A 72,089-nucleotide genomic window follows, 5' to 3' on the forward strand; every position below is an offset into this window, starting at 1 on the left:
TATAAAAGCAAGAATTTTTCAAAGCAAATTTAAAAGAAATATCAACAGCATTTCAAAAGCAGCAAGTCTTCAGTGTGAAGCATTAAGGGTTCCCCAAGCAGTTAACCCTTCAGGTTTCCCAGCTAAGTTGGTTGATTCAGTACCCTGCAAAGGTGAGTTTGGTCCTCGACATAGTATTTTGATTCCCCAGTAGATTGCGTTGGTGTCTCCATCAGTCACCATCTGACTCGCTCCTAGTCAGAGTTTCCTCCTGGTTTTTGAGCAACTATCTTGTGTTTATCCTCTGTATGGTTGTCTCCCATTCAACATGGTGTTGACCTAAAATTCCCCGCAGACTCGATAATGTTTCCTTTCCTCGGCAGATCTCCTCCTTCCCCAGCTAGGGTTGAGCTTTTGGGATGTGGATCTCTCTGTTTTCTGGCAGTTATTTCCTTTATATGGATTGACCGAAGATTGTACCGATGATTCAAATTTTGCGACACCCTTGTATCCTTTGTGATCGTTTTGTCAGCATAATCATCATATATACATATACATATAAATTCATATAATTGCATATTCATATTTGTTGAATCATTGTTTGAGATTCTTATGCTCTGTTATGGTGGTACTTTATCCCCATACAAGTTAGGGGTCTGTCCTCTCTCAATTATAGAAGGTCGGCCCCTTAAGCAAAAATACTTTAACCTTTCTCCTTTCCCCACTGAGTTATTTCCTCGTGGATGATCATTGTTTCAACTTTTCCTCCCCAGTCGATTATCTGGATGGAACCACTCCCCTTGAGATATATCCTCATTGGGTTGAGTCTTGATTGACCGTTTCTTTCTAGCTATTACCTAGATAGATGCTTTGAGTCTCCAAAGAGTTTATTACCCCGTAACTGGTAATATTCTTCTTAGTTTGCGGTTTGTTACTTCTTGCCCAATACCCGGCGAAAATATCCCTGTTTTTCTCCTCAGTAGAGTCCCTAGTGGATTATTTTCCAAGAGTCTATCCTTGATATGTTCATCTTGACCGATGACGGGTATTCTCCTTGACATTCCCAGGCAAGTCTATCCTTGATATGTTCATCCTAATCGATGACGGATTTTCTTTCCTGTTGAGTTTATCCTTGATATGTTCATCCTAACCGATGATGGATACTCTCCTCTTTGGTTTTCTACCCAGTAACTGGTAGTTATAAATCCTACTTTCTACAGTTTTTCCCCAACAAGGCTATTCTTACCCAGTAACCGATAATGAATACTCCCTCTTGGTGGTTCCCAGTGAATCATCCTTGATATGTTCATCCTAACAGATGACAAATGTCTTCTCTGTCATATCTTTATTATCTCCTTACCCAGTAGCAGGTAGTAGATAATAGACTTCTGCTCCACCTGTGTTGAAGTTTATTTCTTCCCCAGTTGAGTTGAGTGGGTATTTCCTAGGTGAAATCGCTTCTCCTGCATGATTCGAGTACTTCAGTGTTATCCTGATCTACTCGCTTTCCCTGCAGATGTTTTGTTTCCCCGACTGAGCCTTTCCATTTTGTATGGAATTCCTCTAGTCCCCCAACAGTTTTAAGTCGTAGCCTGGCCTACGCATAACCTCATTTATTCCCCCAGAGTCTCTGTCTCCCCAGTGAGTTTTCTTCATGGAATGCATTATACTCCCGCGGACTTTCGGTTTCTCTGATTTCTTTTCCTCTATGGCAATATTTCCCCATAGAGCATTAACTTTTACATTCGTATCATATGCATGATGAGGTCTCTTAGGGACCAAAATTTGTTTCGATATGTTGTTATTTAAGCCCATTCTACTAAGTCAAGCTGAAGATTTTAACCTTCACCTCCTCAGTTAGAATGTCCTTAAATAGGAGCAGCTGTAAGACCCCAATTTTGACCCTAAGATCCCTCATGCAATTTCATCATAAGCACTAGCATTGGGATCATACCTTGGCATCCTCCTTACCCCTCTCTCATTGGGTTTGTTTTGGGAGATATCACCAAGCACCATGTGATTGTATCATACTTGTATACCAAAAATATGTCTTTGCATTTGCCTAACTCTTTTGTAGGTAGGGCATGAGCACATTGATTTATCAAGTTCATATCTAGGGTTTGAGGCCCTCATGACAAAGAGAATAACTATGATTTGATCCAAGAATGGTTATAAGCATCATATGTGAGTCCCAATGTTCTCTACATGTTATATTGATCAAGTATTCTTCAAGAGTTTGGAGGTGATTTGCCTTGGATACCCTAGTTTGACTGGGTATCTTGAGTAACTTCTCCAACAAGCCATCTCACCAATTGATCAATTTCCTCAAGGGAAACTTTAAAATTCATCATCTTATACTTATATGATCTACCATGAGCCAATAAAGTCAAGATAATTGAAGGTTAGCAAGTTGGTTGATGGTGGTTGGCCAGATGAATTCATCTGATCAAAACTGGGTCTCCCTAGGCCCTATCTCCTACAATTTTCACCATATGAAAATGATTCCAAGAGAAACGTTACTCTAAATTGTAAGACCCCAATTTTGGCCCTAAGATCCCTCATAGCATCATATCATATCATATCATGGCCTCAAGGATCTTTGTGCACCTTTGTTTCCCTCCTAGTGGGTGGTTATCTTGTGAGTGTGGTTCTTGATCACCAAGCATGTATTGCATTTGTATATCATTGCTTTTCATTTTTTTATCAACCAAAGGTACAAAAATATTGTCATCTAACCATGTTACTTGCAGATGAAGCCAATTAGGTCAAAATCAGTCAAAATCAGTCAAAGTCAGTCATTGAGATAGATGGTGGCCATTCTTGCAGAATTTGGGCACCATGATCAATCATCAAGAGTTCATATGAGTTGTGACATCATTTGGAATCAAGATCTCAAGTGATTAGGGTTTGGAATTCATCAGAACATGGTTCAGTCAACCAAACCCTAGAAAAGTCAACTGTTGGTCAACTGTGCATTTAATCAGTGATTTGATGGTGGGAATTGGTTTGAGAGGTCTCATTCATGTCCATATAAGCCTCATATATCATTTCAAATATCATCATGGAAGAATTTGAAGTCAAACAAGAAATTTCCCAAAATAGAAAGTTGACCTATAATTGGACTTTGCCAAAAATGGAAACTTCTTCTCCTCAACATTACATCATCATAAAAGCTTCAAATGAATTTTTGCCCAACATGAAAGTTGAAGATCTTGTTCTCCCATTTCCAAAAAGTCCAAGAACACTCAATTCCCATTTATGGTTGGCAAGTTATGATCAAATCATTCTCAAATTTTTTTGAACTTCAAAAGGCCATATCTTCCAAACCATTTGGCCAAATTGGGTGGGGTTTTTTGCTACAAGTCATATTTGATGCCCTCTTTCCAAATATGTCATCATAATTCACCAAAAGTTCACCAATCAAAATGGCATTTTTGAAGTGGTTTGAATTAATTAAGTGAGGTGAAAAAGTGACTTTGCAAAATAACCAATTCCAACACATTTTACCATTTGAGAATGATCAGAAATTGCATTTTGGATGTGTCTAAAGGCCCAATTCGCAGCTGTTAGCACATGGACATGTAACATGAGTTGAAATTTACAAATTAGCAAAAACATTCAATTAAGCAATTTCTGATTACATTTTCCATTAACCATGATTAACCAACCTTAAACAGAGTACATATATCACTTTTTCTGCTGAAAACCCTAGCCACTCTTTCACAAACAGAACAAAAAACTCTTTTGCTCTCAAAAAATTCATTTCCTTCACTTGAAATTTTTCTGAAAACCTTCAAAGAATACGTGATTCTGTGCTTTGTGCCATCATACTCCATCCTTTTGGAAGCTTTTGTGAGCATCAAACAACCACTGTAAGCAAGGAATCCGCAGCTGTTACTCCTAAGCATTTCCATGGCGGATCTCGATTTGAGCTAGAAACAAGGTTGTTGAGCTAAAACTCGTGCCCCATTCATCATCTGGAACTTGAAGCTTCACTTGTTTCAACCTTCCACAGCCAAACAACATCTATTTCATCATTGTGCTTCCAAGTTGGTAAGAATTCGATTCTCTTGTTTCTCAAAACCATGATATGCTTTGAATAGATCCTTTCATGCTGGTCATGTTGAACTTTAAATCGATTAAAATGGTTGGATATTAAGGAAGAAATGTTGATTTAAAGTCTGGCATTCAAATATGTTTGTGCATGGTTCTTCTTTATTAGCTCGAATTGATGTTAATGATTGCTGGTATGTTGATGTACACTGCAAGAGGAACACATTGATATGTTGATTTTCGATTTTGGTCGCAAAAAGTTCTTACTGCAAATTTGAAAAATGATGAACAAGATGATGATACACTGTAGCGGTGAAACCCTAGAAATTTCAAACCCAGAATCCGCTTGCCCGTGTTTGGTTGGCTGGAGATTCTATTTTGCATGCTTTCCACTGTTTGATTGCCATGAAGCCAATCGCTGGCTGCCACGCTGCTAAATGGAACGCAGCGTTCCACTAAATGAACACCATAATTACGAATATGCCATTCCGTGTCACATTTGTTTATTTAAATCATTTTATTTCACAATTTTTATTTCATTTTGATCACCATCTTACAAAAATCATAAATGTTTCAATTCTTATCCAAATTTCATGGGACTTTTTGCAAAATGCTCTGTATGATCTCTAGTTTTTTATCATGATTTTTCCAGATTTTTTTCATGAATAGATTTTTAATTGTGCTAGGGTTTGTCACATGTGCTCATTTTATGTATGTTTTGCCAAATCAATTGTGAAATGATGATACTTTATCCAATGCCTTTGAAATTGTTTGTGCTCAAACTAGACACATTCATGGTGATTTTGGTGTAGAGTTTGTGAATTTATCATTGCTGGTTTGTGAGTTATGATTTTTTGATTAGGGGTGTGACAATTTGTGTCACACCATTGATTTCCAACTTCATGATTTTAATTACCATGCTTCTTGAACTCAAATTGGTTTGAATTTTTGCATGAAGTCACTTGTGGATGTCTAGTTTACATGTGAAGTTTTCTGGAATTATTTATGGCATTTCCTATTTGATTTGGAATTTCTCCCTTGTTTGGTCATTTGTTGACTTTTTGTGACACATGTTCTCATATGATTTGTGAAATTCTCATGCTTAATTGGGTGGACATGAAATTTGACATGTGATTAGTAGACATCTTAAACTTTGCCATGGTTTTGATCCCATTCATTTCTCATATGTTGTCACTGATTTATGATTTATTGAAGTTGGTACATGTTTGGTTGACTTCTTTGAGCATGCTTAAACTTGTTTTGACTTTCTGATTTTCATTGACCAACTTCCCTTTGTCCAAATGAGCTGAAATTTGGTATGCATATCATGTTATGGTTGATGTTTGATCATGAATTATTTTATGATTTATTGAATTGTTTATGATTGGTTTTGAGTTGAGTCTTGCTGTTGACTTCTATGAGCTTCCATATGCTATGCTCTGACCTAATTTGTTCATGAAATGATGATGATGATTGATATGAACATGAAACCAATTGAGTTTGCTTCTTGATTGTTTGAACTTGATTTTGATTGAATTTCACTTGCTGTTTTGACTTTCTTATCTCTTTTTGACCCTAGGCTTGTCCTAGTGGTCATGTTGCTCATGTTTAAGTTTGTTGTTTCAGGTTAAGCAACAAATGCTCCAAAAAGATCATTACAAATTGATTGAGCTTGATTTGATTATCATGACTAACTTGTTTGTTTTGTAGGTTGCTTGGCTCACATGCTTTGAGCCTTGTGCATCGCACATTTAACTGATTGTGTTGACTGTTGATCTTTATCTCATTTTGATTTAAACTTTGAGTTGTGTACTGATTATGTTTGACTGGTTTCAGGTACCTTTAGTTGCTTAGTTCTTTAAGAACTTGCTTTGCTTTGCTTAATAGCAATTTGCATTGAGGTATAATCCCTTATCTTCATGTAGTCTGGAAGACCTGGCCTGTTACTTGGCCAGGCAACTGTCTGAAGTCCTCCTTAAGAGGCAATGCTTGTGTGTGTTTACATTTGTCCCAAGCAGGAAAAGTCCTTTGAATAAGGCAATTGGTAGAATCCAAGAGATATGCAACCTATCTCCTACTATTCTGTGAGTCACTCACATTGCTCACACTACTTGTGTTTGATGCATAGTGAGTAAAAACCCAAGATCTATCGAGTCAATAATCTGTGGAGAGAGTTCCTACTTTCTGAACTCCCACACCTTCTGATATTCAAATGCTCTCCCTGGCCAGGGATAAGAGCAATGAGGCACACCCCTCATATCCTTTCATCTGCTTCACCTTAGCCCCTCAATGGCAAGGTTAAGAGCACCATTAACCCTATTCCAGTTGGCTTCAATGCCTAACCCTTTGTGTGAGCCTGATTGTTTGGTTATAGTGTGTGCTGAATGACTTCATTGATTGATTGCTTATTTCATATGCACATGTTTGCTTGTATGATTTATGCATTTATCATCATTAATTGCTCATTAGTGCATGATCATTTCATTTGTCTTGATAACATATCTTTGTTGTTTGCCCATTGAGGACAATTGTAAGACCACTCATCGGCCATTGTTCCTATGATATGGAAGTGAGTATAAGACCATTTCATTGGCCACTCATCTTCTCTTTGCTTGATGCATTTGTTTGTTGTATGTGAGGATGCAATTGTAAGTCCCTGCAAGTTGGCATTTGTATTCCTAGGACCATACTGTGGAGGTTAGAGTAAGCCCAGATAAATTGGCATCTGACATCCAAATTTTGTCTTTGTTGTTGGAGATTGGTATAAGCCCAGATAGATTGGCATCCGGTATCCGCTTTCATTTCTTTGTTGAGGAGATTAGTATAAGTCCATAGAGTGGCCTCTGATATCCAGTTTTGTTTTAGGAGATTGGTATAAGTCCAGTGATTGGCATCCGGTATCCGCTTTTGTTGACTTTCTTATCATTTGTTTGCTTGTTTGTTATTACTCATTGCCCATTCCAAAGGACACACTTGAATCATCTTCTATATAATTTCAAGAGGTGAACCTTCTAGGAAGTTTTACACTCCATCCTCATCCATTCATCCCTCTTTGTCCTAAACCTTTTCACACATTACTTTCAAACTTGAGATAGATATTGTGCAAACATCTTCATGCTTTCAAATTAAAAACCTGGACCCCAAGTCCTTGACTTTTTTTTCAAACTCCATTTCATAATACTTCTTTGAATTAATCTTAACCCTACTTTGACTCTACTTTCATGGATACTCATAATCAATTAATTCCACCCATTCAATTGTTTTGTGGCTTTGTCCATTCTTGCTAAGTTTTCATACATGAGCTATAGGTTTGATTTATCCTAGTTGGTTGATGTCAATCTCACCTATTTGTCCTTAGTTGATTGAATTGTAAGTCTTCCTTGCTTATTATAGGGTTAACCCCTCACTAGCAAGTTGAAGTTGTTCTCACATGGTGGACTTGTTGTTTGTATAAGGTTGAGTTTTCTCCCGTGGATAACGTAAGACCTTAGGGCTTGTTTTTAAAATTGAACTCACAAACTTTTGGAAATCTTTTAGCCGAACTACGGCGTTTTGATCCTTACCTTTGATGGAAGGTACGTAGGCAACGGGTTCATCCGTTCGAACACAAAAATAATTAACTTGTACATTCTTTTCTCATCATCCCATTCATGTTTGCACAATACTTATGTCATAACAAATAACAATTTTATACAACAAGTGTGAAAAGGGCTCCCTAGGAGTACCTAGGACGTAGTGGGTGCCTAACACCTTCCCATTGCGTAATTTACCCCTTACCCAGACTCTCTGATCTTTTTATTAGTTTTCTACGCGTAAAACTTCTTAGGCTTTTGTTCGCTTTTTAGCCAATCCTTTGGATAAATAAAAGTGCGGTGGCGACTCGAATTCATTGTATGCTTTGCTTATGGTTTAATCAATAAATCATATAGCGACGAATACACCGCTACAGAAAAGTGGCGACTCTGCTGGGGATCATCCCTGGTTGTATTGCCTACTTTTCACCCTTGTTGTGTGCCATATTATTATTTGTTATATGACATATTTTTGTACCATTTGGGATGACTGTATTGATTGTAATGTATGAATTGCTTGATATACAATTGTTGTTTTCTTTGGTGATCTGTGAGATGAGTTCTATACCCGGACTCGAGTGCACTCTAGGATAGGAGAATGGCATAGTCTTGTTGACTGGTGTGGAGTATTCCTTAGCCAGTTGACTTGCGAGTCCATTCATTTGGTGGAGGTCATGTTGGATTAATAATGTCACACAAGTTATTTGTGGTTAGGCATTATTATTTCAATCATGTGCCGCAGAAGCCAAGGACCATAGTTTACCAAACCCATCTTGGCCTATTTTTAGGAACGTAGTGCGGAGGTCGTTCAGATGTAAGTTCTGATACGATTGTTACGCGATACTACACTCATAAGAGTTTCTCTTGAGAATATTCTTGGAATACGAGTATTCGTTCCTCCGATAATATTCGAAAGATGGAACGATGATTATGGGAACCTCTGGTAGAACATGTCTGGCAGGTTTAAACCCTAGTACACTCCCTTTGGGTGGTCCTTAACCGAGACTCCATGCTCGTGATTCTCAACAAACCCGTGATTCGTGGTTGAGTCGTTCAAACATCGTTAATATCAATGGAGCCTGGGCGTTGATCAGGTATAAAACCTAAATCCCCCAAAACGGATGGTTGATATTAAGGATGATAGAGCCGGTTCATGTACCGTTAATATCAATGGAACTTGGGTGTCGATAAGGTGAAAACCTAAATCCACCAAAATGGATGATTGATATTAGGGATACACTGAGTTTTCCCATGACCTTTGTTTGGTGTGACTTGTTTGATCCTTGAGTGTGATTGTTGCATTCATACATTCATGCATTCATCTGCACTTCATGTCATCAAAAAAAGAAAATTTTCAAAGAACTCAAAGGAGTTTATTTGCAAAAAATTTCAAACATGAAAAAACCGGGAAATTTTTTTCACCTGATATGTCTGATGAGATATTCTCATGTATGATCAAAATGCTTAAATATTTCAAAGTTTGCAAATAAAACCCTCGGGTTCCTTTGATATAAAAACAAAGCATATGCACAAACACTTCATGCATCATTTGCATAAGCGGGTGTTTTGTTCCGGTCTCCCGTCCTGTGGTCTGACCCTGCGATCTTCATTTATTTTGAAGACGCACTTCACCGGTACTATACCAAAGCCAACTCTGCCAGATTGATGGATTATGTTGAGCAAGAGAGTTGTGAACTCAGAGGAGGAATTTGCCAGACTTAGTACTGTTGATGGATTTATTCCTGGTTAACCAATCCCGGGCTGGCATTGGCTACTGTTCTGGGGCATGTAATGAGCAAGGTTTGTTCAAGTGGAGGTTTCATCCATGCCGATCAACCTGAAGAAGAAGCTGTTGCTATCTTAGAAGAGGATGCAGAGGACGTGAACAATTTCATCATTCCTGGTGGTGTCTGCCACAATTGGGTCGCTGTGGATGTTCCTACGGTCATTCATAAGTCAGCGTGATTTGTTCACTTTGTTCAAAACCCTTCTCCCATGCCAAAAGGAGAAGCGATGACATTGCTGGCAGCATTTTAATGCAATGATGTTTTCATTCAATTAATGCATTGTTAAACATTTGTTTTTCCATTTGTTTTCACTTTTTGCTTTTTGCATGAAATCAGTGATCACAAAAAACCCTGAAAAACAATAAAACAACATTTTTCATCTGCATAAATGATTTGCTTGTTTAAATATCAAAAGCTTTTCATTATCCAGAATCGTTATGCAGGGATTTCTAAACCCATTGAACATAATGATCCAACGCCATCTCCCAATCTTGAATTCTTTGTATTTGAGGCAGAGGAAGATGATGTTGAAGGGGATTCCTGACGAGATTTCCCCGAGCACTTGAGCAATGAAAAGCAGATCATTCAGCTGCGTCTCAAGAACCCAACAACAGTCAAACTGGGGCATTACAAATGTGATATAAAAAAAAATATATAACAAAAAAAAAAGAGAGGGTGAAAAAGAATAAAAAAATCAAAAATCAGGAAATTTTTTTCAAAATTTCTTCAAAAGAAAAAAGAAAAACTATACCCTCAAGTCCCAAGTTGACTGATGCTGAATGGATTCAGAGTCGTTATGACCAATTGAATATGATTGAAGAGAAGCGGTTAACTGCCATGTGTCATGGTCAGTTATATCAGCAGAGAATGAAGAAAGCATTCGACAAGAAGGTCAAACCTCGTGTGTTCCGAGAAGGTGACCTCGTGCTCAAGAAAGTTTTGTCTTTCGCGCCCGATTCCAGGGGCAAGTGGACTCCAAACTACGAGGGTCCATATGTTGTTAAGAGAGCCTTTTCAGGCGGAGCTTTGATGCTTACAACAATGGATGGGGAGGATTTCACTCGTCCCGTGAATTCAGATGCGGTCAAGAAATACTTTGCCTAGAAAAAAAAAGTATATGCAAATGAGAAAAACAGAATAGCTCGCTAAGTTGAAAACCCGAAAGGGCGGCTTAGGCAAAAATGAGCGTCTCGGTGGAGAACCCGCAAGGGTAATCTAGGCAAAAATCAGAGACTTGAAAAAAAAAAGAGAATATTTGCATCCCGCTAGATTGAGTACCTCACCCTGGGGCAATCTAGGCAAAAATTAGGGATTTGGCAAGTGACTGCATCCTGACAAGACTTTCTGTTCACCAGTCGTCATTTCGTCAGAAGATTCTCGATTCGTCGTCAACCGAAGCTTCGGATACATCGAGATTCAAATTGGTAGAGAAAGGATCATTATGTTCAATGTAGCCCTCTTCCAATATATATCACTGATTTCAAATTTGTACAGATCTATGGAGTCTTGCCATTTGCAGGCTACCATTCCATCAAATCAATTTGAGCTTTTATCCAAATTATTTGCACTCTTATTTGTTTCAATTCAACAAATGTTTTGCATGTTTTAAATTGATAAAATGTCATTGTTTTAAACAAATCAAATTTTTCAAAATTTGCTGTTTTAAACAAAGTGAATATTCACAAGGTTGAAAGGATACTCAAGAATATCTCAGTGCTCTCCCAAGGGTGGCATGATTTCCAACAGGTAAGACATTTGTTCATACTCCTGGTTTGGTTGTATCTTCTTTCTTCAGATCTTTGGTGGGGTTGTTCCTCAAACAGAGTTGTTGTTGGGGTTGTTCCCCAAGCAGAGTGTTGTTGAAGACTTCGTTTTCTCCAGCAGCAGTTTTCCCCAGCATGGGTGTTTCCTTGTGAGTTTCGGCGGTTGATTGGTTTGTCATCTTGGTGCCCCGTCACTTTCTCCAGTGGGTCGCCTGCCCCAGACTTTATTTGTCTCCTTAGCACAGTCACGAGTAGAGCTGTTATTGATATCCCCATCGGAGTCGCGAGCAGAGTTGTTGTCACTCTTCCCAGTGCAGTTGCCAGCGGAATTGTCTGTTTCCTCAGCACGATCACTTTCTTTTTGAAAGACCCGGTAAGTCAGCGGTTTGATACCCGGTACTTTACCTTTTCCCCGGCGAAGTCGTCTGCGGAATTGTTGCTATCTCTCCATCAGAGTTTTTCTCTTCAGCAGAGCAGGGTTTATTTTCCTATTCAGTGGTTGATTGGGTTGATATCCCAGTATTTCAACCATCTTTTCCTAAGCGTAGTCTGCAGAATGTTTGTTGTGGCAGCTTCGCCTGCTGAATGCTCCTTCGATCCCCAGTATGGTAGGATGATGGCTCTAGCATCCAGAGAATGGATTGATTTCCTGACTGTTTGTGATCCCCAGTAGAGTGGCTTATATTGCAGAATCTACTTGTTGTGATCAATTCGCTATGAGTATTCTCCCCAAGTAGAGTGGTTCGTTGCAGAATCTACTTGTGTGGTACATTCTCCCTCAGTGGGTTGTTCCCCAGCGGAGTTATGTGGAGTTTGCTTCTACAGCAGTTTGTGTTTGTACAACGCACTTTTTTGTTTCTCAGTTGACACTGGGATCCCCGGCAGATACTTTGGGACTTCTCTTGTTCCCCTACAGATTTGTCTTGGTGGCTGCTTTGCCCGTTGTGACTTTTTGTACCTGGATTGGGTTGTTTCCTGATATCTCTGATCCTCTGCTTCTCCAGCAGTACCCGCAGATCTTTGCTTGACAGCATATAGATCTCCGCAGATTGGCTCTCCAGCTGGTTTTTCCCCTGGAAGTATAATACCAGGCGTTTGATTCCTGGACCTGTTGTGTTAGAATTGTCTGTTTTGTCAGCATTCATCAAACATAAATCACGCATATTCATGCATATTCATAAAACATTCAGATATTCATGTTGCATTTCTTGCCATATATCCTTTGTTTGTTGTTTCCTGCAACGGGTGATACAGATCTTCTTTATAGATCTTCCCTTAGCAGATGTCGGGTGTTATAAATCTCTCCATATAGAGTCAGCCCCATAAGCAGAAAATGTCTGTTGTCTTTCCTTCTGCAGTTCCCCACCGAGATATATCCTCGTGGATGACGGTTTCTTCCGTTTCCTCCCAACACATATATTGGGATGGATTTTCCTATTTGAGTTACATCCTCATTAGGACATGTCTTGATTCAGTCCGTCTTTTCGGATTATTCCCGAATTGGATATTTGTCAAATGTCTTGTGCTTCCCAGTGGGTTGTTCCCCAGCGGAGTAGTTTTGGGCCTCTACCCTCATACCGGTAGTTATAAGTCCTATTTTTCCTGGCTCTCTTGGCAGAATTTGTGGTTATACACCTTTTATTCCCCAGCCAGAGTTGTTGGTTTTCTACCCCGTATTCGGTAGATGTAAACCCTAATTTTGTGGTTATCCCCACCAGAGTTTGGCCCTCTGCCTACAAACCAGCAGTCGTAAGTCCTATCTTTGCGGTTTTTCTACCTACGAACCGGTAGTCATAAACCCTGTTTTCTCCACTTGCAGAGTTAATTTTGTTGTTCATCCCAACCGATGACAATCCCCTCTTTGTGGTTATCTTCATTCAATACTTGATGTTGATCTTCCTTTCGCTTGGATAAGTTGCTCAGATAAGCACTTATATCCCTAGCAAGTCTTTTGTGGATAATTGCCGTATGCTAGCAATTTTATCCCTAGCGGGTCCTTTCACCTTTTGTCAGTGATTGTGTTCCCCGGATCATTGATTTTCATCAATGCATTCCCAGCGAGTCTTCTTTCATTTACCCTCTTGTTGGTAATGTCTGTTGCTCCCTTTGATTGGTCATCATTATATACTTAGTTTGGTATCCCGATGCCTTTCTTTTCAGATTTTATCCTATAAACAACCTACAACCCGGTTCAGGATAATCTTCCATGCGAGGTTATTATTCACGTTTTGACGGCTATGAATAATATATCTCATGTACTCTTCAGTCGAAGCCTTTCGTGTTTCCCTGGTCGAGTAAGATTCGCTTTTTCCCTTCGCGGAATCGAATATTTCTTTGTTGTCGGATAATTGCCGGATGCTTGCAATTTATCTTTTGAGTTGTCTTTCGATTACCCGTATGCTTGGTATTGATTGTCTCTCTTTTTGGTTAGTCACCTATTATATACTTCGGTATCTCTGGTGTCTCTTCCTTTTTCGAGTATATTATTCACGGTCTGCCGGTAATGAATAATATGTCTCATGCGCTCTTTGGTTGGAGTCCTTTGTTGATCTTCCCTAGTCGAGTAAGATTCGTATTCTTTGTAGAATCGAATGTCCATCCTTTAACCAGTTTGTGTTTTGGATGATGTGTGTTTTGGCATATATACCAACTCACGTTTTCGGTAGATCACCTATTATATACCTCGGTATCTCTGGTGTTTCTTACCATGCGAGTTTATTATCTACGTTCTGACGGTAATAGATAATAAATCTCATGCGAGTTTTCTTATCCACGGTCTGCCGGTAATGGATATTGTATCTCATGCACTCTTTGGGTTTGTGTCCCCAGTTGAGTAAGATTCGTTTTCCCGTTGTGGATTCGAATGTCCATCCTATAAGTCGATTTGCTTTTTCAAGCCCTCCTTTCGGATGATGAGTGTTTTGGCATATATACCAATTCACGCTTTGGTCGATCACCTATTATATACCTCGGTATCTCTGGTGTTCCTTCCTTTCTGCTCCCTATTATGACCTCGGTCCCCCTGTGGAGTCAGATTTTCCTGAGGTTATGTACCTTTTTCAGGTCTTTCTCAGATGTTTGGTTGATTGATATCTCTCACCCTTATACCGGTCTTAGATATTCATTCTTCCTGAGTTTGTTACCCTTATACCGGTAACACCTCATTGTTTGGTGCTTCCTCAATGAAGTTTTCCTGTTGCTTCTCTCCCAGGAGTCAGCTTGTGTCTCTCCAATGGATTTATTTTCCTTTGGAATTCTTTTCCCCAGTGTGAGTCCTTCACTCCCTAGTGAGGCCTCCAGTCTGATTTCTGTTCTTCTAATCAAAGTCGTGTCTTGTTCGCGCTGTGTCAGTTTTGTTTATTCCCAACAAGAATCTTGTTAGAGTCTCTCTTCCTGGTGAGTGTATCACTCCGATGGATCGTCTTTTCTTCTGTGTGAATCATATTCCCCACAGAGTTTGTGTCTTTTGCATGCATACATTTGCATCATGAGGTCTCTTAGGGACCAAAATTTGTCTCATTACTGTTATTTAAGCCCATTCTACCGCGTCGAGTTGAAGATTTCTAAACTTCACTTCTCCGGCTAGAATGACCTTAAATAGGGGCATCTGTAAGACCCCAATTTTGGCCCTAAGATCCCTCATAGCATCATATCATATCATATCATGGCCTCAAGGATCTTTGTGCACCTTTGTTTCCCTCCTAGTGGGTGGTTATCTTGTGAGTGTGGTTCTTGATCACCAAGCATGTATTGCATTTGTATATCATTGCTTTTCATTTGTTTATCAACCAAAGGTACAAAAATATTGTCATCTAACCATGTTACTTGCAGATGAAGCCAATTAGGTCAAAATCAGTCAAAATCAGTCAAAGTCAGTCATTGAGATAGATGGTGGCCATTCTTGCAGAATTTGGGCACCATGATCAATCATCAAGAGTTCATATGAGTTGTGACATCATTTGGAATCAAGATCTCAAGTGATTAGGGTTTGGAATTCATCAGAACATGGTTCAGTCAACCAAACCCTAGAAAAGTCAACTGTTGGTCAACTGTGCATTTAATCAGTGATTTGATGGTGGGAATTGGTTTGAGAGGTCTCATTCATGTCCATATAAGCCTCATATATCATGTCAAACATCATCATGGAAGAATTTGAAGTCAAACAAGAAATTTCCCAAAATAGAAAGTTGACCTATAATTGGACTTTGCCAAAAATGGAAACTTCTTCTCCTCAACATTACATCATCATAAAAGCTTCAAATGAATTTTTGCCCAACATGAAAGTTGAAGATCTTGTTCTCCCATTTCCAAAAAGTCCAAGAACACTCAATTCCCATTTATGGTTGGCAAGTTATGATCAAATCATTCTCAAAATTTTTTGAACTTCAAAAGGCCATATCTTCCAAACCATTTGGCCAAATTGGGTGGGGTATTTTGCTACAAGTCATATTTGATGCCCTCTTTCCAAATATGTCATCATAATTCACCAAAAGTTCACCAATCAAAATGGCATTTTTGAAGTGGTTTGAATTAATTAAGTGAGGTGAAAAAGTGACTTTGCAAAATAACCAATTCCAACACATTTTACCATTTGAGAATGATCAGAAATTGCATTTTGGATGTGTCTAAAGGCCCAATTCGCAGCTGTTAGCACATGGACATGTAACATGAGTTGAAATTTACAAATTAGCAAAAACATTCAATTAAGCAATTTCTGATTACATTTTCCATTAACCATGATTAACCAACCTTAAACAGAGTACATATATCACTTTTTCTGCTGAAAACCCTAGCCACTCTTTCACAAACAGAACAAAAAACTCTTTTGCTCTCAAAACATTCATTTCCTTCACTTGAAATTTTTCTGAAAACCTTCTAAGAATACGTGATTCTGTGCTTTGTGCCATCATACTCCATCCTTTTGGAAGCTTTTGTGAGCATCAAACAACCACTGTAAGCAAGGAATCCGCAGCTGTTACTCCTAAGCATTTCCATGGCAGATCTCGACTTGAGCTAGAAACAAGGTTGTTGAGCTAAAACTCGTGCCCCATTCATCATCTGGAACTTGAAGCTTCACCTGTTTCAACCTTCCACAGCCAAACAACATCTATTTCATCATTGTGCTTCCAAGTTGGTAAGAATTCGATTCTCTTGTTTCTCAAAACCATGATATGCTTTGAATAGATCCTTTCATGCTGGTCATGTTGAACTTTAAATCGATTAAAATGGTTGGATATTAAGGAAGAAATGTTGATTTAAAGTCTGGCATTCAAATATGTTTGTGCATGGTTCTTCTTTATTAGCTCGAATTGATGTTAATGATTGCTGGTATGTTGATGTACACTGCAAGAGGAACACATTGATATGTTGATTTTCGATTTTGGTCGCAAAAAGTTCTTACTGCAAATTTGAAAAATGATGAACAAGATGATGATACACTGTAGCGGTGAAACCCTAGAAATTTCAAACCCAGAATCCGCTTGCCCGTGTTTGGTTGGCTGGAGATTCTATTTTGCATGCTTTCCACTGTTTGATTGCCATGAAGCCAATCGCTGGCTGCCACGCTGCTAAATGGAACGCAGCGTTCCACTAAATGAACACCATAATTACGAATATGCCATTCCATGTCACATTTGTTTATTTAAATCATTTTATTTCACAATTTTTATTTCATTTTGATCACCATCTTACAAAAATCATAAATGTTTCAATTCTTATCCAAATTTCATGGGACTTTTTGCAAAATGCTCTGTATGATCTCTAGTTTTTTATCATGATTTTTCCAGATTTTTTGCATGAATAGATTTTTAATTGTGCTAGGGTTTGTCACATGTGCTCATTTTATGTATGTTTTGCCAAATCAATTGTGAAATGATGATACTTTATCCAATGCCTTTGAAATTTTTTGTGCTCAAACTAGACACATTCATTGTGATTTTGGTGTAGAGTTTGTGAATTTATCATTGCTGGTTTGTGAGTTATGATTTTTTGATTAGGGGTGTGACAATTTGTGTCACACCATTGATGTCCAACTTCATGATTTTAATTACCATGCTTCTTGAACTCAAATTGGTTTGAATTTTTGAATGAAGTCACTTGTGGATGTCTAGTTTACTTGTGAAGTTTTCTGGAATTATTGATGGCATTTCCTATTTGATTTGGAATTTCTCCCTTGTTTGGTCATTTGTTGACTTTTTGTGACACATGTTCTCATATGATTTGTGAAATTCTCATGCTTAATTGGGTGGACATGAAATTTGACATGTGATTAGTAGACATCTTAAACTTTGCCATGGTTTTGATCCCATTCATTTCTCATATGTTGTCACTGATTTATGATTTATTGAAGTTGGTACATGTTTGGTTGACTTCTTTGAGCATGCTTAAACTTGTTTTGACTTTCTGATTTTCATTGACCAACTTCCTATTGTCCAAATGAGCTGAAATTTGGTATGCATATCATGTTATGGTTGATGTTTGATCATGAATTATTTGATGATTTATTGAATTGTTTATGATTGGTTTTGAGTTGAGTCTTTCTGTTGACTTCTATGAGCTTCCATATGCTATGCTCTGACCTAATTTGTTCATGAAATGATGATGATGATTGATATGAACATGAAACCAATTGAGTTTGCTTCTTGATTGTTTGAACTTGATTTTGATTGAATTTAACTTGCTGTTTTGACTTTCTTATCTCTTTTTGACCCTAGGCTTGTCCTAGTGGTCATGTTGCTCATGTTTAAGTTTGTTGTTTCAGGTTAAGTAACAAATGCTCCAAAAAGATCATTACAAATTGATTGAGCTTGATTTGATTATCATGACTAACTTGTTTGTTTTGTAGGTTGCTTGGCTCACATGCTTTGAGCCTTGTGCATCGCACATTTAACTGATTGTGTTGACTGTTGATCTTTATCTCATTTTGATTTAAACTTTGAGTTGTGTACTGATTCTGTTTGACTGGTTTCAGGTACCTTTAGTTGCTTAGTTCTTTAAGAACTTGCTTTGCTTTGCTTAATAGCAATTTGCATTGAGGTATAATCCCTTTTCTTTATGTAGTCTGGAAGACCTGGCCTGTTACTTGGCCAGGCAACTGTCTGAAGTCCTCCTTAAGAGGCAATGCTTGTGTGTGTTTACATTTGTCCCAAGCAGGAAAAGTCCTTTGAATAAGGCAATTGGTAGAATCCAAGAGATATGCAACCTATCTCCTACTATTCTGTGAGTCACTCACATTGCTCACACTACTTGTGTTTGATGCATAGTGAGTAAAAACCCAAGATCTATCGAGTCAATAATCTGTGGAGAGAGTTCCTACTTTCTGAACTCCCACACCTTCTGATATTCAAATGCTCTCCCTGGCCAGGGATAAGAGCAATGAGGCACACCCCTCATATCCTTTCATCTGCTTCACCTTAGCCCCTCAATGGCAAGGTTAAGAGCACCATTAACCCTATTCCAGTTGGCTTCAATGCCTAACCCTTTGTGTGAGCCTGATTGTTTGGTTATAGTGTGTGCTGAATGACTTCATTGATTGATTGCTTATTTCATATGCACATGTTTGCTTGTATGATTTATGCATTTATCATCATTAATTGCTCATTAGTGCATGATCATTTCATTTGTCTTGATAACATATCTTTGTTGTTTGCCCATTGAGGACAATTGTAAGACCACTCATTGGCCATTGTTCCTATGATATGGAAGTGAGTATAAGACCATTTCATTGGCCACTCATCTTCTCTTTGCTTGATGCATTTGTTTGTTGTATGTGAGGATGCAATTGTAAGTCCCTGCAAGTTGGCATTTGTATTCCTAGGACCATACTGTGGAGGTTAGAGTAAGCCCAGATAAATTGGCATCTGACATCCAAATTTTGTCTTTGTTGTTGGAGATTGGTATAAGCCCAGATAGATTGGCATCCGGTATCCGCTTTCATTTCTTTGTTGAGGAGATTAGTATAAGTCCATAGAGTGGCCTCTGATATCCGGTTTTGTTTTAGGAGATTGGTATAAGTCCAGTGATTGGCATCCGATATCCGCTTTTGTTGACTTTCTTATCATTTGTTTGCTTGTTTGTTATTACTCATTGCCCATTCCAAAGGACACACTTGAATCATCTTCTATATAATTTCAAGAGGTGAACCTTCTAGGAAGTTTTACACTCCATCCTCATCCATTCATCCCTCTTTGTCCTAAACCTTTTCACACATTACTTTCAAACTTGAGATAGATATTGTGCAAACATCTTCATGCTTTCAAATTAAAAACCTGGACCCCAAGTCCTTGACTTTTTTTTCAAACTCCATTTCATAATACTTCTTTGAATTAATCTTAAACCTACTTTGACTCTACTTTCATGGATACTCATAATCAATTAATTCCACCCATTCAATTGTTTTGTGGCTTTGTCCATTCTTGCTAAGTTTTCATACATGAGCTATAGGTTTGATTTATCCTAGTTGGTTGATGTCAATCTCACCTATTTGTCCTTAGTTGATTGAATTATAAGTCTTCCTTGCTTATTATAGGGTTAACCCCTCACTAGCAAGTTGAAGCTGTTCTCACATGGTGGACTTGTTGTTTGTATAAGGTTGAGTTTTCTCCCGTGGATAACGTAAGACCTTAGGGCTTGTTTTTAAAATTGAACTCACAAACTTTTGGAAATCTTTTAGCCGAACTACGGCGTTTTGATCCTTACCTTTGATGGAAGGTATGTAGGCAACGGGTTCATCCGTTCGAACACAAAAATAATTAACTTGTACATTCTTTTCTCATCATCCCATTCATGTTTGCACAATACTTATGTCATAACAAATAACAATTTTATACAACAAGTGTGAAAAGGGCTCCCTAGGAGTACCTAGGACGTAGTGGGTGCCTAACACCTTCCCATTGCGTAATTTACCCCTTACCCAGACTCTCTGATCTTTTTATTAGTTTTCTACGCGTAAAACTTCTTAGGCTTTTGTTTGCTTTTTAGCCAATCCTTTGGATAAATAAAAGTGCGGTGGCGACTCGAATTCATTGTATGTTTTGCTTATGGTTTAATCAATAAATCATATAGCGACGAATACACCGCTACATAAATGACATTCCAAATAACTTTCATGTTGAGACCTAGAGCTATTATTTCTTGGAAAATCATTTTTCTATGTTGAAACATTATAGGTCATTTTATCTAAACCCTAATTTGAAAGTCAACTTCCCAAGGCCATAACTTTCTCAATTTTTATGAGATGAAAGATTTCCAAGTTGAACAATCAAATTCAAGATATCTACTTAAACTTTGATGTTTGGAGTGAGAGCTAAATCAACTTTTATGAGCATGTGATATGAGGATACATTATAGGTCATTTTTGACCTATACCATTGAACGAGTGATTTTTCCAAACTTCAGAAATGCATAAATATATCATTCTAAATCCAAATTACATGAAATTGATTACAATTTTCAAGGTCTTTGAAAGAGCTACAACTTTGATGAAGACACTTTTCTCATTTGAAGCTCACATAAAAAGTTAAGTACGATGGAATATTGAGATATATGGCTTGACACTTAGAAAATTTTTCAACATGTTGAAATTTCCAAACTTCCATCTTCAAATTCACCATGATACAAGCTCCAAATGAAAAAGTGTTCAACATTAAACTTGTTCCCCTTGATCCAAGCTTTCCAAAGAACCCAAGTTCATGCATTTTGGATGAAGTTTGCTAGGGCTGTGCATGGCTTTAACAGAGTTGCACCATTGGAGGAAATCAAATGTCCAAAACTCCATTTCACATTGCCTTGCCTATCAAGCATCATTTGAACTTAAGTACAGTTGCAATTGGATCAAAATGGATTACTTCATGGGCCTGTACACACCCATGCAAGCTTGTGCATCACATTGCCAAATTTAGCAAATTTTCAAGTGTGCAATTATCAATCCCAAATGCTATAAATACATGGCCTCTGAGCTCATTTGAAGCATACCTTGCGCGCCAGCTTTGCCCCCTATTGAAACCCTCTCATTCTAAAGGAAAACCTGATAATTTTCAATCTGAAAATTGAGTTTGAATCTCAACTGCTTGGAGATTCAAGAACTCCAGGATCCAAAGCCTTGCACCATTTCTAACCACTCCATGCAAGCTTTTCAAGTGTGATCAGATCATGTTTGAAGCAAACAACCTCAAGTTCTGCACATCATTGAAGATAATTTTCAGAAAACTTCATCTCTTAGATTCTCACTTAATTCTCATCAATTCTCTTGGATCTTTGGTTGTCTGAAGTCCTACCAATGTAGGCAAGAAGATTGAGTTGCTTAGAGGTCAAATCGAAGCAACTCAGTTGACACACCTCAAAATTCAACTCCTCATATCTTTCTATATATGTGGAGTTAGTTAAAATTGAGGTCAGATTCGTGCTCTACACCATTTTTTCTTTAATATCATGTCCTCTTTTTTTATTTTGGTGATGGTTGAGGGTGGACCAGTCCAGTGAGGTCCACCGGAGAAGAAGACCGGAGCTCTGTCTCCGGCGGTGCGTTGGCACGTCTCCCAGCCACAGGATCCTTTCAAAATGTTTTAATCCTGAGCACTCATTGTGATTACCCTTGGTACAGCACGCTGACTCGTGTGTTTGGTGAAACGTGCTTTTCAGACCACTTGATCTGCCACCTCAATTAATGAGGGAGATCAAGTGGTCCACGTTTTTCTGATTTTTTGATTTTAATTTTTATTCCTTTGATTTTCATTAATTCATATTAACTTTAATGTTGATCCAAAAAATATAAGAGTTTCACCAATAATTTTCAAATAATTTCGTCTTCCATATTTTGAATTAAAATTATTTTTTGGCTAATTATTAATATTTTTCATGATTTAATTGGTTTTGTTAATATTTTTAATTGTTTAAAAATACTTTTAAGTCTTTAAAAATTCTGAAAATTTTTCTCCAAGGTCCTTTGACCTTGTTTGACCTATGATAAATCTCATGGCCATTTATTTGGTGTTTTGATGAGGTTTTAGAAATTTGACAAATCATATTTAATTTAAATGTTTTATTTTAGTTTTTTTAATTTGAATAAATGCCAAATAATTGTGTTGACCTATTGTGATGATTTGTGTAAGTTTGACTCATGTTGTTGGGCCTTGGTCAAGGTTGATTTGACTTTGTTGAGTTAATATCATTGGATTTAGGGGATTGATGGAATGTACATTCCATCTCCCAAAATGAATGAATGATATTAATTTGGTAAAAGTCCCCCTTTGACCAATTTGAGTTTTGATCCATCCCCTTCCCTCTTCATCTCATTTCCCTTCTTTATGTATTCATCTCATTTGGCCTATGATATCTCTAAGTCCTAAGGGTAGTTGATTACAAAATCAACATAAGTATGGATGAGATTAGACCACCTCTTTTGCATATTCTTTTCATGTGTGGTATGTTTCATGAGCATAGTCCATTATACTGTGTCTCTAACATGCATTAACACCAAAATTCTATTGCCCGACCTCAAATAGTTGTGACTTCTACATAAGTCCAATTACGATTGCTTAACACAGTGCTAAATTTTTGACACAAAAGGCATATCATTCTAGTTAGTGAGATTGTAAGTCTCCCCTCTTTCATGGTATTGTGTGGAAACTTGGCCTTTTTTCCTTCCTTTGGAAGATGTCTTGGCTCAAGGATTCATGCTTGTGATAAGTGGGTTGAGTGTTCTCCAAAGAATGACTTAAAATGAAAAGCAAAAGCAAAACAATACTAACTTTTAACTCATTAACAACTAACATTTAGTTTCAAGTCCTTTATTTTAATGCACTTTAATTTTTAAGTTCTATTCATTTGCCATTATTCATACCATTCTAATTGTTTATGTTAATGCCATTTTCCCTTTGTCCATCTGGACCATATTATGTGATATATCTTGCTTGCGTATACTTTGTTTGTTTGTGTGGTCTTGGACCATTAATGTACATAATAAGAACAAAAACCCTAAAAACTTTTGTGTGGACTGTTGACTTGATCTTGGACAAATTGGACTTAGAATTTAGGCAACCTCCCTATGCTAAAGGACTTGGCCAATGCCAACTTTTGTGAAACCAAGTGATTGCAATTTGAAACTTCATCGGATACATCATTCAAGATCCCTTTGAGTTTATTTGCAACATGATCATTGTGAAGCTGTTATTTTGAACTTGTGACTTATGGAATTCATCTGTTACATGGGCTAATGTATGTTTTTTTTTATGATTACCATTTTCAAAATAAAGCAAGAAGTAAAAACAAACATCATAGATGTGGATGAATAGAATTAATTTTATTAATGATCAATTTGAAAATGCCCAAACAATGTTCGCTTTTCCCTTAGGCATAGGAGAAGGATTTTGAAAACATATAAAAGCAATTACTTAGATCGATGCAAAATAATAGGAACATCAACAGCAGTCCAATTGTTGCAAGCCTTTCCATGCGTCACAAAATTGGTGCAGTCTTCCTCTTCGTCATCTTCTAGCACAGCAGCTAAGTGTTGTTCATTGCTATGGATGAACCCCCCCGCTACGGAAGCTAAGTTGCATATCTTCAGACCTTGCAGTTGATGAACCTCGCTGAAAACCCAGACCAGTTCTGCCTTTGTTGTCGGAGACCTCTACCATACGCCCTCACTGGTCCACATTACCTTCTTCTACAATCTTCTTTGCATCCTTCAATGAGGACATAGGTGCGCCAACTCTCTTTTTAGCAGCAATAGATAAGGCTTGGAACAGAGTTCCAACCTCATCCTCAGCTTCAACATAAGAGAAAGATGGCAGGTGGCTAACCAACAACGCCTTATCCCCGCCAACGATTACAAGCTTTCCATTTTTCACAAATTTGAGTTTCTGATGCAATGTGGAGGTAATAACTCCCGCCTCATGGATCCATGGCCTTCCCAACAAGAAACTGTAGGTCGGGTGGATATACATTACTTGAAAAGTAATCTGGAAGTCACTCGGACCTATCTTAACTGGAAGGTCCACTTCACCTATCACTGTTTTGCGCGAACCATCAAAAGCTTTGACGATTACACCGTTATACCTCATAGGCACTCCTTGATATGATAACTTTGACAATGTTGACTTTGGTAGTACGTTCAACGAATACCCGGTGTCAACAAGCACATTCGACAAAGCATCATCTTTGCAGTTCATAGAGATATGCAAAGCTAAGTTATGATTTATGCCCTCCTCAGGGAGTTCTTCATCACAAAAACTGAGATTGTTGCAGGAAGTGATGTTAGCCACAATATGATCAAACTGATCCACTGTAACATCATGTTCCATAAAAGCTTGCTCTAGAACTTTCTGCAGTGCTTCTCTGTGCGCTTCTGAGTTCATGAGCAGAGACAACACTGAGATTTTTGAGGGGGTTTGGAGCAGCTGCTCCACCATATTAAACTCGCTCCTTTTGATCAATCGAAGTACCTCATCATCATCATTAGCCTTCAAATCGCTGGATTCACCAGACTTACCCTTTGAAGCACTAATCGGATCCTTAGCAGGCACTTCTACTTTCTTACTAACAGTTGATTCTTCTTTATTTTTTGGGAACACCGACCAAAACATACGACCACTTAGGGTCACCTTGGTAACATCAACAATGCTTACCACAAAACTGGTCGTCGGCAACGGGACCTCTTGACCATCCTTCATCATCGTAGCATTATACTGATATGGAACAGCTTTATCAGATGAATACGGGACTGAACCCTCTAACCGTATAACCAACGGCAATACTGATCTATTGCTGACATTGTTACTGTTGTTGCTATCGTATTGAATTACCAATCTCTCTGGCTGCTTGAAAATGGGCACTATGACATTTACATCATCATCTACATGACGAGATTGAACAATCTGAATCATGCCTTCATCCATCAGTCTTTGGATGTCCCTTTTCACAACTTCGTAACCCCTTGAACTAATACTGCAAATAGCACAACCATCATGGTCATGCTCACAATCACTCACCATACAAATGTCCTTATGCATCTGCACTAAGGACCTTAAGATAAAACGAATATCAAACACCTTAAACTCGCCAGGGCAACCCTCCACCATATTAACAGAAGAATTTTCATGAGCGGGCAATGGATTTTCTTTCACGTTCGGTGCACGCCTCAAAGGACACCATTCCACTCTTCCTCAACTTCTGAACCTCATACTTGAGTGGATAGCAATTTTCTATATCATGTCCGGGTGCCCCTTGATGAAAAGCACAATGGAGTCAGGTTTATACCACCACGGAAGTGGTTCTGGAATTTGCGGCGGATTTCTTGGTTGGATTAGGTTCTTGAGAACCAAAGATGGATATAGTTCTGCGTATGACATGGGAATTGGTTCAAAAGAGACCTTCTTCCTCTCGAAGTTTTGTTGATGATGACTGTTGGTATTGTTGTTGTTGTATGTGTTTTCTCGTTGTTGCGGTTGTTGTGGTTGAAGTTGTTGTTGTTGAATTGGTACTAATTGATTATTGGAAAATACTGGAATTACTGAAGATACTTGATGATGGTGTTGACGGGGTGGTTGACTCTTCCTGATCTGAGGCCTTTTCTGCCTCCCACTGATTACTGCATTATCATCGTTGTCTTTCTTCTTCCCAAAGCTACTGCCGTACCTCTTACTTGACGATGCTTCATCTTTGGACAAACGTCCTTCTCGGACACCTTCCTCAAGCCTCATCCCCATGTTTACCATTTCGGTAAAGTCACTGGGGGCACTAACAACCATACATTGATGATAAAATGAACTCAGGGTTTTCAGTAAGATCTTTGTCATCTCTTTATCCTCTAAGGGAGGAGTGATCTGAGCAGCCAATTCCCTCCATCTTTGCGCGTACTCTTTGAATGTCTCTTTATCCCTCTGAGACATAGACCTCAGTTGGTCTCTATCAGGTGCCATATCCACATTGTACTTATATTGCTTTACAAAAGCCTCCCTCAAGTCGTTGAAAATGCAAATGCTTGCACTGTCCAACCCCATATACCAACGGAGCACAGCACCGGTCAAATTGTCTTAGAAGTAGTGAATTAACAGTTGATCGTTGTCAGTTTGGGTAGACATCTTGCGGGAATACATCACTAAATGGCTGAGTGGACATGTGTTCCCTATATACTTTTCAAAGTAAGGCACTTTGAACTTCACCGGGATCTTCACATTTGGCACTAAACATAACTCAGCAACACTTTTCCCAAACAAATCTTTACCCCTTAGTGTCTTCAATTCCTTGCACAACTCAAGAAATTGATCCTTCATTTCGTCCATTTTCTCGTAAACATCCGGACCCTCAGACGGCTCGGAGTGATAAATTGTATCCTCTACACGAGGTAAGGTGTGCACAACGGGAGGTGGCACAGACATGATCGGGCTAGATGTCGGCATGGAAACAAAGGTAGGCGAGAAGTCTTTAGGCATAAAGTTGGACGACATTCCCCACGGGAATCCGGCGGGCATGGTAGGCGCAGAATGAGCGGTAGCAGCAGGCATGGTAGAGGTAGCCACCTCGGAAATAACAATCCTCGGAGGAGGAGTTGCGAGCGTTAGAGAAGATTGACTCTGGGCATCTAGCACTGACTCCATCATGGCAGTCAGTCGGGCAATCTCGTCCTTCAGTTCTCTGTTCTCTTGCTCCAAATGTTCCATGATTCTCAGATGATTGGCGCGAGTGTTGTACCGATGAGTCAGCTTGGCTGAAGCACAGAAGAAACACCAATGAGACATCTGGCGAACGAGAAACCTGCTTATGCAAATGATGCATGAAATGCAATGCTTGTTTGTTTATTTCTATTTTCAAGGAACTTAATATATCATTCGCAAATATATATATATGATTGCAACAATTTTATATGACCAAAAATATCTTTTTATTTATATAGATTGGAAGGATTAAACTGAGTACAATTTCAGAAACCAAATAAAAATACAAGAGAAAAGGAGACTAGTCATCCTAAGGATCCCTAACAACCATGTAAGAAGATCTGGCCGAAGACGCGTACTTCCTTTGAATGCGTCGAATCTCAGTCTCAAAAGAAGCCTTCATCTGAGTCTTCTCGAGGACAAGCTGATCAACAATCTTCTTCCAAGCAACGGAAGGTTGAGGCATACTAGAAGATGAAACCTATGGCTCTCTTTGTCTCTTTGTCACTCGGTCTTCAAGTAACTCAATAAGTGCATCTTTGTCCTTAGACTCCAACTGCAACTCTTCATGCTTTTTGCTCAAAGCATGGAAACGCTCTTCCCACATATCCTTCTCTTGCTTCATCTTGGCGAGTGTGTCTTCCAACTCCTCTACATCTTGGTTAGGGAGAGTTAATGGCTCACCCACAACCATAGACACAAGTATTTCACAAGGATAAGGCATCTTCAACTCCAAAGCTCTCTTCTTCACCCAAAGAGTATAAGCTTCCAAAGCTACACAATTGCGCGGACCAAGCTCAGATCTTCGCTTCCTATGCACATTATGCCAATCATGCATAATCTTCTGCTTCAAATGTTGGGGATCTTTACCCTCTTGATAGAAAAGACCTTCTAACAAAGTGTTATTAGGTTTGTCTCTCAAGGGGAACCCAAGTTGACGACGAGCCAAAGCAGGGTTGTAGTTAATTCCTCCTTTTGTACCAATGAGAGGTACATTAGAGAATTCACCACAACTATCAATAATCTCCAAACTGCTCAAAGAAGGGTCATACCAAACTATATCACCATTAGTGAGAGACGTAAGTCTCTGAGACCATCGTAGACATTGTTTGTTCTCCACAAAAGCAGGCATCTGAGGCAAGTCATGGAAAACAAGTTCTTCCATATAATGAGCAACATGGACCATGGGAGTGGTACAGACATAACTGGTTGAGCCATGGGAACTTCAACAACGGGTTGATACCTTCAGGCACAAAGTGAGGAGACATTCCCCAAGGGAAACCAGGAGGCATATGGTGTTGTGGAGCACTGACTGGAGCCACAAAATGGGTGTGGAGACAATTTCAGAAATCATAGTTCTCTGAAGCGGAGTCTAAGGAGGAGGAGGAGGCCGATTCTGAGCATCCACCAAAGTTTCCATCATAGCAGTGAGCCTTTCAAAACTGTCCCTTAGAGTAGTCACTTATTCGTGAGTTCAAGATTCTTTTGCTCTAGACGATCCATCTTTTTTTGTTGATTAGCATGGGTGTTGTACTGGTGAAACAACTTGTTAGAACAAAGACCAAGAAAAGGAAGAAATAAGACCCCTGACAAACTTACTCAAAGCAAGACCAAGATGCGACATGATGCATGATATGCAAATGCAAATGCAAAATTTTCAAGGAACTTCAAGACATAAAACAAATTGCAAACATCATAAAGGAAATAACACATTTTAAAATACTGAAAATCTCATTTCATTAATAATTTGAAGGATTACAATCTGAAATACAATTTCAATAATCCTAAAACATAAGCAGAGAGAAACTAGATCTATGGAATCATATCCAATGATGACCTAACTCCAAGTTGATACTTATTTCGAAGTCTTTTGATCTCTCTTTCATAGTTGCTCCTCATGGCATCCTTCTCCATCACGAGCTGACCTACAATTCTTTTCCAAACACCGGAAGTAAGGTTGGAACATGATTCCCATCCAAAAATATCCTAATAACATTAACATCAACAAAATTGTCAATGTTGGGAAACAAGACCAAACCATATATGATCAAGGCAAGAATAGTTTAAAAGGCCACCATACTACCAACATTAACAAAAGAAAAAGCTTTCTCAATCAGAAACTTTGAAGTCAACCCTCAGATACCTCCTTTGACAGTGAGATTAACATCTACGTCATATTTCTTCAGGTGAATAGCCTCTGCAATAACTTGAGACTCGATAATCCCCTCCAAACCACTAAAATAAACTCTATCAGAAATTGACATACCCAAAATATAAGCATACTCCTCCATGGTAGGAAACAACTGATAATCAGGGAAAGTGAAGCACCGGTAGACGGGATCGTAGAATTGGACCAAAGTACAAAGAATACCATCTTCAACACCAGTAGATAAAACAAACAAAAGTCTTCCAAAACAGTCTCTGAAATCCTTAGGATCATCCACAAAAGATGCTAGCTTCTTCAATTCCTTAAGATTAGGACATCTGAAATTGTATTTCTGAGTATTCCTTCTTCCGATATCCATGATCAAAATATATGCTTCTGTTTGCAAAGAGAATCTCTAAGTTCCTTGAAAACTGATAAAAATGCTCATGAATGCAATGAGTGTATGATACAACAACCACAAACAAGATCACACAAGGCACCCAAGCAAGGTCCAAAGGTTCGGAGTCACGAGCATGGAGCCAAGGGTAAAAACCAACCCACATGGTATGTACTAATGGTATAATAACCTATAGAACAAGGTTCTAAAAAGTTCCCAAAGTCATAGTTCCATATTTTGGATATTACCGACTTAAACGACTACTTGTCAACTAATAATATTCTCAAGAGAAAATCGTTCGAGTGTAGTATCGTGTAACAACTAATTCAAGTTTACACCAGAATAGCCACCACAATATGCCCTAAAAGGCCAAGATGGGTTAAGGGTTCTAAGGTCCTCTTCTTCTCGGGCTCCCAGGTCAGAAAAAGTAATGCCAATCACGACTACTCTTCATACATCAATAATCCCAAAGAGGCCTCCACTGAGCGGGGGATCTCAAGTCAGCTCATTGAGGATTAACTCCACGTAAGCCAAACAAGACTATACCACCCTCATGTCATAAGAGAACTCAAGTTTGGGTATAAGACTTATCTCACCACTCAGAGATCACCAAACACAAGACAGAATAAACAATAACAAACAACATCAAACATAATATATACATATAAACAGAGATAAGCTAAACTCATTAAGGACTACTCCCCAGCAGAGTCGCCATTTTTCTGTAGCGGTAAATTTTTTGAGATTAAGCTATGGACTAACTTAACTCGTAAAAGCAAGAGTCGCCACCGTGCTTTTATTATTTCCAAAGGAAAAAGGAAAAAGTACGAACAGAATCCAAAGAAGTTTTTAAAACAAAACAAATAAAAAGAGATAAGGGTCCGAGGGTTGGTTATGCAAATGGAAGGTATTAACACCCTAAACATCTATTTTACTCTATAGGAACCTCTTTGAAAATCAGTACATGTTTTCTTAAAAAATGGTATTGTTTGCAAAAGATTGGAGAGATGAGAAAAGAAATGGTTTCTTACAATTTTTTATGTTTGCCAAGACTTTTAGAGTCTCATGCCTACGTAACAACAGAGTGAAATGGAGGATTAAAATCTCTTAGTTCATGGTAAAAATAATAAAAGATGTTTCTTTTTTGTTCCTTTTTTTTATGAAAATACATTTTTTCATTTTAAGGAGAATACTCAACTAGTCACCCACAAGTATGAGAACTTTGCATCACCATGAGAAGGACTCCAACTTGGATAAAGATCAACAAGTATGCCACTAGCTCTCTTAGATGGAAAATATTTATCATCAATTCTATGAGGATAGGATAATTATATCTCAACTATGGAAATGACTCATGTCTAAACTTTGAGAAAAAATTTAAAAGAAAAAATGCACACATGGCATAAAATCATTTGAATGAGTTTGTGCATTTTTTAAAGTCTTTTTGAAATTGGTCTGAATATGCTTAAGATGGATTAACATTTTATTAAGAAATGATTTTTGAAAATCACCTGACAAAAGTCAAGGTTTATTGAAAAAATGGTTCAAGTTTGAAAACAAGAAAGTTTTTATAAAGAGAGAGGAGATTTTGAAAATTAAAAAAGGAGAGGAGAAGAAGAGACTATCCTAGAACATAAAGTAAAAGCTAGGGAAGCAAGATCTAACCAAGAGATAGCAAGCTTTATGACATAAGTCAAGCAAGAATTCCCTCCTCTGGATTAAGCCCCAAGTAAGCCAAATGAGCAAAGAATAGTCATGTAGCAGATGGAATCAAAGTAATCAAACTAAGTCTTTACAAAGAGGTCTAAAGTCAAAGGTATCAGATGGATCCCAAGGTCTCAAACCATAAACTCCCAAAGAAAGGGTTAAGATCTTAGTCCTAAGTCCATAAATCCACAACAATGCTAAGGATAGTAACCATCAATCCATAAATCAAGAGGATGGATTCCTTTTTTAGGTCTATCCTTTATTAATGTTTTTTTACATGCAAATGAAAGTCCAAATGGATAAATAACAAATAACACAAGTACAAATAGTATGATGTGAGCTGTTAAAAATAAAGCATAAAGTAAATGACAAAAGAGTAAAGAGCATAAGGTAAATGAAATTAAAGTAAGGTCAATGCAAATTATGTTAGTAAATGTTAGTGATTAAAATGAAAGATGGTTTTGTCATCTTTTGGAGAACACTCAACTATTCACCCACAAGTATGAAAATGAACTTTTACATCACTTATGAGAAGGACTCCAACTTAGATAAAAATCAACAAATATGCCACTAGCTCTCATAAATGAAAAGAAGGTAATATTTTCACACAATACCATGAGGAGTAGGAGACTTACAATCTCACTTATAAAAATGACGTACTTTCGGGCCAAATTTAGCGCTATGTTAAGCAATCGTAATTGGACTAATGTAGAAGTCACAACCATCTGAGGTCGGTCAATAATAATGTTTGTGTCAATACATGCTAGAGACATGATATGTAAATCACTCTCCTAAAGCCATGCCACATAAAAAGAAAAGAGGATGGATCAAACACAAAGGCTGTGAGAATGGTTCATAACTTCAATCCATACTTCATAGCACTTACGACCAGCTTATGCATTAATCCAAAGTACCCCAAATAATCCATGATTAGTTAGGAGGTAGATTTGAAATGATGAAAGTTCATCAAGTACCAATCCATACATCACGAACAAGATGGACATAAGTCATCCAATTGATCAAGAAGAAATAAAGAGATGAAGAAGAAGAGGACAAGAGAGATCACACCCAAATTGGATCAAAGGTTTGATCAAGTCATCATCAAAATCAATCATCTATTTTGGTGGATTAGGGTTTTCACCCCATCAACACCCAAGATCCATTGAGTTTGATGAGACCTATGATCAAAACAACCATGATCCAAGGTCAACGGAAGTTAACAAAGGTCAAATAAATATAAAATGCAATAAGAGGAAATAAAATGCACCAATTTTTTTTTAAAATGAATTTTAAAATGGAAATAAAAGGGAAAATCCATAAAGTCCTTCAAAACACTAAATAAGTGGCCAAGAAAATTATGGAATATTGGAAATAAAATAAGAAGCATATAATAAATTTTTCAGAATTTAAAAATGCAGAAAAGCATTTTTAAATCAACTAAAACAAAGAAGCAAAAAGAAATTCCATGAAAAATAGAAAATCAATAAAATAAAATATGGAAAAATAAAAGAGAATTTTAGAAATTATTTTGCGATTTTTTGGATGTAAAATGAATCTTCTATGAATTTTAATAGAAAATGCAATTAAAAATAAAAATAGAAAAAGAAATAAAATCAGAAAAAACACGGAGCGTTGGATCTGGAATCATTAATTGACGTGTCATATCCAACAATCACAAGGCTGAGATGCACGGTGGAAATTAGCCAGAATAAAACACGAGATCTAATTCAAATTAGACCAATCAAACATTTCTGAAATTCTAGTAACAGACTATCGATGTCACACTAGATGTTATGACATCCAATTCTGCGCAGACAGGTAATGTATGCAGAAAGTAAATGTAAAAAGCAGTAAATGACACAGAGAATTGTTTACCCAATTCGGTGACAAACACACCTACTCTGGGGGCTACCAAGCCAGGGAGGAAATCCACTATAAGAGGTATTAATTCAGGACTTAAACCACCAGTTTAATCCTATTACTTAAGACCTACCCAATGCAATTTCAATCTAAACTAAGACCTGAGTACCTACTCACTCCCCCTCAATCACAGCAGTGATTACAACCATTAAGAATTTTAAAGTCAGTGGTGAAGATATACTTCAAACAACTCTTGATTGTGCTTAAAAGCTTTAATCAAGAAACACAACACTCACGCTTAAAAGCTTAGAGTGACACAACAATTACAACTCAATAAACACCCTAGTCCAATGCAATCATCTAGGTGATAATTGCTTGGCTCACAAGTAAAACCTAATTCAAGACACAATGAAAGTACAACAATGATATATAATGATATATTGAATTCTTCACACTTCAAATCACTAAATTGCTTAAAGTAGGATTGCCATCCTTTTATAATGCAGTACTTGGGCCTTGAACTTGAATTTCATAAAATTAGGGTTAAGGAAGTTAACCTAATTTCCACACATTAGGGTGCTAACAAATAGGCTATATGCTAGGTCTCTTAATTTTAGCACAGTTGTTAGTTTCCTGAAAATCAGCCTGAGATAAATACTTAAACATAACAGAAAAATTAGCCTATACTTTAGCATCTGTTGTCAGGGATGAATGTCATAACATTCAGTTTGACATCCAGAAAATGCTGTCATGAATGAATGTCATAACATTCAGTTTGACATCCAGTAAATCCTGTATTAGCTAATCCTGTAGCATACTACTTAAGCATGTCATGACATCAGTCAAGACATCTAAGTACAGTAAGTGTTTTAACATAAAATGCAGCCAATCAAAAACATCTACAAACTCCCCCTTTGGCAAATTTTTGGCTAAAACAACTTGGCATCACAATAGAGTTCATAGCAGCAGAAAGCACACATCCAAGCAGAGAATCAAATTAGCTAATACACTTAGCAAACATAGAAGTTAAACTTCAAACAGCAGCAACACAAGAGAAGATTAAGCAGAGAGCAAACAACAACATAACCTCTTGTTTAAAGGACCTTCAACTTCAAAGAAATCTGTTGTCCTGGGGTACAAGTGTTACTCCCCCTTTTTGTCAAAAATGTTGCCAAAGCAACACTTAATATTACAGACCAAAAAAATAAAAATACAAGCAATTATCAGACACACAAGAAATGTTCTAGTCATCTGACTCAGAGTCAGCATCATCATCTGTGCCATCATCAGGACTGACATCTGCTTCTCCCTCTTCACCTTGTCTTTCAGCTTCTTCTGCAACAGCAACAGCTTCACCAAATTCTCCACCATCAGCTAGCACATCACCTTCAGTCATCTCCAAAGAGCTAATCAATTTTTCCAAGTTCAGCTTCCTTGCCTCTAATTCCCTCCAGGTTTCTTTGAGCATTGCAATGACAACAGCTTTACCTGGCTGATTGCTTACACCTGATGTCATGACAATGTCAGGGACATGGGTACCTAGGAGCAACTTATGATTGAAAGACATAGGACTGTCTTTTTTCTTCACAAAATCATTCTCAGTTAAGATGTTTGGAAACTGATTCAAAACAATACCACAGATGAGAGAAGGAAAGGCTATAGGACCCTTCACACTGAAGCTTCCTGCATCCTTCAAAGTTTGATCAAAAATATAGGAGCCATAGTCAAATTTGGCTTTGGTTCCAACAGCATATATAAACTTTCCAAGCATTACAACAACTGTAGATTTATGATTGGTGGGCACCCAGTTAGCAGCTCCAATCTTGTGCAGCATTGCATACTTGACACTCAGTTTACTTGCCACCAATTTTCCTTTGAGAGGCCACTTCCTTACCTGATTAGCAGTGATGACTTAACAGATTTTGTTGTCAGTCACCTCAAGCTCAGGTTGAGCTTCATCAGGCCTTCCCAAATACTTGTTGATCACTGAAGGAGAGAAATTTACACACTTGCCTCTCACATACACTTTCCTGAATTCCTTAGACTTGCCATCAGCATATTCTTCAGACAAATTAACAATAAATTCCTTTACCAACATCTCATAGCACTTTGAAAACTGAGTCACAATCTTCATTAAACCAACCTCTTGAATAAGATCCATAATATCCTTACAGTCTAGGACATTCTGAGCTAATTCCCATTTCAAAGCCAGCCTCTTCTGATAAACATATTTCCACCTGTTTACACTTGAAGCAAAATGAAAAGATATGTTGTCAATTGGTACCTCAGGGACACTAGCTGCAAGCTTGCTAGTGGTTGGCTTCTTCTTTGACAGAATGTCAGAGACATTACAAGGAACATTTGAGTCAGACTCAACAACAACAAACTTGGTCTTCTTTTTCTTGGGCACCACTTTGCTCCAAGATTTGGTTGGACCATGAACTTTCCTCTTGAGGGAACTCTTGACTGCCACCGTTGTCTTTGAAGAGTTTGGAACATCAATCTTCTTTCTGGGGGACCTTTGAGCCACAATTTTCTTTTCTCTCCTAGTCCTAACCCTTTTGGCTATGCTAGGGAGGACAGAGGACAACAACTCATTATCAGAAAATTCCTCCAGGTCTACTGTTTCAGCCTCTCAGTTAGGGTTGTCACTGACATCATGAGTGACATGAACTTCCTCACCAGCCACATTATCTAAGGGTTTGTCAACATTTGACTCCTTATGAGCATCAATTTGCTCAACATCATCAGAGATATTCTTTCCTAAAGACTCAGTATTTTCTTGATCAGCAACACTATCAGGTTCAATAGTGTTTAAGAGAATGGAAACCCCAAGGACCTCATGATTTCCAGACAGTATTCCAGTCACTATAGTGGCAATGGCATTATGAACATACCTGGAACCTTCTTTGGTTCGTTCCTCAAGAACGATGGATGAGGAGAAGCCTGATACAATTTCTTTAGGTCTTCTTGCATGTGGGGTATTCACAGAGTCAACAACAGGATCTTCTCTGTTAGGGTTGCTTGGTTCAGCGCTACGAGAACAAGGCATGTTCTTGGAAGGAGAAGAGTTGGATGGTTGAGACATGATGAGTATCTTAGAGATGAAATGAAAAATTTCTCTGAGAGGATGCTTGCGTGAATGGAAGTTGAAAGAGTGGAAGAAGTAACGCTTGTTGCAAGTGAAATAATTATTATCTGTTGACCAATCAGAGCACACTTTCAATTGTTTAATAATTTGAAATATTAAACAGTAAATTCCTAACATCCTTAGTTGCTATGATTCCTCAGAAAGACATATTCCCAACTTGCCCCTTAAATTTTCAAACTGAGTAGCATCCAAAGCCTTTGTAAATATGTCAGCAAGTTGTAGTTCAGTTGCCACATGTTCCAAGGTAATCACTTTGTCTTCTACCAGATCTCTTATGAAGTGATGTCTAATGTCAATATGTTTGGTCCTGCTGTGTTGGATAGGATTCTTTGAAATGTTGATGGCACTGAGATTGTCACAGAACAATGTCATGACATTCTGAGTGACATTGTACTCAGTCAACATCTGTTTCATCCATACCAGTTAGGAACAACTGCTTCCAGCTGCTATGTACTCAGCTTCTGCAGTGGATAATGATACACAGTTCTGTTTCTTGCTGAACCAAGATATGAGATTGTTTCCCAAGAAGAAATATCCTCCTGATGTGCTTTTTCTGTCATCAGCACTCCCAGCCCAATCAGCATCACAATACCCAGATAAGATAGGCTCAGAGCCATGAGAGTAGAGTATACCATAATCACAAGTCCCATTAATATACTTGAGAATCCTCTTGACTTGATTTAAGTGACTCACTTTGGGTTCTGCTTGGTATCTAGCACACACACCAACTGCATAGGCAATATCAGGTCTACTAGCAGTTAGATATAGTAGGCTACCTATCATGCTTCTATACAAGCATTGATCAATACTAGAACCTCCTTTATCTTTAGTTAACTTTAAATGAGTAGGTGCAGGAGTTCTTTTGTGACTAGCATTATCCATACCAAACTTCTTAACTATGTTCTTGGCATATTTGCTTTGGGAGAGAAACATAGAATCTTCCATCTGTTTAACTTGCAGTCCAAGAAAATAAGTCAATTCCCCAACCAAACTCATTTCAAATTCAGATTGCATCTGGTTAACAAAATGTTTCACCATTCTATCTGACATTCCACCAAAGACAATATCATCCACATATATTTGGGCAATCATGATTTTTCCATCTTCATCCTTCACAAATAAAGTATTATCTATCCCTCCTTTTCTGTAACCATTAGTAGTCAGAAATTCAGTCAGCCTCTCATACCAACCTCTAGGAGCTTGCTTCAATCCATACAGAGCTTTCCTCAACTTGTACACATGTTTTGGTAGATTAGGATCACTGAACCCTTTAGGTTGTTCCACATAGACTTCTTCATTCAAGTAGCCATTTAAAAAGGCACTCTTCACATCCATTTGGAACAATTTGAACTTCAGAATGCAGGCAACACCTAACAACAACCTTATTGACTCAAGTCTTGCAACAGGTTCAAAAGTCTCATCAAAATCAACCCTTTCAACTTGAGTATACCCTTGTGCCACTAGTCTTGCTTTATTCCTAGTGATTACTCCTTTCTCATCAGACTTGTTCTTGTAAATCCACTTGGTACCAATGATGTTAGTCCCTTCAGGTCTTGGAAATAACTTCCATACTTCATTCCTTTTAAACTGCTCCAGTTCATCTTGCATAGCATTGATCCAATATTCATCAGTCAGAGCTTCTTTCACATTTTTAGGTTCAACCTTGGATACAAAGCAGGAATTTGAGCTGTTCTCCCTTGATCTGGTAATCACACCACTATTGGGATCTCCTATGATAAGATCCTTAGGGTGGTCTTTCTGAATCCTGATAGAAGGCACCTTGTTGGATGCTTCTAACTCAAGTCCAGGAGGAGTATCCTGTACATTTTCTGTTGAAGTCTCAAGGAATATTCCAACATCCTCTATGACATTCGATTCTTCATCTTTATCATCAACAATAACATTTATGGATTCCATCAGGACATTAGTTATGGAGTTGAAAACACTGTATGCTCTACTATTAGTAGAGTATCCCAGGAATATACCCTCATCACTTTTGGGGTCCATTTTTCTTCTCTGCTCACGATCTGTAAGAATGTAACATTTGCTTCCAAAGATATGAAAGTACTTCATAGTAGGTTTTCTGCCTTTCCATATTTCATATAGAGTGGAAGAGGTTCCCTTTCTCAAGGTAACTCTGTTGTGAACATAACAAGCTGTATTCATAGCTTCAGCCCAAAAGTGCATAGGAAGCTTCTTTGCATGAATCATAGCTCTAGCAGATTCTTGAATAGTTTTGTTCTTCCTTTCAACTACTCCATTTTGCTGAGGAGTAATAGGTGAGGAAAACTTATGACTTATTCATTCAGATGAGCAGAAATCATCAAACTTGGAATTTTTAAACTCCTTTCCATGGTCACTTCTTATTCTGATAACACTACTATCCTTTTCTCCTTGGAGTCTTATGCGTAGATCTTTGAAGACATCAAATGCATCTGATTTTTCTCAGATGAAGCTTATCCATGTGTATCTGGAATGGTCATCAACAACCACATAAGCATATATCTTCCCACCAAGACTTTCAACCTGCATAGGTCCCATTAAGTCCATGTGCAAAAGTTCCAGAGTTTTGGATGTTGTAGGATGTCCAAGCTTAGGATGTGAATCTTGGTTTGCTTGCCAACTTGACATTCTCCACAGACTTTTCTTTCATCAATAAGAAGCTTTTGTATTCCTCTAACTGCTTCCTTGGATATGATCTTCTTCATTCCTCTTAAATGAAGATGTCCAAGTCTTCTATGCCACAACTTCACTTCCTTTTCTTCCTTGGCTAAGAAGCACATTGAGAAGTAGTTTGAGACTTTAGGTTCCCATTAATAGCAGTTATCTTTGGATCTTGATCCTCTCATAACTTCCTTATTTTCTCCATTTGTCACAACACATTCTTCCTTAGTGAACTGTACATTGAAGCCTTGATCACATAGCTAGCTTATGCTGATGAGCTTAGCAGTTAGTCCTTTTACTAAAAACACATTATTCAGTTCTGGAACTCCAGGACTGTCCAGCTTACCAACACCTTTGATTTTTCCTTTAGCTCCATCACCAAAGGTCACATAACTGGTAGTATGAGGTTGTATATCTACCAATAAGTTATTCATCCCAGTCATATGTCTTGAGCAACCACTATCAAAATACTAGTCTTCTTTGGTAGATGCCCTTAGAGATGTGTGAGCTATTCTAGCAACCCATTGTTGTTTCTTGATAGGGGCATTATGCTTAGGTGCCTTCTGCTTAGGTCTGACTTGAGGGGTCTGGTTAGGATAACCATGCAACCCGTAACAAAAGGGTTTTATGTGACCAAATCTTCCACAGTAGTGGCATCTCCATCTTTGAAATTTCTTCTTTTTATGGTTAATCCTCCTGTTTCCATGATGTTGTGACCAAATCTTCAGCCTTTGACCTTTTGAATTCAGATGAGGATTCCTTAACAAAGCCTAAACCAGACATGGTTCCTGATTTCTGTCCCACCTTTAGAATTTCTTCCAAAGTGTCAGTTCCTTTATTCAACATTCTGATGGATTTTGTCATTTGATCTAGCTTAGAGGTCAGCAAGGTTATCTCACCATTTAGATCATCTATGACTGTCAGGTGCTTCTTCTTCTCAACTTCCAGCTCCTTGATAAGTTTCTTCTTCTTTTCTCCTTGTAGACACACTTCTGCACTTTTGATACATAACTCTTTATATGAAGCAGCAAGTTCATCAAATGTAAGTTCATCTCCACTTGAGTCATCATCAGAGGCACAGACATTAGTTAGTGCAGTGACATGTTTTGCAGATTCTCCTTCTGATTCACTCTCAGAGTCTCCATCAGACCAGGTGACAGATAGTCCCTTCTTTTTCTTCTTGAGGAAGGTAGGACATTCAACCCTAATGTGTCCAAAACCTTCACATCCATGACACTGGATTCCCTTGCCTTGGTTGGAATTTTCTTCAGATTTTGATCTTCTACTAATGTCAGATGAAGTGTTCTTGACATTTGGTCTACCTTTTTGATCAATCTTCTTTATGAACTTGTTGAACTGTCTTCCAAGCATGGCTATAGCTTCTGATATACTTTCATCACCTCCAATATTTCCTTCTTCTGGATCCTCTTCAGTATTTGATACAAAAGCTATGCTTTTGTTTTTCTTTTCAACATTCTCACACAAGTCCATTTCAAAAGTTTGGAGATAACCAATAAGCTCATCAACCTTCATATTGCAGATATCTTGAGCCTCTTCTATAGCAGTAACCTTCATGGCAAATCTCTTGGGCAATGATATGAGAATCTTTCTTACAAGTTTTTCTTCAGGCATTTTCTCTCCTAAGCCTCCAGAAGTGTTGGCAATTTCAAGAATATTCATGTGGAAGTCATGAATAGTCTCATCCTCTTTCATCCTCAGATTTTCAAACTTAGTAGTCAGCATTTGGAGTTTAGACATCCTTACCTTGGAGGTACCTTCATGAGTTGTTTTGAGAGTATCCCAAACTTCTATAGCCAGTTCACAGTGATGCACCAGTCTGAAAATGTTCTTATTTATCCCATTGAACAGTGCATTCAAAGCCTTAGAGTTTCCAAGGGCTAATGCCTCTTGCTCTTTGTCCCACTCTTCTTCAGGAATTTGCATAATGATTCCATCTTTACCTGTCTTCGTTGGATGTTCCCATCCTTTGTTGACAGCTCTCCAGACCTTGCTATCCAGAGACCTCAAGAAGGCTATCGTACGAGGTTTCCAGTCATCGTAGTTAGAACCATCCAGCATGGGTGGTCTATTTGAGAATCCTACATCCTTGTCCATGGTACTAGAAAGTAACGTCCCTAAATCTCACCCAGAAACTAACAGGCAGGGTGCCTGCTCTGATACCAATTGAAATTCTAGTAACAGACTATCGATGTCACACTAGATGTTATGACATCCAATTCTGCGCAGACAGGTAATGTATGCAGAAAGTAAATGTAAAAAGCAGTAAATGACACAGAGAATTGTTTACCCAGTTCGGTGACAAACACACCTACTCTGGGGGCTACCAAGCCAGGGAGAAAATCCACTATAAGAGGTATTAATTCAGGACTTAAACCACCAGTTTAATCCTATCACTTAAGACCTACCCAATGCAATTTAAATCTAAACTAAGACCTGAGTACCTACTCACTCCCCCTCAATCACAGCAGTGATTACAACCATTAAGAATTTTAAAGTCAGTGGTGAAGATATACTTCAAACAACTCTTGATTGTGCTTAAAAGCTTTAATCAAGAAACACAACACTCACGCTTAAAAGCTTAGAGTGACACAACAATTACAACTCAATAAACACCATAGTCCAATGCAATCATCTAGGTGATAATTGCTTGGCTCACAAGTAAAACCTAATTCAAGACACAATGAAAGTACAATAATGAGATATAATGATATAATGAATTCTTCACGCTTCAAATCACTAAATTGCTGAAAGTAGGATTGCCATCCTTTTATAATGCAGTACTTGGGCCTTGAACTTGAATTTCATAAAATTAGGGTTAAGCAAGTTAACCTAATTTCCACACATTAGGGTGCTAACAAATAGGCTATATGCTAGGTCTCTTAATTTTAACACAGTTGTTAGTTTCCTGAAAATCAGCCTGAGATAAATACTGAAACATAACAGAAAATTACCCTATACTTTAGCATCTTCTGTCAGGGATGAATGTCATAACATTCAGTTTGACATCCAGAAAATGCTGTCATGAATGAATGTCATAACATTCAGTTTGACATCCAGTAAATCCTGTATTAGCTAATCCTGCAGCATACTACTTAAGCATGTCATGACATCAGTCAAGACATCTAAGTACAGTAAGTGTTTTAACATAAAATGCATCCAATCAAAAACATCTACAATTTCAAATGTCCAACGTTTCTTCAAACTCATATTACATGAGATAAACTGTGGTTGTCTTCTCCGATGGTCCCTCACTGAAGTTTCATTGTTTGGTAAATTCAGAACACGAGACCATCACCAATGTGATCTAAACTGAGCACAGTGAATTTCAGAGAAGTTTCGTAAACAAGAAAGCCACGAAAAATTAAATTAAATGATGAACACGATCAATCAATACCAAATAAGTTAGGGAAAGCATCAGAGAGTGAAGGACTACATTGTGGTAACCTTGTCCAAATGGTGATTAGAAGTTGATGAAGCTTGATCTGGTTAGAGCACTTCAGGAGGTCTCAAAGCTTGGGAATTGTTGCAAAAGCTTCAGAGGAGGCCGAAGATACTAATAGAATCAAGAAATTGGATTGAAACAAGCTAAAATTCAAAACACAATAGTTGAATTTTTCTGGAAAATTTCAAATTAAAGCAGGGGTTTCTTGGCTCACAAAAACTTGCAAATGAATGCAGTAGCTTCCTCTATTTATAGGGAATATGTTTGGATCCAAATCATGTGGAATCCAGCTTAATTCGTGCAAAACGAATTTGATCATGAAGTGTGGAAAGTGTGACTTGCAATCCATCAAAACTCAGCCAAGTCATGTGTTTTAAGAGTCAATTAACTTCTAGAGACTTGGATAAACATGTTTAGGTCCAAAATGCATGATAATTTGACTTGTAATTAAGAATTAGTGAGGTTCAAATTCAAAACATGGTGATTTCTTCAGTTCCAAGTCACCATGTTCAACTTAATGGGGCATCCTACTCAGGAGGATTTTTGATCTCATTCTTCTTGCAATGTGTTGACATCATAACAAAGATTATAATGTTCCAATAAAGGTTGAATTTGGTTGCTTGAGCATAAATTTATGTCATGTTGAAGTTGACACGAAAAACTGGTCATGTAACTTAGAAAATTTTTAAGTCCCAAATTCCTGAAAATGACCTGTAATGTCTCAATGAATTCCATGGCCTTCCAAGCATAATTTGACTTTGATAGTTGAAGCAAACTTGTAGAGGGAATCATAAATGATATTATGCAAAAATAATCAGACTCAAATGTTGAATACTGAAGAAGTTATGAACCTTGAAAGTTGAGGAAAAGTCACTTGAAAATATGTCAACTTTCACTAAGTCCACAAATGACCTATATTGTCTTCAAAACTTTAATGATCATCCAAGTATAATTCGCTCTTGTCATGTAAAGAGAAGTTATATAGGATAATGTGAAGTGTCATATGCAAAAAGAATCATTAAAAATATTGAGAATTGAAGGAGTTGTGATCCTTGGAACTTTGACTTCAAATGTAGACTTTTTGGTCAAACCACTTGGAACAAGCTTGTGCACTTGGACTTTTATTGCATTTCAAGGTACATGGATGATCATATGAACTTAAAATAAGGTGTCTTTAAATGTCCCTTGATTAGATTGATCAAAGCTTGCGGTTATTTGTTGAAGAAGGCATAAATAAACACATGGACCTTTGACTTTGTTTGAGAAGTTAGCCACAAAACTTTGAGATATTCTTGACCAAAATGAGATTGAAAGAGGCTTGAGGACCCTGGAGATCACGCCTTGAAAGGTAGCTTCTTGAGAATCAATGGTTGAGCACATTTATCTAAGGAACCAAAACAAACCCTAGTTGAGAAAACACGCTATATGCTCTTGATGGGAAACCCTACCTTGCACAATAAACTTAAAAGAAACAAGACATATTTTTTATATTTTGATGAGTGGTTAGATGAGTAATGAACATATAAACACAAGAGTAAAACACCAACAAAGAAGTGCTTGATGATCCCTGCACAAGGAAAAACCAAAGATGAGAGGGAGAGGGACCAAGAGGTGATCTTGTGTGTATGCAAGGGTGCTGATGATATGTGGGAGCTTAGGGTTAAAAATTAGGGTCTGACAGGTGGAAAGGGTTTTAGCTGTGTCTCCCTCTCCCTCGTTTGTTATGAACAATGCTTTTCTAATGGGGGTTGTGGGAGGTTTTTTTAGATAAGATCAAGAGAGACTAGTAATGAGTGATGAGTTGTGTATTGATGGAATTGGGAATGAAGTAGAATTGGTAGTGGTATTGTGTTGTAAATTACAGAATTTGTCTGTACTATTCTATGTGTGCTTTTGCAGAAATTGTGTAAGCTTTGCTATTGTACTTTTTCTCTATTTTATCTCGTTGTCCTTTTTAAATTTTGAATGTGTGATTTACTGAAGTAACTAAACTTGCATCCCTCTTTTTTTTTTGAATTTTGGTCTTGACTTTGGTTGTGGCCTTTGATGGAAATTCTGAATTAGTGAAACAAAACATGTGGAACCTTGTAGTGTAAAATAAAGTGTGATGGATGTTGTTAGGTCTGATATGTAGTGATTGGCTGCATTTTGGAAAAACAAGTATTATTTTCAAATGTTGAACAAGATGTCCTGACATGTTGGTTCAACATTTGAGTGTGACCTATTTTAGTATCTTGTGAGATTTGTTTACTTTTATGGTTTATCAGAAGATACTCTGAAAATTTAGTTCACGAATATGCTATGAATCAAGCCTGAAGCCCATGCCTTTCAACTGCTATTTCTAGATCGTTTCTAAACCTAAGAAGGCATCAAAGCAACTTTGAATATTGTATGTGTTAGGGTTTAGTGTTTTTGTTATTTGTGAGCCACTCTTATATCTTTGCACTTTATATTTTTGCACTTTATAGCGCTCTTAGTTGTGTTTGGTTTGTAAACTCGCTTTTGACTGGTATGCTAACTCTGATGTTTGGTTATTCTTGTCAACTTTATGGCTAAAAAGGGGGAGTAAATAGTTGTGATTGATCATTCTGATTATTGATATGATTATTGCCCACTAAGGGGGAGCATGTATGGAGGGGGAGTAACTCTTGGGATAACTCTTTCCCCTGGATCTGCTACTCAGGGGGGCATGCTTTTTGCCTTTGCAAATGGGATGCCGATTTTAATAATGACAGGAACAATATCCTGACATCCTGACAAAAGATAATTTATTTTTCTCTTAGGCAGGCTCTTCATGTGAGAGTTTATCTCTCTAAGTATGAGGCATTTTTTTCCACTGCGTCTGCCTCTGGTGTTCTTAGGTAAACAAGAATTTTTGTTGTTTGCATGAGGGTTTGTTACTATGATTCTTACCCTCATTACCGTTGGTATATGCAAAGGTTGTTTTTGCCAAAATTTTCCAAAGGGGGAGATTGTTAGGTCTGATATGTAGATTCACTGCATTTTGGAAAAGCAAGTATTATTGTCAGATGTTGAACAAGATGTCCTGACATGTTGGTTCAACATTGGAGTGTGACCTATTTTAGTATCTTGTGAGATTTGTTTCCTTTTGTGGTTTATCTGAAGATACTCTGAAAATTTAGTTCATGGATTATGTAGAGCATTCTTTAAAAAGTAAAAGACTATTTTTCCTTGACTTCTTTACGAAGTAAAGATGTCAAAACATTTTAGGAAACATCTTATCTCATTAAAATCAAATATGCAGAAGATTGTGCAGAGTCCTTGGATATGCTATGAATCAAGCCTAAAGCCCATGCCTTTCAACTTCTATTTATAGATCGTTTCGAAATCTAAGAAGGCATCGAAGCAACTTTGAATATTGTATGTGTTAGGATTTAATGTTTTTGTTATTTGTGAGCCACTCTTATATCTCGTTGATATTAGAGTTGGATTGTGTCTTGAGTTGTAATTGTTAATCACTCATAAGCTTTTAAGCAAGAGTGTATCATATGTTTTGGAGGAGTGTCTTCTATTATTTTATTAAAGTCATTATCATTGTGTGTGAATGAAAGGAAGTAAGAGGGGTCTCATATCTAGGAGAGTTTTAGATAGAAACATCCACGGGTAGAGAATATGTGAGAAGTTTGGAAAACCTGAGGTTGTTTAGAACTTCAAACTAATTTTGTGATAGTGGATTTCGTTCCTGGCTTGGTAGCCCCAAGATGTAGGTGACGTCGCATCGATCTAGGTTAACAACTGCTTGTTTTATTTTCTTTCGTGCTTTTATTTAAATCCTAATATTGTTTGTAGTGTGGCAATGTGATGACCCTGGTGTCGTGACATTATATACGACATCCAGGATCTGCTTACCAAAATTTCAATTGGTATCAGAGCAGGCATCCTGCTCTGTTTCTGGGTGAGATTCGGGGAAGGTACTTTTTGGTACCATGGACAATGAAAGAGGATTTATTAAAAGACCCCCATCTTAGATGGATCCAACTATGACAATTGGAAGGCAAGGATGGTGGAATTCCTAAAATCCATGGATAACAAGACCTGGAAAGCTGTCATCAAGGGTTGGGAACATCCTATAGTGAATGAAAAAGATGGGAAGGCTATTGCTGATCTGAAGCCTGAAGAGGACTGGTCTAAGGAAGAAGATGAAATGGCTCTTGGAAACTCCAAGGCTTTGAATACTCTATTAAATGGTGTTGAAAAAAACATATCCAGGTTGATAAACACTTGTACTGTAGCTAAAGATGCATGTAAGATCCTCAGAACTACTCATGAAGGCATATCTAAAGTGAAGATGTCTAGACTTCAACTCCTCACTACCATATTTGAGAATCTAAAGATGAAAGATGAAAGATGATGAGAATATTCATGAGTTTCACATGAGTATTCTTGAAATAGCTAATTCATCTAGTGCCTTAGGAGAAAAGATGTCAGAAGAAAAACTGGTTAGAAAAATTCTCAGGTCCCTACCTAAGAAATTTGATATGAAGGTCACAACCATTGAAGAAGATCAAGACATCAACACCATGAGAGTAGATGAACTTATTTGGTCTCTCCAAACTTTTGAATTGGGTATCAGTGACAGATTTGAAAAGAAAAACAAGAGCATATCTTTTGTATCCAACATTGAAGATGAAGAAGACCAATGTTACTTGGATACAGATGAAGGAATGACTAATGCTATTATACTACTTGGAAGATGATTTAACAAGGTGCTAAACAAAATCGGCAAGAATTCGAGACCAAATGTCAAGAACATTCCATCTGACATCAGGAATAACAATGACATTCAGAAAAGAACAAGAACTGAAGAGATATTCAATCAAGTTAAAGGCATTCAGTGTCATGGGTGTGAAGGATTTGGACACATTAGAGCATAATGTCCTACATATCTCAAGAAACAAAAAGGGTTGTTTGTCTCTTGGTCTGATGATGATAACTCTGAAGGTGAACATGAGGATGAAGCTGCTAAACATGTAACTACTTTAACTAGAAGATATGAATCTGATGAAGGTTCATGTGATGAAGAAGTATCCTATGAGGAATTGGCTGCCTCCTACATAGAACTGTGCGTCAGAAGTGAAGAAGTGTGTCAGTTGGGAGAAAGACAGAAGAAAATTATATCTCAGTTGCAGGATGAAAAAGAAAGATATTAATCTACCATCTCTGATCTTCAAGATGAGGTGATACTGTTGACTTCCAAACTTGATAACATGACAAAGGCTATAAGAATGCTGAACAAGGTATCTAATGTGTTAGACGAAGTTTTGCAAGTTGGAAAAGTGGTTGGAGATCTGAGGGGGATTGACTTTAATTATCAATCTCTGGACAAACAAGGAGAAAGCTCTATGACCAACTTTGTTCTTCCTAAAAGGGAGCCTGAGCCTGTAATGTCTAAACATCTAACTCAACATCGTGACAGATGATCACACTGAATCACACAGTGTTTTTGACTCGGATTTCACATGTTTATTAGGTCTTTATTATCATTTTGCTTGTGTTATGCTCTCTTTTATGTTGTTTTCAGATATTTAGCTCTTTTGGGACCCTTTTAGAAGAAACGAAGCAAAAAGACCAAAAATTAGGGTTTTTCGGCAAATATTGTACACATGACGTTATGCATGGCGGCCGTTGTAGGAGAAGCCATGACTCATCAACCCTCAACCAGGAGGTAACCGCCATGATCCCATGAACTTACCCATTTCTAGACATGGCGGGCGCCATGAAGGGGTGGTGGGCGCCACCTTTGTATTCCATGTTCCCACTAAGGAGAAGTTGAAGGGCACCATGTTCTTTGCAAGTTGTCGAATTCCTTTATAAATAGGTCGTTCGAGTTCATTTCCAAATCATCCAACTTAGTTTACAACACTAAGACTATATTATCATCTATAAAAGCGGTAATCCATCACATCGAGGGGTTATTGCACCTTAGTGAGATTGAGTTGGAGCACTTCGATTTTGCTGTTGTCTTTATCTTCATAGTTGAAGGTTTATTTTCCTTGTAACAGATTTAAAGCCTCCGTTTGGAGCAGGTTCTTATTTAATCGCTTTTATTTATTTTACTTGTCATGCTTTATGAAATTCTAGTTAACAGACTTTCGATGTCACAAGGGATGTTATGACATCCAATTCTGCGCAGACAAGAATTATGCAGAACTTAAAAAATAAGTGCAGTAAATAACACGAGGAAGTGTTTACCCAGTTCAGTGTCACGCACACCTACGTCTGGGGGCTACCAAGCCAGGGAGGAAATCCACTATTAGTAGTATTAATTCAGACCTTAAACCAACTGTTTAATCCTATCACTTAATACCTACCCAATGCAATTTCAATCTTACACTAAGATCAGAGTTCCTACTCACTCCCCCTCAATCACCTCAGTGATTACAACCTTTAATTAAGATTAAAGATAATTGTGAAGTCACACTTCAAACAACTCTTGATTGTGCTTAACAGCTTTAATCAAGATACACAACACTCGCGCTTAAAAGCTTAGAGTGACACAACACTTACAACTCAATGAACACCCTAGTCCAATGCAATCATCTAGGTGATAATTGCTTGGCTCACAAGATACACCTAATACAAGACACACACAAAAATACAGCAGTGAAGTATATGAAACAATAAAATCTTCACGCCTAAAATCCACGAGTTCTGAATGAAGGATTGCCATCCTTTTATATTGCAGCACTTGGGCCTTGTACTTGTATTTCCTGAAATTAAGGTCAAGCAAGTTAACCTAATTTCCACATATTAGGGTACTAACAAATAGGCTATTTGTTAGGTTCATTAATTGTAGCTTAGTTGTTAGTTTCCTGGATTTTAGCTCAGTTGTTGGATTCCTGAAGAATAGCTTGAGAAAAATGCTGAAACAGAAAAACTAACCAACCTACATTTTAGTATATGCTGTCAGGAATGAATGTCACAACATTCAGTTTGACGTCCAAATCATAGACCATATGCTAAGTCTGTTATTTTCCTGAAAACAGACTGTACAAAATTGTTGTACTGCAGAAGATCAACCCGTTCATACTTCAGTATCAGCTTACATTCATAAATGTCAAAACATCCAATTTGACATTTGCACATAGAGCCTTATGCCATGGTCTGTTGTTCTCCTGAAGAACAGACTGAGATACATACTGAAATGTAGCAGAAAACCAACCTGCCTATTATTCAGTATATGCTATCAATGATGAATGTCATAACATCCAGTTTGACATTCAGACAGTAGGCCTTGTGCCAGGTCTGTTATTCCCTTGATAAACAGACTAAAAATAAATACTGAGTTATAAAAGAACACCAACTGTTCTATTCCTCAGTATCTGCTGACAGGGATGAATGTCATAACATCTAGTTTGACATTCAGTAGATCCTGTATTAGCTAAACCTGCAGCATACTACTCAAGTATGTCATGACATCAGTCAAGATATCAGAGTACAGTTAGATGATCTAACACAAAATGCAGCTAATCAATCATCTCCAAAGCAGGTCATGACATTAGTCAAGACATTAGAGTCCAATTAGTGTTTTAACATAAAATGCAGCCAATCAAACATCTACAAAAATTGAAATTCTAGTTAACAGACTTTCGATGTCACAAGGGATGTTATGACATCCAATTCTGCGCAGACAAGAATTATGCAAAACTTAAAAAATAAGTGCAGTAAATAACACGAGGAATTGTTTACCCAGTTCGGTGTCACACACACCTACGTCTGGGGGCTACCAAGCCAGGGAGGAAATCCACTATTAGTTGTATTAATACAGACCTTAAACCAACTGTTTAATCCTATCACTTAATACCTACCCAATGCAATTTCAATCTTACACTAAGATCAGAGTTCCTACTCACTCCCCCTCAATTACCTCAGTGATTACAACCTTTAATTAAGATTAAAGATAATTGTGAAGTCACACTTCAAACAACTCTTAATTGTGCTTAACAGCTTTAATCAAGATACACAGCACTCACGCTTAAAAGCTTAGAGTGACACAACACTTACAACTCAATGAACACCCTAGTCCAATGCAATCATCTAGGTGATAATTGCTTGGCTCACAAGATACACCTAATACAAGACACACACAAAAATACAGCAGTGAAGTATATGAAACAATAAAATCTTCACGCCTAAAATCCACGAGTTCTGAATGAAGGATTGCCATCCTTTTATATTGCAGCACTTGGGCCTTGTACTTGTATTTCCTGAAATTAAGGTCAAGCAAGTTAACCTAATTTCCACATATTAGGGTACTAACAAATAAGCTATTTGTTAGGTTCATTAATTGTAGCTTAGTTGTTAGTTTCCTGGATTTTAGCTCAGTTGTTGGATTCCTGAAGAATAGCCTGAGAAAAATGCTGAAACAGAAAAACTAACCAACCTACATTTTAGCATATGCTGTCAGGAATGAATGTCACAACATTCAGTTTGACGTCCAAATCATAGACCATATGCTAAGTCTGTTATTTTCCTGAAAACAGACTGTACAAAATTGTTGTACTGCAGAAGATCAACCCGTTCATACTTCAGTATCAGCTTACATTCATAAATGTCAAAACATCCAATTTGACATTTGCACATAGAGCCTTATGCCATGGTCTGTTGTTCTCCTGAAGAACAGACTGAGATACATACTGAAATGTAGCAGAAAACCAACCTGCCTATTATTCAGTTAATGCTGTCAATGATGAATGTCATAACATCCAGTTTGACATTCAGACAGTAGGCCTTGTGCCAGGTCTGTTATTCCCTTGATAAACAGACTGAAAATAAATACTGAGTTATAAAAGAACACCAATTGTTCTATTCCTCAGTATCTGCTGACAGGGATGAATGTCATAACATCTAGTTTGACATTCAGTAGATCCTGTATTAGCTAAAAATGCAGCATACTACTCAAGTATGTCATGACATCAGTCAAGACATCAGAGTACAGTTAGATGATCTAACACAAAATACAGCTAATCAATCATCTCCAAAGCAGGTCATGACATTAGTCAAGACATTAGAGTCCAGTTAGTGTTTTAACATAAAATGCAGCCAATCAAACATCTACAAAAATTGAAATTCTAGTTAACAGACTTTCGATGTCACAAGGGATGTTATGACATCCAATTCTGCGCAGACAAGAATTATGCAGAACTTAAAAAATAAGTGCAGTAAATAACACGAGGAATTGTTTACCCAGTTCGGTGTCACACACACCTACGTCTGGGGGCTACCAAGCCAGGGAGGAAATCCACTATTAGTTTTATTCATACAGACTTTAAACCAACTGCTTAATCCTATCACTTAATACCTACCCAATGCAATTTCAATCTTACACTAAGATCAGAGTTCCTACTCACTCCCCCTCAATCACCTCAGTGATTACAACCTTTAATTAAGATTAAAGATAATTTTGAAGTCACACTTCAAACAACTCTTAATTGTGCTTAACAGCTTTAATCAAGATACACGACACTCACGCTTAAAAGCTTAGAGTGACACAACACTTACAACTCAATGAACACCCTAGTCCAATGCAATCATCTAGATGATAATTGCTTGGCTCACAAGATACACCTAATACAAGACACACACAAAAATACAGCAGTGAAGTATATGAAACAATAAAATCTTCACGCCTAAAATCCCCGAGTTCTGAATGAAGGATTGCCATCCTTTTATATTGCAGCACTTGGGCCTTGTACTTGTATTTCCTGAAATTAAGGTCAAGCAAGTTAACCTAATTTCCACATATTAGGGTACTAACAAATAGGCTATTTGTTAGGTTCATTAATTGTAGCTTTGTTGTTAGTTTCCTGGATTTTAGCTCAGCTGTTGGATTCCTGAAGAATAGCCTGAGAAAAATGCTGAAACAGAAAAACTAACCGACCTACATTTTAGCATATGCTATCAGGAATGAATGTCACAACATTCAGTTTGACGTCCAAATCATAGACCATATGCTAAGTCTGTTATTTTCCTGAAAACAGACTGTACAAAATTGTTGTACTGCAGAAGACCAACCCGTTCATACTTCAGTATCAGCTTACATTCATAAATGTCAAAACATCCAATTTGACATTTGCACATAGAGCCTTATGCCATGGTCTGTTGTTCTCCTGAAGAACAGACTGAGATACATACTGAAATGTAGCAGAAAACCAACCTGCCTATTGTTCAGTATATGCTGTCAATGATGAATGTCATAATATCCAGTTTGACATTCAGATAGTAGGCCTTGTGCCAGGTCTGTTATTCCCTTGATAAACAGACTAAAAATAAATACTGAGTTATAAAAGAACACCAACTGTTCTATTCCTCAGTATCTGCTGACAGGGATGAATGTCATAACATCTAGTTTGACATTCAGTAGATCCTGTATTAGCTAAACCTGCAGCATACTACTCAAGTATGTCATGACATCAGTCAAGATATCAGAGTACAGTTAGATGATCTAACACAAAATGCAGCTAATCAATCATCTCCAAAGCAGGTCATGACATTAGTCAAGACATTAGAGTCCAATTAGTGTTTTAACATAAAATGCAGCCAATCAAACATCTACAAAAATTGAAATTCTAGTTAACAGACTTTCGATGTCACAAGGGATGTTATGACATCCAATTCTGCGCAGACAAGAATTATGCAAAACTTAAAAAATAAGTGCAGTAAATAACACGAGGAATTGTTTACCCAGTTCGGTGTCACACACACCTACGTCTGGGGGCTACCAAGCCAGGGAGGAAATCCACTATTAGTTGTATTAATACAGACCTTAAACCAACTGTTTAATCCTATCACTTAATACCTACCCAATGCAATTTCAATCTTACACTAAGATCAGAGTTCCTACTCACTCCCCCTCAATTACCTCAGTGATTACAACCTTTAATTAAGATTAAAGATAATTGTGAAGTCACACTTCAAACAACTCTTAATTGTGCTTAACAGCTTTAATCAAGATACACAGCACTCACGCTTAAAAGCTTAGAGTGACACAACACTTACAACTCAATGAACACCCTAGTCCAATGCAATCATCTAGGTGATAATTGCTTGGCTCACAAGATACACCTAATACAAGACACACACAAAAATACAGCAGTGAAGTATATGAAACAATAAAATCTTCACGCCTAAAATCCACGAGTTCTGAATGAAGGATTGCCATCCTTTTATATTGCAGCACTTGGGCCTTGTACTTGTATTTCCTGAAATTAAGGTCAAGCAAGTTAACCTAATTTCCACATATTAGGGTACTAACAAATAGGCTATTTGTTAGGTTCATTAATTGTAGCTTAGTTGTTAGTTTCCAGGATTTTAGCTCAGCTGTTGGATTCCTGAAGAATAGCCTGAGAAAAATGCTGAAACAGAAAAACTAACCGACCTACATTTTAGCATATGCTATCAGGAATGAATGTCACAACATTCAGTTTGACGTCCAAATCATAGACCATATGCTAAGTCTGTTATTTTCCTGAAAACAGACTGTACAAAATTGTTGTACTGCAGAAGACCAACCCGTTCATACTTCAGTATCAGCTTACATTCATAAATGTCAAAACATCCAATTTGACATTTGCACATAGAGCCTTATGCCATGGTCTGTTGTTCTCCTGAAGAACAGACTGAGATACATACTGAAATGTAGCAGAAAACCAACCTGCCTATTGTTCAGTATATGCTGTCAATGATGAATGTCATAACATCCAGTTTGACATTCAGATAGTAGGCCTTGTGCCAGGTCTGTTATTCCCTTGATAAACAGACTGAAAATAAATACTGAGTTATAAAAGAACACCAATTGTTCTATTCTTCAGTATCTGCTGACAGGGATGAATGTCATAACATCTAGTTTGACATTCAGTAGATCCTGTATTAGCTAAACATGCAGCATACTACTCAAGTATGTCATGACATCAGTCAAGACATCAGAGTACAGTTAGATGATCTAACACAAAATACAGCTAATCAAGCATCTCCAAAGCAGGTCATGACATTAGTCAAGACATTAGAGTCCAGTTAGTGTTTTAACATAAAATGCAGCCAATCAAACATCTACAAAAATTGAAATTCTAGTTAACAGACTTTCGATGTCACAAGGGATGTTATGACATCCAATTCTGCGCAGACAAGAATTATGCAGAACTTAAAAAATAAGTGCAGTAAATAACACGAGGAATTGTTTACCCAGTTCGGTGTCACACACACCTACGTCTGGGGGCTACCAAGCCAGGGAGGAAATCCACTATTAGTTTTATTCATACAGACTTTAAACCAACTGCTTAATCCTATCACTTAATACCTACCCAATGCAATTTCAATCTTACACTAAGATCAGAGTTCCTACTCACTCCCCCTCAATCACCTCAGTGATTACAACCTTTAATTAAGATTAAAGATAATTTTGAAGTCACACTTCAAACAACTCTTAATTGTGCTTAACAGCTTTAATCAAGATACACGACACTCACGCTTAAAAGCTTAGAGTGACACAACACTTACAACTCAATGAACACCCTAGTCCAATGCAATCATCTAGGTGATAATTGCTTGGCTCACAAGATACACCTAATACAAGACACACACAAAAATACAGCAGTGAAGTATATGAAACAATAAAATCTTCACGCCTAAAATCCCCGAGTTCTGAATGAAGGATTGCCATCCTTTTATATTGCAGCACTTGGGCCTTGTACTTGTATTTCCTGAAATTAAGGTCAAGCAAGTTAACCTAATTTCCACATATTAGGGTACTAACAAATAGGCTATTTGTTAGGTTCATTAATTGTAGCTTAGTTGTTAGTTTCCTGGATTTTAGCTCAGCTGTTGGATTCCTGAAGAATAGCCTGAGAAAAATGCTGAAACAGAAAAACTAACCGACCTACATTTTAGCATATGCTATCAGGAATGAATGTCACAACATTCAGTTTGACGTCCAAATCATAGACCATATGCTAAGTCTGTTATTTTCCTGAAAACAGACTGTACAAAATTGTTGTACTGCAGAAGACCAACATGTTCATACTTCAGTATCAGCTTACATTCATAAATGTCAAAACATCCAATTTGACATTTGCACATAAAGCCTTATGCCATGGTCTGTTGTTCTCCTGAAGAACAGACTGAGATACATACTGAAATGTAGCAGAAAACTAACCTGCCTATTGTTCAGTATATGCTGTCAATGATGAATGTCATAACATCCAGTTTGACATTCAGACAGTAGGCCTTGTGCCAGGTCTGTTATTCCCTTGATAAACAGACTGAAAATAAATACTGAGTTATAAAAGAACACCAACTGTTCTATTCCTCAGTATCTGCTGACAGGGATGAATGTCATAACATCTAGTTTGACATTCAGTAGATCCTGTATTAGCTAAACCTGCAGCATACTACTCAAGTATGTCATGACATCAGTCAAGACATCAGAGTACAGTTAGATGATCTAACATAAAATGCAGCTAATCAATCATCTCCAAAGCAGGTCATGACATTAGTCAAGACATTAGAGTCCAGTTAGTGTTTTAACAAAAAATGCAGCCAATCAAACATCTACAAAAATTGAAATTCTAGTTAACAGACTTTCGATGTCACAAGGGATGTTATGACATCCAATTCTGCGCAGACAAGAATTATGCAGAACTTAAAAAATAAGTGCAGTAAATAACACGAGGAATTGTTTACCCAGTTCGGTGTCACACACACCTACGTCTGGGGGCTACCAAGCCAGGGAGGAAATCCACTATTAGTTTTATTAATACAGACCTTAAACCAACTGCTTAATCCTATCACTTAATACCTACCCAATGCAATTTCAATCTTACACTAAGATCAGAGTTCCTACTCACTCCCCCTCAATCACCTCAGTGATTACAACCTTTAATTAAGATTAAAGATAATTGTGAAGTCACACTTCAAACAACTCTTAATTGTGCTTAACAGCTTTAATCAAGATACACAGCACTCACGCTTAAAAGCTTAGAGTGACACAACACTTACAACTCAATGAACACCCTAGTCCAATGCAATCATCTAGGTGATAATTGCTTGGCTCACAAGATACACCTAATACAAGACACACACAAAAATACAGCAGTGAAGTATATGAAACAATAAAATCTTCACGCCTAAAATCCCCGAGTTCTGAATGAAGGATTGCCATCCTTTTATATTGCAGCACTTGGGCCTTGTACTTGTATTTCCTGAAATTAAGGTCAAGCAAGTTAACCTAATTTCCACATATTAGGGTACTAACAAATAGGCTATTTGTTAGGTTCATTAATTGTAGCTTAGTTGTTAGTTTCCTGGATTATAGCTCAGTTGTTGGATTCCTGAAGAATAGCCTGAGAAAAATGCTGAAACAGAAAAACTAACCAACCTACATTTTAGCATATGCTGTCAGGAATGAATGTCATAACATTCAGTTTGACGTCCAAATCATAGACCATATGCTAAGTCTGTTATTTTCCTAAAAACAGACTGTACAAAATTGGTGTACTGCAGAAGACCAACCCGTTCATACTTCAGTATCAGCTTACATTCATAAATGTCAAAACATCCAATTTGACATTTGCACATAGAGCCTTATGCCATGGTCTGTTGTTCTCCTGAAAAACAGACTGAGATACATACTGAAATGTAGCAGAAAACCAACCTGCCTATTATTCAGTATATGTTGTCAATGATGAATGTCATAACATCCAGTTTGACATTCAGACAGTAGGCCTTGTGCCAGGTCTGTTATTCCCTTGATAAACAGACTGAAAATAAATATTGAGTTATAAAAGAACACCAACTGTTCTATTCCTCAGTATCTGCTGATAGGGATGAATGTCATAACATCTAGTTTGACATTCAGTAGATCCTGTATTAGCTAAACCTGCAGCATACTACTCAAGTATGTCATGACATCAGTCAAGACATCAGAGTACAGTTAGATGATCTAACACAAAATGCAGCTAATCAATCATCTCCAAAGCAGGTCATGACATTAGTCAAGACATTAGAGTCCAGTTAGTGTTTTAACATAAAATGTAGCCAATCAAACATCTACAAACTCCCCCTTTGGAAATTTTTTGGCTAAAACACTTTGGCCTCACAACAGAGTAACAGCAGCGGAAAACGCACATCTAGCAGGGAAATTAACCTAGCTAATACACTCAGAGCAGCAGCACACTCAACACAGATGGAAGTTAAATAAAAACTTCACAAATCAGCACACACACAGAAGTTAAATAAAAACTTCTAATAGCAGCACACATAAACACACTCACACTCATAGAAGTGGAACATCAGCTGCAGCACAACCTCTGGATTAGAGGATCTTCAATATCTGTTTAGAAAAAATCTGTTGTCCTGGGGCATCACAGGTGTTACTCCCCCTTTTTGTCAAAAATGTTTCCAAAGCAACACTTTAAATTACAGACCAAAAAAAAACAGAATTACACACACGACAGAAATACAGTCTTGATTTTACTTCACAGTTTCAATCAAGAATACCCCCTCTTGATCTTGCTTTACAGCTTTGATCAAGACACCACCCACTTGATCTTGCTTCACAACTTTGATCAAGTAGTCACACACTCTTGCTTTACAGCAGGTACACCCATATCAGATGTTATGACTTTGAGTTTGACATCTTGAACCACTCCTGCATGAACACTTTTTTGAAGTCCAGCAGGCACATAGGCTGTCCCATGTTAGGATATCCCCTTAACATCTTGTTACCACACTTACAGCAAGTAACATAGCTGTGATCTGTTGTCCAGTCATAGCACACTTTCAATTGTTTAATAGGTTGAGATATTAAATAATACATCCCAAACATCATTGGTTGTTATAAATCCTCAGAAAGGCATATTCCCAGTTTGCCCCTTAAATTTTCAAACTGAGTAGCATCCAGAGCCTTTGTGAATATGTCAGCAAGTTGTAGTTCAGTGGCTACATGTTCCAAGGTAATCACTTTGTCTTCCACCAGATCTCTGATGAAGTGATGTCTAATGTCAATATGTTTGGTCCTGCTGTGTTGGATGGGATTCTTGGAAATATTGATGGCACTGAGATTGTCACAGAACAATGTCATGACATTTTGAGAGACATTATACTCAGTAAGCATCTGTTTCATCCACACCAATTGGGAACAACTGCTTCCAGCTGCTATGTATTCAGCCTCTGCAGTGGACAGAGATACACAATTCTGTTTCTTGCTGAACCATGATATGAGATTGTTTCCCAAGAAGAAACATCCTCCTGATGTGCTTTTTCTGTCATCAGCACTCCCAGCCCAATCAGCATCACAATACCCAGATAGGACAGGCTCAGAGCCATAAGAGTATAGCATACCATAGTCACAAGTCCCATTGACATACTTGAGAATCCTCTTGACTTGATTTAAGTGGCTCACTTTTGGTTCTGCTTGGTATCTAGCACACACTCCAACTGCATAGGAAATATCAGGTCTACTTGCAGTTAGATATAGTAGACTACCTATAATGCTTCTATACAAGCATTGATCAACACTGGGACCTCCATCATCTTTGGTTAACTTTAAATGAGTAGGTGCAGGAGTTCTTTTGTGCCTAGCATTATCCATACCAAACTTCTTAACTATGTTTTTGGCATATTTGCTTTGGGAGAGAAACATAGAATCCTCCATTTGGTTAACTTGCATTCCAAGAAAATAAGTCAGTTCCCCAACCAGACTCATTTCAAACTCAGATTGCATCTGGTGAACAAAATGTTTCACCATTTGCTCTGACATTCCACCAAAGACAATATCATCCACATAAATTTGGGCAATCATGATTTTGCCATCTTCATCCTTCACAAACAAGGTCTTATCTATCCCACCTTTTATGTACCCATGAGAGGTCAGAAATTCATTCAACCTTTCATACCAAGCTCTAGGTGCTTGCTTCAACCCATACAAGGCTTTCCTCAACTTGTACACATGTTTAGGTTGGTTAGGATCACAGAACCCTTTAGGTTGTTCCACATATACTTCTTCATTCAAGTAGCCATTTAAAAAGGCACTCTTCACATCCATTTGGAACAATTTGAACTTCAGAATGCAGGCCACACCTAACAGCAATCTGATTGACTCAAGTCTAGCAACAGGTGCAAAAGTCTCATCAAAATCAACCCCTTCAACTTGAGTATATCCTTGAGCCACTAGTCTTGCTTTATTTCTAGTGATTACTCCTTTCTCATCAGATTTGTTCTTGTAAATCCACTTGGTACCAATGATGTTAGTCCCTTCAGGTCGTGGAACTAACTCCCATACTTCATTCCGTTTAAACTGCTCCAGTTCATCTTGCATGGCATTGATCCAATATTCATCAGTCAGTTCCTCTTTCACATTTTTTGGTTCAACCTTGGATACAAAACAGGAATTTGAGCTATTCTCCCTTGATCTGGTAGTCACACCACTATTGGGATCCCCTATGATAAGATCCTTGGGGTGGTCCTTCTGAACTCGGATAGAAGGCACTTTGTTGGATGCATCTACCTCACACTCAGGAGGAGAGTCCTGTACCTCTTCGGACTTGACTGAAATATCTGTTGATGTATCAAGGAATGTTCCAACATCCTCTACGACATTGATTCCTTCCTCTTTATCATCCACAATAACATTTATGGATTCCATCAGGACATTGGTCCTGTAGTTGAACACTCTGTAGGCTCTGCTGTTAGTTGAGTATCCTAGGAATATACCCTCATCACTTTTGGGATCCATTTTCCTTCTCTGTTCACGATCTGTAAGAATGTAACATTTACTTCCAAAGATATGAAAGTACTTCACAGTGGGCTTTCTACCTTTCCATATTTCATATAGAGTGGAAGAGGTTCCTTTTCTCAAGGTAACTCTATTGTGAACATAGCAAGCTGTATTCATCACTTCGGCCCAAAAGTGCATAGGAAGCTTCTTTGCATGAATCATTGCCCTGGCAGATTCTTGAATAGTTCTGTTTTTCCTTTCAACTATCCCATTTTGCTGAGGAGTTATAGGAGAGGAAAACTCATGACTTATCCCTTCAGACGAGCAAAACTCATCAAACTTGGAATTCTTAAACTCCGTCCCATGGTCACTCCTAATTCGGACAACACAACTGTCCTTTTTCCCTTTGAAGTCTGATGCACAGTTCTTTGAAGACATCAAATGCATCTGACTTTTCTCTGATGAAGCTTATCCAAGTGTATCTGGAATGGTCATCAACAACCACAGAGGCATACCTCTTTCCACCTAGACTCTCAACCTGCATAGGTCCCATTAAGTCCATGTGCAAAAGTTCCAGAGTTTTGGATGTTGTAGGATGTCCCAGCTTAGGGTGTGACATCTTGGTTTGCTTGCCGACCTGGCATTCTCCACAAACTCTTCCTTCATCAATAAGCACCTTTGGGATTCCTCTAACTGCTTCCTTGGATATGATCTTTTTCATTCCCCTTAAGTGGAGATGACCAAGACGTCTATGCCACAGCTTCACCTCCTGTTCTTCCTTGGCTGAGGAGCAAATTGTGGAAAAGTTTGAGACTTTAGGTTCCCACAGATAACAGTTATCTTTGGATCTAGATCCTCTCATAACTTCCTGATTATCTCCATTTGTCACAACACATAGCTCCTTAGTAAACTGAACATAGAACCCTTGATCACACAGCTGGCTTATGCTGATGAGATTAGCAGTTAGTCCTTTTACTAACAGCACATTATTCAGTTCTGGAACTCCAGAGCTGTCCAACTTACCCACACCTTTGATTTTTCCTTTAGCACCATCACCAACGGTCACATAACTGGTAGAGTGAGGTTGTATATCCACCAATAAATTCTCCATACCAGTCATATGTCTTGAGCAGCCACTATCAAAGTACCAGTCTTCTCTGGTAGATGCCTTTAGAGCTGTGTGAGCTAGCCTAGCATACCATTGTCGTTTCTTGATGGGGGAAGTATGCTTATATGCCTTATGCTTAGGTCTGACATGAGGGGTTTGGTTAGGATAACCATGCAGCCTGTAGCAGAAGGCTTTTATATGACCAAACCTACCACAGTAGTGACATCTCCATCTCTGAAATTTCTTCTTCTGATGGTTACTCATCCTGGTTCCCTGATGTTGAGACATTGGGTGTGACCTCCGCTTGAATTTTTGAACTTCAGCCTTTGAGCGTTTGAGTTCAGCTAAGTATTTTTTCACAAAGCCTAAACCAGACATGGTTCCAGACTTCTGTCCCACCTTTAGGATCTCTTCCAAGGTGTCCGTTCCTTTATTTAGCATTCTGATGGATTTCGTCATTTGATCTAGCTTGGAGGTCAGCAAGGTTATCTCACCATTTAGACCATCTATGACTGTCAGATTACCAGGTATGATAGTGTTCAAGGGAACGGAGACCCCAGGAACATTCTGATTACCAGATAGTATCTTAGTGACAATAGTTGCAATGGCATTATGCACATACCTCGAGCCTTCCCTGGTTTGTTCATCAAGTGCGATTGCTGAGGAGAATCCGGAGACCGTTTCTTTAGGTCTTCTTGCATGAGACGAAGTTGCAACGTCAGCCACAGGATCTTCCCGGTTAGGGTTGCAAGACTCAGAGCTGGAGGAATCAGACATGGTAGTGTAGGAGATTGAGTCGGATTGGTGCGACATGATGAATATCTCGGAGGAGAGTTGAACAGTTTCTTTGGGAGAAAGTTTGCAAGACTGAAAGTTGAAGCGATGGAATAGGAAACGCTTGATGCACGAGCAATGCCTATTATTTGTTGACCACTCAGAGTGCACTATTAATTGTTTAATAAGTTGACTTACTAAACAGTAAATAACTAACATCATTAGTTGCTATAATTTCTCAGAAGCGCACATTCCCTCTTTGCCCCTAACTTTGTCAAACTGAGTAGCATCCAATGTCATGACATTCTGAGTGACATTGTACTCATTCTGCATCTGGTTCATCCATACCAGTGGTGAACACCTGCTACCAAAAGCTAGGTACTTAGCTTCTGCAGTGGATAATGATACACACTTTTGCTTCTCCCTTGCTACTGCACCATTTGTATGATGTCCAATAGGTGACGATGACTCATGGCTTTTAATCAGACATTTTCCACAATCTGTTCTTTCACCCATAAGTAGATTTGGGATTCCTCTAATTGCTCCCTTGGATATGATCTTCTTCATTCCTTTTAAATGAAGTTGTCCAAGTCTTCCATGCCACAACTTCACTTACTGCTCTCCCTTGGCTAAGGGGCACTTTGAGGAGTAGTGTGAGACTTTAGATTCCCATAGATAACAGTTATCTTTGGATCTGGCTCCTCTCATAACTTCCTGATTGCAGCCATTCATCACCACACATCCTTCCTTAGTGAACTGTACATCGAGGCCTTGATCACATAGCTGGCTTATGCTAATGAGATTAGCCGTTAGTCCTTGTACTAACAGCATATTACTCAGTTTTGGAACTCCAGGACAATCCAGCTTTCCAACACCCTTGATTTCTCCTTTAGCTCCATCACCAAATGTCACATACCTGGTAGCATGGGGTTGTAGATCCACCAATAAGTTGCTCATCCCAGTCATATGTCTTGAGCAGCCACTATCAAAATACCAGGCTTGTCTGGTAGATGCCCTTGGAGATGTGTGAGCTAGTTTAGCAACCCATTGTTATTTCTCAATGGGGATATTATGCTTAGATGTCTGCTGCTTAGGTCTGACTTGAGGTGTCTGATTAGCAACCCATTTTTGTTTCTTAATGGGAGCATTATGCGTAGATGCCTTCTGCTTAGGTCTGACTTGAGTAGTCTGGTTAGGATAACCATGCATCCTGTAGTAGAAAGGTTTTATGTGACCAAATCTACCACAGAAGTGACATCTCCACCTTTGAAATTTCTTCTTCTGATGGTTACTCATCCTGGTTCCCTGATGTTGAGACATAGGTTGTGACTTCTGCTTGAGTTTCTGAACTTCAGCCTTAGATCTTTTGAGTTCAAATGAGGATTTCTTAGCAAAGCCTAGACCCGACATGGTTCCTGACTTCTGCCCCACCTTTAGAATCTCTTCCAAGGTGTCAGTTCCTTTATTCAGCATTCTGATGGATTTAGTCATTTGTTCTAGCTTAGATGTCAGCAAAGATATCTCACCATTCAGACCATCTATGACTGTCAGCTGCTTCTGTTTCTCAGCTTCCATCTCTTTGATGAGTTTCTTCTGCTTTTCTCCTTGGATACACACTTCTGCACTTTTAACACATAGTTCTTTATATGAAGCAACAAGTTCATCAAAGGTAAGTTCATCTCCACTTGAGTCATCATCAGAGGCATAGACACTGGTCAGAGCAGTGACATGTTTAGCAGATTCTCCTTCAGATTCACTCTCAGAATCTCCTTCGGACCAGGTGATAGATAGCCCTTTCTTTTGCATCTTGAGGAAGGTAGGGCATTCAGCTTTAATATGACCATAACCTTCACATCCATGGCACTGGATTCCCTTGCCTTGAGTGACCTTTTCTTCATATTTTGACTTTCTACTGATGTCATATGAAGAGTTCTTGACATTAGGTCTACCCTGTTGATCAACCTTCTTTATGAACTTGTTGAACTATCTTCCAAGCATGGCTATGGCTTCTGAAATGCTTTCATTTCCTCCAATGTTTCCTACTTCTGAATTCTCTTCAGTATTTGATACAAAAGCTATGCTTTTGTTCTTCTTTTCATCATCCTCACATAAGCCCATTTCAAAGGTTTGGAGTGAACCAATAAGCTCATCAACCTTCATATTGCTGATATCTTGAGCCTCTTCTATGGCTGTGACCTTCATGGCAAATCTCTTTGGCAATGATCTGAGAATCTTCCTTACAAGCTTCTCTTCATCCATTTTCTCACCTAAGCCACCAGAAGTGTTAGCGATTTCAAGAATATTCATGTGAAAGTCATGAATAGTCTCATCCTATTTCATCCTCAGATTTTCAAACTTGGTGGTCAACATCTGAAGTTTAGACATCCTCACCTTGGAGGTACCTTCATGAGTTATCTTGAGGGTATCCCAGACTTTCTTAGCCAGCTCACAGTGATGCACCAGTCTGAAGATGTTCTTACTTATTCCATTGAACAATGCATTCAAGGCCTTAGAATTTCCAAGGGCTAATGCCTCTTGCTCCTTGTCCCACTCTTCTTCAGGAATTTGCATACTGACTCCATCTTTACCTGTCTCCGTTGGATGTTCCCATCCTTTGTTAACAGCTCTCCAGACTTTGCTATCTAGAGACCTCAAGAAGTCTATCATACGAGGTTTCCAGTTATCATAGTTAGAACCATCCAGCATGGGTGGTCTATTTGAGTATCCTACATCCTTGTCCATGGTACTAGAAAGTAACTTCCCTAGATCTCACCCAGAAATTAACAGGCGGGTGCCTGCTCTGATACCAATTGAAATTCTAGTTAACAGACTTTCGATGTCACAAGGGATGTTATGACATCCAATTCTGCGCAGACAAGAATTATGCAGAACTTAAAAAATAAGTGCAGTAAATAACACGAGGAATTGTTTACCCAGTTCGGTGTCACACACACCTACGTCTGGGGGCTACCAAGCCAGGGAGGAAATCCATTATTAGTAGTATTAATTCAGACCTTAAACCAACTGTTTAATCCTATCACTTAATACCTACCCAATGCAATTTCAATCTTACACTAAGATCAGAGTTCCTACTCACTCCCCCTCAATCACCTCAGTGATTACAACCTTTAATTAAGATTAAAGATAATTGTGAAGTCACACTTCAAACAACTCTTGATTGTGCTTAACAACTTTAATCAAGATACACAGCACTCACGCTTAAAAGCTTAGAGTGACACAACACTTACAACTCAATGAACACCCTAGTCCAATGCAATCATCTAGGTGATAATTTCTTGGCTCACAAGATACACCTAATACAAGACACACACAAAAATACAACAGTGAAGTATATGAAACAATAAAATCTTCACGCCTAAAATCCCCGAGTTCTGAATGAAGGATTGCCATCCTTTTATATTGCAGCACTTGGGCCTTGTACTTGTATTTCCTGAAATTAAGGTCAAGCAAGTTAACCTAATTTCCACATATTAGGGTACTAACAAATAGGCTATTTGTTAGGTTCATTAATTGTAGCTTAGTTGTTAGTTTCCTGGATTATAGCTCAGCTGTTGGATTCCTGAAGAATAGCCTGAGAAAAATGCTGAAACAGAAAAACTAACCAACCTACATTTTAGCATATGCTGTCAGGAATGAATGTCACAACATTCAGTTTGACGTTCAAATCATAGACCATATGCTAAGTTTGTTATTTTCCTGAAAACAGACTTTACAAAATTGTTGTACTGCAGAAGACCAACCCGTTCATACTTCAGTATCAGCTTACATTCATAAATGTCAAAACATCCAATTTGACATTTGCACATAGAGCCTTATGCCATGGTCTGTTGTTCTCCTGAAGAACAGGCTGAGATACATACTGAAATGTAACAGAAAACCAACCTGCCTATTATTCAGTATATGCTGTCAATGATGAATGTCATAACATCTAGTTTGACATTCAGACAGTAGGCCTTGTGCCAGGTCTGTTATTCCCTTGATAAATAGACTGAAAATAAATACTGAGTTATAAAAGAACACCAACTGTTCTATTCCTCAGTATCTGCTGACATGGATGAATGTCATAACATCTAGTTTGACATTCAGTAGATCCTGTATTAGCTAAACTTGCAGCATACTACTCAAGTATGTCATGACATCAGTCAAGACATCAGAGTACAGTTAGATGATCTAACATAAAATGCAGCTAATCAATCATCTCCAAAGCAGGTCATGACATTAGTCAAGACATTAGAGTCCAGTTAGTGTTTTAACATAAAATGCAGCCAATCAAACATCTACACTTTACTTTATTTAATTTCTCGCCATGCTTTACTTTATTTAATTCCTGTCATTGTCTTTACTTTATTTAATTTCTCGCCACACTTTACTTTATTTAATTCCTGTCATTGTCTTTACTTTATTTAAATTTCTCGCCATTATCTTTATTACTCGTTTTAATTACTTTATACGCTTTACTTGTTCTTTACGCCTTACATTCAAAAACAACTTTTCATCATGATCAATATCGTTGTGTTTGTTTGTATTACCATGTCTGGCTAAATCTTTTAAAAGTTAGAATGTAAGGATCGCGGTTAAAGAGATGTTTCACATATTGAATCTGTAGAAATGCTTTAAAGGATGTTTTGATTTTTAATTTGAGTTTTCTGAAACAAACTTGGTTAGTTTTAACTACTCAAGGAGTGCGAAAGCACCCTGGCTTAGTTAACTAGAAATTTTTATCACTTTAAGGAAAAATGATTTTTGAAACTATTTTCGGACGCGATGATAGATTTAAAATCAGGAAACTCCTTGGGTAAACTTTCCAAATCAAAATCACTTTTCAACTAAGTTTACGAGTCTTATTTCTTAAAAATAAGTTTACTACTTTAGCGTTCTGCGCACCTTTTATAAGTGACAATAAAAGGCCTTAATTTAAAGGTAAACTCGGTTCTGAATACGCGAAAGCAATAATTCCTGTTAAATGGATTCTTTTCAAGAGTAGAAAAATATTTCCCCATAAGTAGTTCTATTTAGACAATCGAAACATCGTTTAACCGACGTAAAATACATTCAAACCTGTCTTTATCTGCACTGTATTTATTTTCTTTATTTGCTGTTATTTTGCAACATCAATATCTCTTTTATACTGCCTTAGATAAACATCATAATGATAGTAATTGATAGATTGACGATTTGGTCTCTGTGGGATCAATATTCTGTTATATTACTCTAACGCGATTCGTGCACTTGCTAACACAGCGATCAAGTTTTTGGCGCCGTTGCCGGGGACCAACTTTGTCAAATTTCGTACCCTGTTGTTACACCGTCTAGACTAAGGCATTATTAGCCGGTAAATGCGAAGAACCCGTAGTACCGAAAATTTAGTAGATCCCTTAGCGGAACCCGAACGTTACACTCGTACACGCCTCTTACTCATCCGAATTAAGAAAGCTATGGCCGAGAATCGCGACCAGAGACCTCTTAAGGAATTTGCCCAACCCTCTGGCGAGGAACCTAGTTCGAGTATAGTAAACCCCCTCATTCCAGCCAACAATTTCGAACTAAAACCATCTTTACTGCAATTAGTGCAACATAACCAATTCGAGGGTCTCGCTACTGAGAACCCAAATCAACACTTAAAAGTCTTTGTCCAACTGGTCGACACTTTTAAATCCAACGGTGCTTCACCTAATGCGATATGTTTAAGATTACTTCCTTTCTCCCTCAGGGATAGAGCACATTCATGGTTGGATTCATAGCTAATTCAATAACTACCTGGGAAGACCTTAGGAGAGTATTCCTTGCTAGATATTTTCCCCCCAGTAAGACTGTTGTTCTTCGAAACCAAATAACTAAATTTACTAAAAACCAAGGAGAATCACTCTTTGAAGCTTGGGAGATATACAAAGAGTTATTAAGAGTCTGTCCACACCATGGCCTAGAACAATGGATGATCGTTAATACCTTCTACAATGGACTCCATTATAACACAAAGATGAGCATCGATGTTGCCGCAGGTGGCGCGCTGATGAACAAACCTTACCCAGAAGCTTGTGACCTAATTGAGGATATGGCCTAAAACCATTACCAATGGGGAACTGAACGAGCATCAATAGAGAAAAAGGAGACCCAAGATGGAATACATGAGATAAGCTCTATGGACATGATGCAGGCGAAAATGGACGCTTTAGCCCTTAAGGTCGAACATATGTCTACAAACACTAACACCGCGGCGGTAGTCCACACAGAGTGTGAACTTTGTGGATCTAAAGGACACGAGTTGGCAGAGTGTAACCTTTTAAACGATCTAAACACCGACCAAGTGAATTACGCCCAAGGTAACCCATTTTCAAACACTTACAACCCTGGATGGAAGAATCACCCGAATTTTTCCTATAAAAACCAGAACCCTATCCAAGATTACGCACCTCAGAGACCACAAGGTTATCAAGCCCAAAAACCAAATCAACCTATGCAAGTTGTGCCCCAGAAGCCTAACCTTGAGAAGATCATGGAGAGCTTTATATCAGGCCAGACTCAACAAAATAAAGAATTCCTAAACCAGAACATTCACGTAAACGAACTGATAACGCAATTAGGGACCAAGGTTGATCAGATAATCACTCACAACAGATGCTTGAAACCCAGATCTCACAGGTAGCACAAAACCAAGCCCCACAAACTACACCTGGAGGACAATTCCCTGGACAACCTCAACTCAACCCTCGAGGGCAAACTAACGCTATCTCATTACGAAGTGGGACCACTTACGAAGGGCCTCATAACCCAGCAATGAGCGAGTCCAAAGCTTCTAAAGAAAATATACCTACCGACCAAGAAGAGGAACCGGTGGAACCCGAAAAACAAACCGGTCAAGAAGGAGAAGCCAAGGAAAAAACTTACAAACCACCACCCCCGTACAAACCACCAATCTCATATCCGCAAAGACTTAAACAAACCAAAATCAATAACCAATACCAAAAATTTATAAAAGTAATAGAGAAGCTTCATGTAGAGATTCCTTTCACTGAAGCCATCACCCAAATTCCATCTTACGCCAAATTTCTCAAAGACATCTTAACCAACAAGCGTAGGCTTGACGATCCCAAACCCTTGGAATGCAACTTTATTTCCGAGAATAAACTTGCTAAGAAGGAGAAAGACCCTGGTAGTTTTTCTATACCTTGCATTTTAGGGAGTCATGTGATCGACAAAGCTTTCCTAGACTTAGGCGCTAGTGTGAGTTTAATGCCCTTAGCTGTGTGTAAAAGGTTAAACTTAGGAGAATTACAACCAACTAAGATGTCCCTCCAATTAGCCGATAGGTCTGTTAAGTACCATGTGGGCATTTTAGAAGACATCCCAGTTAGGATCGGTCAACTTTATATCCCAACAGACTTTGTGGTCATGTATATCAAGGAATACGACGATATCCTTATCCTTTTAGGCAGACCATTTCTATCAACAGCCAGAGCTATAATATATGTTAAAAGAGGAAAATTAACTTTCGAAGTAGGGGATGAAAAGATAGAGTTCATTCTTTCAAAGTTCCTAATGGCACCAATCATAGGAGACGCATGTTACACGATATCATAGATGAATGCATAAGGGAATTTGATCAAGAAGAACCTGTGATCGAACCATTTCCAAACCCGAATGAGAAGGATGAAGAGCTAGAGGAAACGAAACCTCACACTAACGAATGTTTGGATCTTACTCCGGACCTTTCACTAAATTTCAAAAACCAGCTCAAGAACTTAAGGAACTGCCCAAGAACCTAAGATATGAGTTTTTGGATAAAGAAATGAACCGCCCAGTAATAGTTAGTGCCACCTTAAACCATGACGAGATAAACCAACTCTTGAATGTTTTACGAAGATACCCCTCTGCCTTAGGATACAACATCTCTGATTTAAAAGGTATAAGCCCATCCGTGTGTATGCACAGGATCTCGCTAGAGGAAGATTCAAAACCTTCTAGAGAACATCAGAGAAGAATCAACCCTGTAATGAGTGAGGTGGTAAAGAAGAAAGTCCTTAAACTGCTAGAAGCTGGTATAATCTATCAGATCTCCGATAGTAAATGGGTAAGTCCTGTACATGTGGTACCCAAAAAGGGAGGCATCACAGTCGTGCATAACGAGAAGGGAGAGCATGTAGCTAAATGTATAGAAGGAGGATGGCGTATGTGCATAGATTATAGGAAGCTCAATAAGGCAACTAGGAAAGACCATTTCCCCCTTTTATTCATAGATCAAATGCTTGAGCGTCTTGCTAAACACTCTTACTTTTGTTATCTGGATGGATATTCTGGATTTTTCCAAATACTCATACACCCCGAGGATCAAGAAAAAATAACCTTCACCTGTCCTTACGGAACGTTTGCTTACAGACGAATGCCGTTTAGACTTTGTAATGCGCCAACTACTTTCCAATGTTGTATGATGTCAATCTTCGCAGATTATCTCGACGGAATTATGGAAGTATTTATGGACGATTTCTCGGTATGTGGGTTCGACTTTGAGAATTGCCTCATTAATCTTGAGAAAATCCTAGAGAGATGCGTAGAAGTTAACCTTGTGTTAAACTGGGAGAAGTGCCACTTTATGGTTAAAGAAGGCATAGTGTTAGGACATATAATATCTGAAAGAGGCATTGAGGTCGACAAAGCAAAGATAGAAGTTATAGAAAACCTTAACCCTCCTAAGACAGTTAGAGAAGTCTGTAGTTTTCTTGGACACGCTGGTTTCTACCGACGTTTCATCAAAGATTTCTCTAAAATAACAAAACCCCTGACCGACCTTCTGATGAAAGATGTTGAATTCATTTCAATGAAAAATGTATCGAAGCCTTTAATCGTTTAAAACAAGCACTAATTTCAGCACCCATTTTACAAACTCCAGATTGGACTCAACCCTTTGAAATAATGTGTGATGCTAGTGATTTCGCTATAGGAGCTGTTTTAGGGAAAAGAAAAGATAAGAAATTACATGTAATATATTACGCTAGTAGAACCCTAGATGCCGCTCAACTAAATTATACAACAACAGAGAAGGAACTCCTAGCTGTGGTTTTTGCAATTGATAAATTTAGGTCTTATCTTGTCGGATATAAGATTATAGTCTATACAAACCATGCAGCTATATGTTACCTTCTAAGCAAAAAGGATGTGAAACCTAGATTACTCAGATGGATCCTTTTGCTACAAGAATTCGACTTAGATATTCGAGACAAAAAAGGAACAGAAAACGTAGTTGCTGACCATCTTTCCAGACTAGAGCATTTGAAGCCAGACCATTTACCTATAAATGATGATTTCACCTATGACAAATTGATAGCTAAGTTAGATACCGTTCCCCTTGAACCGGATAGAGACAACTTTGGGACAGTTTCAGAAATTAGCAGAGTACCATGCTACGCTAATTTTGTGAATTATCTAGCCGCTGATATCATACCACCTGACCTCAACTATCAACAGGAAAAAAAGTTCTTTAAAGATATAAGACATTTCTATTGGGATGAACCACTCCTTTTCAAAAGAGGAACAGATAACATCTTTCGACGTTGCATCCCGAAAGAAGAAGTCAGAAATATCATAGAGCATTGTCACTCTTCGCCCTATGATAGACATTCAAGCACATCCAAGACATACGCTAAGATCCTTTAAGCTGGTCTTTATTGGCCAACACTATGGCGTGATGTCCATACTTATATTATCCAATGTGACCGGTGCCAGCATGCTGGAAACATCTCAAGACGCGACGAAATGCCTTTGAAGAACATCCAAGAAGTGGAATTATTTGACGTTTGGGGTATTGATTTCATGGGACCTTTTCCATCTTCGATGGGAAACAAGTACATTTTAGTAGTCGTTGACTATGTGTCCAAATGGATAGAAGTTATAGCCTCACCCACTAACGATACAAGAGTAGTCATCAAGATGTTTAAAAATAATATTTTTCCCAGATTTGGAGTACCACGACTTGTCATAAGTGATGGTGGATCACATTTTATATCCAGGATATTTGAAAACCTCTTAAGAAAGTATGGAGTAAAACACAGAGTAGCAACACCATATCATCCCCAGACTAATGGTCAAGTGGAAGTATCTAACAGAGAGATTAAGCAGATCTCGGAGAAAACTGTTTCAATATCCAGAAAAGATTGGTCTGAAAAGCTAACAGAAGCATTGTGGGCTTACAGAACTACTTACAAAACCCCTATTGGAACTACACCATACCAGTTAGTCTATGGAAAGACATGCCACTTACCTTTTGAA

General features: G+C 38.1%; 1 protein-coding gene and 1 non-coding gene across 2 annotated transcripts; both read right to left on the reverse strand.

Annotated features, from left to right (window-relative positions):
- Positions 1–34,160: 34,160 nt before the first annotated feature.
- LOC127130457 (uncharacterized) lies at positions 34,161–36,005 on the reverse strand. The gene is made up of 3 exons (XM_051059463.1): positions 35,574–36,005; positions 34,854–35,135; positions 34,161–34,811 (listed from the first exon to the last, which is right to left on the reverse strand). The coding sequence occupies exons 1-3, from the start codon at positions 36,003–36,005 to the stop codon at positions 34,161–34,163; spliced, it is 1,365 nt and encodes a 454-aa protein (XP_050915420.1).
- Positions 36,006–67,644: 31,639 nt separating this feature from the next.
- LOC127133897 (small nucleolar RNA R71) lies at positions 67,645–67,751 on the reverse strand. Its single transcript, XR_007807699.1, has one exon. It is a non-coding gene; the product is annotated as a small nucleolar RNA R71 (small nucleolar RNA).
- Positions 67,752–72,089: the final 4,338 nt, after the last annotated feature.

Source organism: Lathyrus oleraceus, chromosome 3 (genome assembly GCF_024323335.1).
Source record: "Lathyrus oleraceus cultivar Zhongwan6 chromosome 3, CAAS_Psat_ZW6_1.0, whole genome shotgun sequence".
NCBI classification, from domain to species: domain Eukaryota; kingdom Viridiplantae; phylum Streptophyta; class Magnoliopsida; order Fabales; family Fabaceae; genus Lathyrus; species Lathyrus oleraceus.

What these genes read in the sequence shown, in the direction of transcription:
- LOC127130457 (XM_051059463.1), bottom strand. Translation starts at nt 36,005, where the DNA reads ATGTCTCAACCATCCAACTCTTCTCCTTCCAAGAACATGCCTTGTTCT. An exon ending in AAGTTCATGTCACTCATGAT is followed by an intron (nt 35,136 to 35,573) that starts GTCAGTGACAAC and finishes TATGTTTATCAG; the next exon opens with AAGAGGCTGGCTTTGAAATG. An exon ending in AAGCTCAACCTGAGCTTGAG is followed by an intron (nt 34,812 to 34,853) that starts GTGACTGACAAC and finishes ACTGCTAATCAG; the next exon opens with GTAAGGAAGTGGCCTCTCAA.